At 43.0% G+C, this 72,089-nt stretch overlaps 1 protein-coding gene and 1 pseudogene across 4 annotated transcripts; one reads left to right on the forward strand and one right to left on the reverse strand.

The window, feature by feature from the left end:
• The first annotated feature begins 2,152 nt into the window (after positions 1-2,152).
• LOC108175588 (putative G antigen family E member 3) lies at positions 2,153-12,189 on the forward strand. 4 transcript variants are annotated; one of them, XM_070067284.1, is made up of 5 exons: positions 2,153-2,448; positions 3,332-3,419; positions 3,877-3,985; positions 8,270-8,392; positions 10,837-12,189. In XM_070067284.1, the coding sequence occupies exons 2-4, from the start codon at positions 3,336-3,338 to the stop codon at positions 8,368-8,370; spliced, it is 294 nt and encodes a 97-aa protein (XP_069923385.1). In that variant the 5' UTR covers positions 2,153-2,448; positions 3,332-3,335; the 3' UTR covers positions 8,371-8,392; positions 10,837-12,189. The 4 variants fall into 4 exon arrangements, with proteins under 4 accessions (XP_069923385.1, XP_069923384.1, XP_069923383.1 ...); XM_070067283.1 differs by having other exon boundaries at positions 2,162-2,444; positions 10,837-12,186; XM_070067282.1 differs by lacking the exon at positions 2,153-2,448 and having other exon boundaries at positions 2,462-3,419.
• A 26,175-nt stretch (positions 12,190-38,364) lies between these two features.
• Positions 38,365-47,541, reverse strand: LOC127487851 (E3 ubiquitin-protein ligase TRIM41 pseudogene; annotated as a pseudogene).
• Positions 47,542-72,089: the final 24,548 nt, after the last annotated feature.

Raw genomic sequence — 72,089 nt, forward strand, 5'->3', positions numbered from 1 at the left:
GTGCTGTGCAACACTAGGAACTTATTCTGTTTTTCTGATTCTAATTTGGAACCCATTGATCCAAATTCCTTCCAGTCCTGTCTGTCACTCACACCCTATAGTAATCACTATTCAAAGTCCGGTTGACTTTTCACAATCCAGGTATAAACTTTAAAAAGCTGGGCCGGCGCCGCGGCTCACTAGGCTAATCCTCCGCATTGCGGTGCCGGCACACCGGGTTCTAGTACCGGTCGGGGCGCCGGATTCTGTCCCGGTTGCCCATCTTCCAGGCCAGCTCTCTGCTGTAGCCAGGGAGTGCAGTGGAGGATGGCCCAAGTGCTTGGGCCCTGCACCCCATGGGAGACCAGGAGAAGCACCTGGCTCCTGCCTTTGGATCAGCGCGGTGTGCCGGCCGCAGTGCGCCGGCCGCGGCGGCCATTGGAGGGTGAACCAACGGCAAAGGAAGACCTTTCTCTCTGTCTCTCTCTCTCACTGTCCACTCTGCCTGTCAAAAAAAAAAAGAAAAAAGAAAAAAAAACGTTAAAAAGCCGGACTTGACAGAATCTACTGGAGTCGCACAAAAAATGTAGCTTAATTTATTTGTAAAAACCTATTTGATCACGGAGGCACCAAGCCTGATTTTCCATATCACATACTGTTTCCCACACTAAAGTGCTAAGATGTATCAGGGTGTTCATTAATGCTTGTGGAAACTCTCCATCATATATTATTTTCACTTTTCCACACTTTTAGAAATGAACTTGAACAGAAGTCACGGATCCATCCTAATGGCTGCATAAAAAATAGCTTATAGCTCCTTGCTTCATCAAATAACTACAAATACAGGAAACTCTTGTTTCTGAAAGTAAAGTTTGCAAAAAAGGAAAACCACCTTGTTTATTCCAGCACCTCCTTGAAATATATATATGCACTGCTGAATAAAAAGTCAAATGAGGTTTTTCAACCTGCAAAGTATTTGATTAGCTTTTCTTAAAATGCTTACCTTGCTCACAAATAGCCAAACAGCGTATATTCTCACTCCCATTGGAAGCTACACAAGTGGATCTCACAGAAACAGAAGGTAGAGCGCAGGTCACCAGAGGGTGGAGATGGTAGGAGAAAGGGCATAGAGGATGGACAATGAATGCCACAACACAGTTAGAAAGGAAGACTAAGTTCTACTCTTCTGTAGTACTCTACATAGCTCTATAGTTAGCAGTCCTGGAATGGAAAATGTACAGTGCTAAAGGAAAAGGTGCAGAACGTGCACAACCCAAAGTAATAATAAATTCCTGAGGTGATGCTAATGCTAATTACCTGAATGGGATTATTACACATTGTGGACATTTCTAGAAAAAGGAAAAGCACAGCGTATCCATTGGCTATGGACAATCACTACTACACGTCAATTAAAATTTCTAAAACTTACAGTCTTTGTGTATGTCCATGAATCCTAAAATATCACACCACCAATTGTGTCCAATTCTAAGTGAATTGTGCCCCACCTTGATAAAAATGCTTTACACAAGACCTCAGAATAAGTACCAACATTCGGAAGGCCTTTCCGCTTCTGAGATGCTAGTGACCCTGTGGAGGGAGAGCGTTGGGTAATACTGCCAGCTTTGCCCTGCGGACAGGACAGGTGACTGATGCTCAGGAAGCACTGCGTATGATGAGCATAACCACTGCTGCTATCCATCTTGTGACAATAGGCTGTGCCTACATCCTAGGACCTCTATCGGATAGTTCTGAACCTTGCGTGGACCAGACCAGTCGTATTCAGGCAGGTGAGCTACCGGCCTACAGATGTTAATGGAAAAAACGTAACTCAGAAGCCAGAGAAACCCAAGTGTTTGCAAGCATGATGAAAGCAACAAAAGCAAAACGGCCACAGGTGGGGCAGAAAATTACTGGAGAAAGCCGACATAAAAATAGACTAACATTTTATATTTACTTATTAATTTGAAAACCCGAGTTGGAGAGCGAGAGAGCGAGAGAGGGAGAGAGGGAGAGAGGGGGAGAGGGGGACAAAGCGATCGTCCATCCTCTGGGTCGCTCCCCAAGCGGCGGCAGGAGCCAGAAGCCATGCGCGTCATCCGGGTCTCCCACAAACTGGCATCCTGTCACCAGCGGCAGCTGCACTAGCCCCAGCGCTGACATATTTAAAAGCTACTTCTGTCACAGCAGGTCTATTTGAGATGTTTTTTCCCAAAGGAGAACCCAGGGCTCTCCTGGAAGAATCAGACTGTTGGAGGAAACAGTGGGGAGCAATTCCTTGGTAGCTGAGGACTGCTGAGGCTTCCGAGTGTAAGTCCCGCCCACGAGCGTCCTGACTGGCGCAGGGTCACACTGCTGCACACGTCCCCTGCTGCGCACGAGCCTTCGCGTTGGCGTGCTCTGTGCACATCCGCGCCGCGGGCGCCATTTTCCCGCTGTGTTCTGTCTTGCTGCCTGCCTGAGACACAGTGAGTAGGTAGCCGCTGTCTGATCAGTTCACGTGTGAGTGAGTATGAGAAGACGCCAAGCGTCTTCGCGGGATTGGGCGATGAGGTGCGGGGACTGAGAACAAGAAGGACTTCAAGGACGTCGGCCTGCGCACAGATGGCGCTGCCACCATGTTTGTTACATTCCGGCTGGGGCCAGGACAAGGGCGGAAGGTTTGCCTGGAGGGCAGTGGGGCAGGTGAAGACAGGGCAAGGGTTGAGGCTGCTGTTGGAGAGATCTGTGTCCCAGAGGATCCCGGTATGGCTCACAGGGGGCAGATCACAAGTCCTCAGAGGAAACCAGACGTAAGGCTGGGCAGATGTTAAGGGAAGGACATAGAGAGTGGGGACACCGAGGTGGTGACAGCATCTCCAAAATCCGTAAAGCGCAGGCCCAGATGCCCAGGGAGAGGCGTCCCTATCGCCCTCTATCCCAGCTTCTCACTTTGGCCTGGTCGGTGCAGAAACACCACGAGAAGGAGGGATGGAGCTGTGCATCTCAACGAAAACTATTTGGGATCACAAATTGGCCTCGTTAGTGCGGTTGTGACAAATAGGATAGTCACTCGAGTTTTCATGGTGTAGCAGATTTCCCAAGAATGTCTCCATACGGGACATCCAGTGATGCGACAGATAGCATCAGCTAGGACCTCTGTCTTGTCCTTACGCCTTTCTGTGTCAGACTTGTCCGAGGAAGTGCTGTTACCAAGGATCAGAAAGGGTGGATATGCATGCATATCCAGGGACATTTTTGAAAGTTATCTCAACATATTTAAAAGTTACAAATTGACGTTTGGCCATGCAAATGTTCAAATACTGCAGTTCTCTTAAATGCATTCTCCAAATCACAATATTCTGCTTTCGTTGAGAAACATGAGTGGCACAAGAGCAACATCTAGAGCTATGGGAGGAGGAAATGCAGAAGAAAGTTTCCAAGAGCAAATTGAACCTGTGGAGGTGAGTGCTTCAATGTGTAATGTTTTCTGTTAGCAAGTTTATCTTTGGGAAAGTCTTACTGAGTAGCAAAATACACTGATAAAGGTCTTCTGCGTTGATGACGGCTGTCACTTGGTGTCGCAAAGGAAACATTCACCCAGGACAATTACATCTGCTGTATTCCTCATGGATGCTCTTTATGTTCCCATGGGATGTAGTCAGTGATTTCACTCTCACGCTTACTCACAGTAGAGAGCACACGTGCATCCCAGCACAGAAAAAAATAACTCCCACGCGCATTGGAGGTAACTCTTCTGGGAGACACCTCTCAGGGGGAGGACTAATTTTATTCAGAATAAGGATGTAGGATCATGTTGAAGAAATTTCTCAAATGATTATTATGCATACATATGTGTTATAGATGGTTATCACATGTGTTTCCACAAGACTGTTTATTTCTATAATTTCAACCTAATAGCCCCAGCAATCTGGTGCTGAAGTACTTCAACTGGAGGAGCCAGCAGTTGAAAATCAGGAGATTCCAGTTGATCAAGATATAGAAGAGGAGGGAGAACCTGAGGCTGAAGGTAAAGGGAAGGAGAACGAAAAGGCCTTTTGAGGGTGAGGGATATGCATGTCTCATTTATTATGGCACAGGAGGAAATAACACTAACATTACAAAGGTATCTCAAACAGTTCCTGCATATTAGGTGGAAAGTTGAAGAATATACATTACAGCTTTGTGCTTTCCTCATTATAAGACTTCTTTTTAAAATTTTTAGATATTTGGGATTGAGTCAGGCTGGGAGCCAGGAACCCCATCCAGATCTCCCACATTGCTGGCAGGAATCCAAGCATTTGGGTCATCATCAGCTGCTTTCTTGGCACAATAGCAGGAACCTAGATCTGAAACTAAGCAGCCAGGACTTGAATCAACACTCTAACGTGAAGTGCCATTGTTGCAAGTGGTGGTTTATCCCACAGTGTCACGCCAGTCCCTTTTCCTGAACGGCTTTGAAGTTATTTCAAGTTACTATGATTTTTAAAGGCGTTTTAAAGCCACACAAATTCTTGTGGGATTGGATCAATGCAACTTTCATCACATTGCTATGTGCCGAATTATTTCTTTGCGAGTAGTAGTCTCAACCTAAGCATTTGCATATTTCATGGTATACTTTTTTGTTTTGTTTTTTTAGCAATTCGCTGTCTTTCCAAATGTGACTGCCAACAATGCCCATTCATTTCTTTACACCCCACTTTCTATTCTCGCTGTAAGATAGTAGTTTTTCCATGAGTCACAAATAATTTTGCTCTTATATTTGGTACTTTCTTCCACATGGGTTTCGTTCATGAAATGTGAAATAAGTACCTAATATGCCTTTCTTTTCACAAAATAAGTGTTGCTTACCCTGGGAAGGGGTGAGTGTCATGATTATATTTAGCATAGACCTACAAATCCACTCATCAAATCTTACAGCAAAAAAGTGTATGTCATTTATAATTCAGATTCCATGCATGGTGTAGATTTCAGATGTCTGAGAAAGTTAACGTTGACTCCTCTTAGTACACTATGGCCTTGGAGGAGTAGATGCAGTGTGTTTTGTTCTGCCTTTCTTTGTTTAAAATATGGCTTTATAATACAGGAAAGCAAGGAAGGCAAAGTCCAATCCTAGTTGCTGCCCATATTGCAAAAATAAGTGCTGTCTCTCTGAATTATAATCTAGCTCTTGCATATTCGTTCATTTGTATTTCAGGTTTTGGAAATCTACATTTATACAAAAGTTGACAATTGTCATAAAATCTCCCAGAGTTTTCATCTAGAGTCACAAAGTGTCATGCTCCAGGCCCTGTGGGTTTCCTGCTTCCATTCTCTCCACACCTACAATTTGTCTCCCTTCTGCCCTGATTAGAAGCATATATTAACATGACTATATACTTATTAATATTATTTTTGTTCTGATGCAAACCCACTTATATTAATTTTCAGGTAGTATGAAACATCATTACCCTGTGTGTGTGCAAATCCAAGGGATAAAGTCATTCTTTTTGAAAATCAGTGTATAATTCTATAATTCAGGAAATTTAATTGTTCAATAATGCAATTGTTTAAGATGCAGTCTACATTCAAATTTCCCTATCTGTCCCAGTAATTTCCTTTGTACATATTTTTGTCATCCAGAGTCTAATCCATTGCATTTGATTCTAGTGTAAAGTTTGTCCCATTTAATCTGCGTGAACTTCTCTATCCCTATCATTCATGACAGTGGCATCTTAATTACTTTATTAATTGTTTATTTTCAATTATTCTTGATTGTGCATATTTATGGGGTACCCTCTGATACATGGATACAAGTATTCAATGGATGTTGATAAAGTAAGGTTATGTAACATTTCCCTCTCTTTAAATAGTGTTCTATTTTTCTGATTTGCACCTGATGGCTCCACATATCTACGGGTTACAATGTGACATTTCAAATGTACACCATGTGTACCAGTCAGACAAAGCAATGGATTTTAGTCTGTCCCTGTCATCATTCTATGCTTGGAGCCATGGAGGGCCTCTTCTCTATCTATTCACAGGCTGTAGGACAGGCTATTCTTAGTTACAGTCATCCCACTGTGCAGTAAAACACTAGAGTGCATTCCTTCTCTGTCTCTTGGTACGAGTTATCAGATGCCCCGGCATTCACAATCTCCTATAAATCAGTATTTTACAACATTCAGGTCGAAATTATTTGTGGCTTCCACATGTGAGCTAATACATGGGATGATTGCTTTTTGTGTCTGGCTTTTCTTGAATTGGCAATCTCACTCTTCCATATTTTCTTATGCATATATTAGGATAACATTGTTTTATCGCTGAATAAAATTCCATTGTGTATACAGACCACATTTCCTGTATCCGTTCATCTGTTGATGGGCATCTATGTTGCTTCCATTCCTTAGTTCTTGCAGATAGCATGGTAGAAAAACCGGTGAATGCAGGTATCTTCTTTGCTACACTGATTTCATTCCCAGCCCCTCTGATATACAGTGTCTGCATTCTAACTTGTGGCTGAACAGCTACACCAAGCACCTGTGCCAATGGAGGCATCCTTAAAGAGATTAATCTTTTATTAACATATGTTCTCATGCCATACTTACTGGTTTCTACTCATGCCATATTACATGTCAGGTACTTGGAATCTAAATACTCTCCAGAAATTTAATTTTAGTCTTGGTCTCACATTCTTATTGGATCGGACAGACCCAAAATAATAATGATTTGGTACTTCGAGTATAACATCAAGTCGGAGTAATGGAAAGTAGTTTGAGGGAAATCGTGACTGGAGAAAAAGCATAACAATGGGGACATATGACTTCCCCTTGCGTTTTGGCAACAGAATCTTGAAATAAGGATTCTGGGATCTTACGCATCCCATTTACCTGCAGGTTTGATTTCACAACACTGGCAGAATGTATTTTACCATTTTATTTTTCACATTTCATGTCTTACTGCTTAACTATATTTTCATTCTATTTCTTTATTTCAAAGTCAGAGTTACACAAGAGAAAGAAGGAGAGGCAGAGAGAGAGAGAGAGAGAGAGAGACAGAGAGAGTCTTCCATCCACTGGTTCACTCCCCAGTTGGGCGCAACGGCCTGAGCTGTGCTGATCCTAAGCCAGGAGCCAGGAGTTTCCTCCAGGTCTCCCATGCAGGTGCAGGGGCCCAAGGACTTGGGTCATCTTCTACAGCTTTCCTAGGCCATAGCAGAGAGCTGGATCGGAAGTGGAGCAGCCGGGACTCGAACCAGCACCAATATGGGATGCCAGCACTGCACACAGCGGCTTTACCTGCTATACCACAGCACGGGCCCTAATCTTTCATCCTTTATTTTTTGTATTTTAGGTATACAACATTATTTGTTGATAAATATATGTAAGTGATCCCAAAGAACTACTATCAATCTCTTCATATGCTCTCTCCTAAAATGTTTCTATCAGTAAACTTAAAGTTGTAGTAATTTATTGTTAATTAGTACACACGTTGGATTTGTATCTCTAGTATTATTTAACCTGCAACTTTTTACCTTGCATGTACATTTCCCAATTCACTATCCAACACTCCTGGTAGCCAACATTCTACTCTGTTTCCATGTATTCATTTTCAGAGTCCCCACCTCAGTGAGATTCTGCAGTATTTTTCTTTCTGCCTATGGCTTATTTCAGTTAGCATCATGTCTTCCAGGATCTTCCATGTTGACACAAATGATAAGATCTTCTTCATAAAGTATCAGTAATATTAGATTTTGCGCCCCCAAACACACACAGAGAGACACAGAGAGAGGGACAGAGATAAAGCACAATTAGATTTTTCCGCTCATTTGTTTAAACACGTTTCATTCTCCGTGGTCCTGTGTTCACAGGAAAGCACAACCTTGTCCATAGCTAGAGCGAGGTGATTCTGGATCCATTCCATTGGCTTCAAGCAGTGAAAGTTTGGGGTGCTGTGTATGCAGACAGACTAGTTAAATTAAGAATTTGAACATTTGAATTAGTTGACTTGGGTGAGTGGGGAAGGAAAGGAAGTACACACGTTCCCATTCAGATTCACACAGGTCTCTTGTTTGTGCACCCCATTGGCTTCAGATGCACTCTATCTAGAAGGCCAGTCTCTACTTCATCTGGGAAATGCTGTGGTTAAATACTTTCCAGTGAGAAACATTAACTAGAGTGTTCATGCCTGCGTGCAGTACATTGGGTAATGGGGTATGTGCTCCTGATCTGGGTATGGATTTTTTTGTTGTTGCTGAAATCCTGGACATAAGGAAAGAAAAGTCGTCGATTCTGCCATCTTGTTATTGTCTCTCGGTAACCTTTTTATCTCTAAGGGCCCCACGTGGAACCAGATGTCCAGGAAAATCTTCAGCTTGACCCTGGAGATGTATATGAAAATGGTCCTGAATTCAATGAGACAGCACCTCACAACTAGAGCACTACAGTGCCAGAGGCAGGTATGTAATTCATTAAGGTGCAACATTATATGTCTTTGTTTTTCATGATATTAAACCATTTATAATACCTTAGAGATAACATTAATTCTACTTTAATAACAGTGTTCACATAAAAAGACCCTTGGATGACTAGTCAGCCTTTAGAAGACTGTCACCCTGACATGTTTTCAGATAACTGAAACAAACTGGGTCCAAGCCATATTGAAGTGAAATGTATGAAAATATTTTCTTACTTAGCAGTATAAGCCTTCTAACCAACAGCTAATGCTTTTCACACCCTGTTATAATTTATGTTTCTATGAAAAACATAATGCATTTTTTGTTATTTGAAGCTCCTGGCTCCTGGGATTGGATCCACCCAGCTCCAGCTGTTGCTGCCATTTGGGGAGTGAACCAGGGATGAAAGACCTTTCTCTGTCTCTCACTCTCTCCCTGTAACACTACCTTTCAAATAAAAAAAAAATCTTAAAAAACAAAAGGATATGCGTGTATGTGTGTGTGTGTATGTATATATACATATATATAGAGAGAGAGAGAGATAGAGAGAGAGGAGAGAGAGAGGTCATCCATCATCTGCTCACTCACTCCCCTAATGCCCACAACAGATATGTCTAGGACTGGCACTCATTTGGGATTTTCCATGGGGGTGTCGAGGACCCAGGCACTTTAGCTGTATCATCTGTTGTATCCAGGGTTCACAATATCAGGAAGTTTGTTCAGAAGTGCAATCAGAACCCAAACCCAGGAACTCTAGTGCAGTGTGTCAATGTCCCAAATAGCGTCCTAGCCACTGTGCCAAATGTCCATCCACTTTATAAAAACTTATTTTTTATGTATGAAGCAGAGATACACAGGAAGAGAGAGTCAGGGAGAGGGAGAGGAGAGGGAGATGGGGGAGGGGGAGAGAAACCGGGAGGGGAAGAGTTAAAGGGCAGTTTTAACACTACTTCCAGGAGCCTACTGAAATTGACAGAAAGGAAGTCTTGCAAAGTTCATATACATGAAATATGTATGATAAAAAGACAAATGTTAAATAAAGAGGTATTAAAACATGACCACACAATATGGATATTAGTAATAAGAGCCACAGAGTTAATAAATCAAAGGGAAACGGAAGGGAAAACTTAATAAAGACAAGTGCTACATTAGTAAATGGAGATGTAATCCAATGAATAAACTAAAGGTACTTGTCTTTCTATAGTAATATAATATAACAGTAGTTTCTATATTCCTGAAGAAAATGGAAAAAGCCAGCAATGAGTGTGGAAAAGAGATTAATAGATATTGAATATGTTATATAATTAAGAGTAAATATGTTCTTGAAATGTGACTTTTCTAGAATGGGTATAAAATGTGACTGATTTTTGTGTATTGCTTTTGCATCTTGCATCTTTATTGGATTTGTTTATCAGTTGTAATAGTTCCTTGGTACAGTCTTTGGGTGCCTCTGTATATAGAATCATGTCATCTGCTAACAGGAATAACTTGGTTTGTTCCTTTCCTGTTTGTATATCTTTTATTTGCTCATGTTGCCTAATGGCTCTGGGTAAAACTTCCAGTATTTATGTTATAACAGCAGTGAGAGTGAATCCTTGCTTGGTTTCAGATCTTACATGAAAAGCTTTCAGGTTTTCCCCATTCAGTATTATATTTGGTGTGGTTTTGTCATGTACAGCCTTTATTATCTTGAAGAGTTTTCTTTCTATGGTATTTTGCCCAAGGTTTTTGTTTTTATTATCATGAATGGATGTTGAATTTTACTGAATGCTTTTTCTGTGTCTATAGTGATGACCATATGATGTTTATCTTCCTTCTGTTTTTTTTTTTTTTTGTATTTTGTTTTTCTGTTTTTGTTTGTTTGTTTGTTTGTTTTGGACAGGCAGAGTGGACAGTGAGCGAGAGAGACAGAGAGAAAGGTCTCCCTTCTGCCGTTGGTTCACCCTCCAATGGCCGCTGCGGCCAGCGCCCTGCGGCCGGCGCATCGCGCTGATCCGAGGGCAGGAGCCAGGTACTTCTCCTGGTCTCCCATGGGGTGCAGGGCCCAAGCACTTGAGCCATCCTCCACTGCACTCCCTGGCCACGGCAGAGAGCTGGCCTGGAAGATGGGCAACCGGGACAGAATCTGGCACCCCAACCGGGACTAGAACCCGGTGTGCCGGCACCGCAAGGTGGAGGATTAGCCTAGTGAGCCGCGGCGCCAGCCTCTTCCTCCTGTTGATGTGCTATAGTATGCCTATAGATTTACAAATGCTGAACCATGCTGCAATCCCTGAGAAAAATCTCAATTGTCCATTATGAATGAGTTTTTCTGTGTGTTGTTGGATTCAGTTTGCTAGTGTTTTCTTTACAATTTACACATTTATGTTCATTGGGGATATTTATCTATAGTGTTCTTTATTTGTTTCTTTTTTTTTTTTTTATCCATGTCTGACTCTGGATTCAAGATACTTCTGGTGTTGGAGAATGAGTTTGGATGGATTTGCTCCCTTCTGATATTTGAGAACAGGTTGAGAAGGATTGGTGTTCTTCCTTAAAAGTTCGATGGACTTCAGCATTGGTCCGTAGATTTTCTTTGCTGGCGACTTTTCATTACTGAGCTACTGGTGTTTTCATGTTTTCTGTGTCTTCATGGTTCAGTTTTGGTAAGTTATGGATATCCAGAAATTAATTCATCTCTATTTTAGGTTTTCCAATTTGTAGGTGTATGGTTGTTTATAGTAGTCCCAAATAGCCGTTTGTATTTCTGTGATATCATTTGCAACATATCCTATTCTGTGATTTTACGGAGAAAGTATTTAATATGCTAGAAATCATACATTATTTATCAAATCCCAGTAGTACCAGAATCTAAACATCACAGGCACCATGGATTTTTCCATGTGGACAAGTTGTCGATCAAACACAGTTCCATTTATTAACAAATGCTTGGCTTTTCCAGGTGTCTCACTCTGCTTCTCATTTCTGTCTCCATTCCATTCTCTGTTCGTTTCATCATTTCCTTTCTTGTCTCAAACGGTGAGACTTGGCATATGTATCATCACAGTTTGATGGCAAAAATGATGGTGATAGCAGAAAATTTGTGTGACAGTGTAATTCACTATACAAACATGAATGCTTTCAAATTTAAAAGGAAGTGTTATTCATATGTACAGGTGGAATAAATGTGAAAACTGGAAACAAATGATTACACTTGCTTCTAAAAGAAACATTAAATGTAAAGAAATATTTTTGCACATCTGCCCAATCAAGGAGAAAACAAATGCAATACTGACTTTTCGTTGCATTTCACTTAGGCAGTTCCAATGTGACGACATTAACAGTTGTATCAGTGTTGTGTTCAGAATATGATTTCAAACCAAAACATCAATCTTCAAAAAAGTATACATTTGCTGTTGGTAGGGAGAGATGGCACCACACACACAGGCAGAGAGAGAGGCAGGCAGCTAGAGCCAGACCGAGCCAGTGAACTTGCTTCCATTGGTTCACTTCCCAGATGTCTGCAACAGCGGGGCTGTCTCAGGCTGAAACAAGGAGCCAGGAAATCCATCCGAGTTTCCTGCGTGGATGTCAGGAACCCAATTACCATTCCGATGACACGGGGGGTGTCAGGGCAGTCCAGGCTGTGCCGGTGACATGGGCGGTGTCAGGGCATCCTAGGCTGTGCCAGTGACACAGGTGGTGGCCGGGCACTCTAGGCTGTGCAGTCTGCAGAGTGGAGCTTCAGGGCAGGCCTGTGGCTGGTTCCCTTGGGGCCCTGCATTTCCTAAGATGGTTCCCCTGCACAGCCCGGCCCGTCTTATAAAGAACTCAGGGGGATCCCGAGAGGAAACAGCGAAACCTGGAAGCTGGAGGCAGCCTCTCTGCCCACCTTTGTCCAGGTCGGTGCAGTGATTCTACTGTCCTAAGGGCAGCGGACATACTCCCCACGCAGTTTGGAAAAGCCGCTGCAGCGCAGCTCAGACGCCCCCGTCCATCCCATGTGCCCACTCCCTCTCGGCACCAGGCCCACGGGCCACCTGCTCAGTGACACCAGGCCCATTGGTTCCCCTGAAGATTGAGGCTGCAGTCGCTCCCCAGCCCCGTCCAGGAGGACGTGTGCACAGGTGCGCAGGAGCACCAGTCACCTGCTCTCGGGTCTCCACTTTACCAGGGCCCGATCAGATGAGGGTGACCGGTCCTGGAGCCACCATGGTGCCAACGCTTGGGTGGCCACTCACATCTGGTGAGGTGGTGCAGTGTCCCTGGAGGAGAGCGGCGGAAGCCCCATTCTGTTCCCAGTTTGCTGAGAATATTTATCTTGAGTACTGCTAACTTTCATCAGTCACTTGTAGTGTGACTGCTAGGATGATCTTAGACCTTCTTCCACCGTGAATCCATAAAGTTGGTGTATTACACTGGTACGATTCTATGTTTATTCACTTATTTCTAATTATGTGAGGGGAGGGAGGGAGAGGAGAGGAGAGAGGAGGAGCCATCGCATCTTCCACCACTGGTTCATACTCTAAATGCCTACAGCAGCCAAGTTTGGATGAGACAAAGCCAGGAACCAGGAATTCAATTTATGTCCCCCATGTGGGTGGCAGTGACCCAAGCACTTCAGGCATCATCCCATCCCTTTCTAACAGTACTGCAAACACTGCCCACTTTAGGCCGAGACATCCTTTCCCAGACTCCTGTTAGCATCAGGAGTCACAGGCTGTGATACCCTCATCCAGGAAAAGGAGACCCTCAGATATGGTCAGATGAAGAAACTATGGAACAGGCAAAGACAGCAATTCCCATGAAAGTCAGACTTAAAGATCCACAGGTTTTCCACATGAGAAACAATATCCTGTCTGTCCGGAGGTACAAGAGGCTCAGAACCCAGCATTCAGGGCCTCCTCGATCACGGAGTACTGAAGGAATGTGTTAGCCCCTACAATTCACCCATTAGGGTATCAAAAAGGGTCCAGGACAAAGGAGGATTGTTGAAGACCTTGGGCTCAGAGTGTGGTGCTCCTCTGTGAGCACTCACTCAGGCCAAACAGAACTAACCACCAACTCCATTGTGTGTGGTGACCCTCAGTCACCAGGGCATGTGGAAAGGGCTAATGGACTCTTTAAACAACACCTACTTAAGCTAACTCAGGAAACCAAGCTACAGTGGACTCGACTACTTTTCATAGCTTGGATTCGAGTCAAAAATACTCCCAGATTTTAGGGTCTGACTCCGTTTGATGTCATGTGTGGATGGCCCTTTCTGAACCATGATACTCTCCTAGGTGAGGAAGCCAGGGAGGTGCAAGCCAGACCCAAAAGTGGGCAGAGTTCCAGTGGCTCCTTTTGGCATTCCGCTCAATTGAGCCAGGGCCACATCACAAAAGTGAGCCCCCTTTTTGTTCAGGGACCTGCATTTTGATTGAGTCCTTAGACTCTCGGGATTTTAACCAACCCAATTGGGAGGGGCCTTTCCCAGTAATTCTCTCCAGTGCAACCAGTTAAGGTTGCAGGCTTTGATGCAGGGATCCAACAGTCAAGAATAAAGTCCTGGACTGCGAACGCAGACCCTGGGGGTATCCTCGTGTCTTCAGAGTCAACCGTGGAGCCTCACTACTCATGTGAACCAGTGGACGGTGTCAAACACCCCTTCAGGCAGACCTCAACTCCGATAAGTAAGCCTGTTCTCACAAAACCTAATGGCCCTATTCCGGTACATATAGCTGAGGTATTCGGACTCTGTTTTCTTCTGGGGTTCCCAATCCTGATTGTCTTGGTCCTCACCTGAGGAGCACGCGACCTACTCTCCCCTGAGGTGGGTAGAACCTGTGCAATGCTTCATGAAGCATGTTGTTTCTGGATAACCAACTCCCACAGCTGGACAGTGACCTACCTGAGCTCAAAGAATTATTCAAGGTCGCAATCAAAATCTAAACCAAGAAACATGGTTGGGCTCCTTAATCAATAAAGATTTGTCTGGAGTATTTTTGACCCCTTCATACCTGTGATACTTTCCCTTCTCCTCCTTTGTGCTTTTGGTCCCTGCTTCTTTAATCAAGTGGTACAACTTATCTCCGGCATGACAGGTGCTCTTTAGATGCAGACGGTCCTTCTGATGGAACCTCAGATGTCCGTTCCTGATGACTTCTACCAAGGCCCACTTGATTGACTTTCCCTCAGGGATCAGATGACTTCTCCACTTCGCCCCTGTATAGCACGAAACAGCTAGAGTTTTCTTCAACTGTATGTCCGACAGCAGCTCTGTCAGAAGGGGGAGACTTAGGGAAAGAGGGCCTCTGCCAGTGCGAGTCCTAGCTGCTCTACTTCCCATCCAGCTCTCTGCTGTGGCCTGGGAAAGCAGTAGAAGATGGTCCAAGTGCTTGTGCCACTGCACCTGCGTGGGAGGCTAAGAGGAATCTCCTGGCTCCTGGCTTCTGATCCAGTCGGCACAGCTCCAGCCATTGTGGACCAAGCAGAGTGAACCAGCAGATGAAAGACCTTCTCTCACTCTGCCTCTCTTTCTGTCTCTGTGTAATTCTGATTTTCAAATAATTAAATAAATCTTTTTTTAAAAAAGGGCAGAATGGACCTTGGGCAAATTCTATGAAATCCCACCCCTCCTCAATTACAGACCCCTTCCACTCTCAGGAACAGAAGCAGGGGTGCCAATTCAAATGCAACCCCTACCGCATGCTCCAGGTGAAGGGCCAGTATCTCCCAGATAAGGGGGGAGGGAGAAAATTAACACCAAAGAGACGAGCCCCCAGGGGCAATGGATCCCAGCTCTGGGGCCCCTTCTCAGATCTCTTCTGGGAGATTTTGTCACTTCTCGCAAATAAACTTGCTTTTACTTTTGTGCTCTTTTGGACTTTTCTATTTATTTCTGTACTGAGCAGCAAGTCTGCAGACCAGAGGAAGCTCCACTCCCCACCCCCTACCACCCAGGAGGCGGCGCAAGGAAGCTGGCATCAAAGGTGCAGCTGTAACCACAGCACTCTGGAACAGGATGGGGGTGACCCAAGAGGTTTTCTAACTTCCGTGTTGTTATATTTTGCTTTGCATTCCTAGGGGGAATAATTCACTTAGGATGCTTTGCCCCTCTGGAATAAGCTATGTCTTGGCAATTTGTTTCGTATTTTTATGTGGAGGCCCTTGAATGGCATTAGCATTTACATTTATTTCCTATATGCTTCTTGATGAGGATTGCTATTAAGGTTGTACTAACTGCATAACATGCATTGGGATACCTACCACGTTCCTTTTCTGCTCTTGAGAACTGATGTCTGTGAAGACTGTTCATCAACGCAGAGCTAGCTGTCCCATGTTCAACCCATGTACCCTATTTAGTTTTGGATCCTGCTTAAAAGACATTAGGGACAGCTCATTATTCCATCACTTTCAACTTTGTGGAGCCCACATTATCTATAAGATACCTGAAGTGATTTGGTAACTTGTTTATTTGCAAATATTTATTTATCTGAAAGAGTGAAAGAGGGAGGGAGAGGGAAAGGAAGAGGGACATAGGGAGAGGGGGGAAGGAAGACATACACACAGAGACACAGAACACAAACAGAGATTCCTAATCTAGTCACTACCCAAATATCTTCAACAGACAGGGCTGGGCAGAACCAAGGCCAGCAGCCAGAAACTTTACCTGTGTCTCCCACATGGGTGGCAGGAACCATCATCCACTGCCCCCCAGGGGCATGAGCAGGAATCTGGATCTTCCCTGTGGGGTGACTTAAATGGTAATGTTACTCATAAAGCTATAGCTCGTCTTTGTATGCTGCCATTAATCTTCTGAATACATAATTTTTTATTTGACAAGTAGGGTTGTAGACAGTGAGAGAGAGAGACAGAAAGAAAGGTCTTCCTTCTGTTGGTTCACCCCCCAAATGGCCGCTATGGCTGGCACTGCACTGACCCAAAGCCAGGAGCCAGGTGCTTCCTCCTGGTCTCCCATGTGGGTGCAGGGCCCAAGCACTTGGGCCATCCTCCACTGCCCTCCGGGGGCACAGCAGAGAGCTGGACTGGAAGAGGAGCAACCAGGACTAGAACCAGGCACCCAAATGGGATGCCGGCGCCGCAGGTGGAGGATTAACCAAGTGAGCCACGCCGCCAGCCCCTGAATACATAAATTTTAAAACTGTCACTCGGGGGCTTGCGTTGTGGTTTAGTGGCTAAAGCCGTTGCCTGTGATGCCAGAATCGCATATGGACGCTTGTCCATGTCCTGGCTGCTCCACTTCTTTTTTTTTTTTTTTTTTTTTTTTTTTTTTGAGAGTGCCCTGCACTGATTTTTTTTTTAACTTTTATTTAATGAATATGAATTTCCAAAGTACGACTTATGGATTACAATGGCTTCCCCCCCATACCGTCCCTCCCACCCACAACCCTCCCCCCTCCCACTCCCTCTCCCCTTCCATTCACATCAAGATCCATTTTCAATTATCTTAACATACAGAAGATCAGCCTAGCACACATTAAGTAAGGATTTCAACAGTTTGCTCCCACACAGAAACATAAAGTGAAAAATAATAGATGATTTTTAAAATGATGATGAAATCAGATCAGACCTATTGTCATGTTTAATCCCAGTGAGAGTCAAGTTGGGAATTGATAATTTTTTTTTACAGAAGATCAGTTTAGTATGCATTAAGTAAAGATTTCAACAGTCTGCACCCCCATAGAAACACAAAGTGAAATATATTGTTTGAGTACTCGTTATAGCATTAAATCCCAATGTACAGCACATTAAGGACAGAGATCCTACATGAGGAGTAAGTGCACAGTGACTCCTGTTGTTGACTTTACCAATTGACACTCCTGTCTATGGCATCAGTAATCTCCCTATGCTCCAGTCATGAGTTTCCAAGGCTATGGAAGCCCTCTGCTGCTCCACTTCTAATCCAGTTCCCTGGTAATACCTGGGAAAAGCAGTGGAAGATGGTCCAACTACTTGGGCCCCTGCTACACATATGAAAGATGTGGATGAAACTCCTGGCTCCTAGCTTCAACCTGGCACAGCCCTGGCCATTGCAGATGGAAGCTCTCTCTGTCTGTCTCTCCCTCTCTCTGTAACTCTGCATTTCAAATAAATAAATAAATCTCTAAAAAAATAACAGAAAAAATAAGCTTACAGCAACCATATCGATAACTTAAAAATGTCTGGTTTTCCAAATTAAACAAACAAAATAATAATTTAGGCACACTTCAATGATGCTGTTAAAACCAGTTGACATTAAAAGGTCTATTTTTCACTTTAAGGAGTTATTTCCTAAAATTCAGCACACAGATCTCCCAGACTAAATCATTGTGCAAAAGCAATCACTTAAAATCATTTTATAACATATTTATGCTACTGTGCTATTGAAAAATATAATACCAAAGCCCATTGGAACAGACTGTTAGAACACAGAAAAGAATTAATGTCACAGTCTCCATGGGTAAACACCACATCTCCCGCAAAATTTCTCAGCTGTATTGGAAGTTATTAAGAAACAAGAAAGGAGAAGCAACAAATCTCTTGGTTCCCCTCCATGAGATACCTTCAGTCTGACAGTCACCACAACTTGTTCAGAAGCTCGCTTGCCCTAGCTACCTGGTTCCAGCATTATACTGCTGTTGTTAAAAACACAGTACAATATGGTCATCATGTTTGATGTTAAAGTGAGAACATAGCTTTCCTCACGGACATTGTTTACCTTACAGAGAAACCACTGTCAGAACATGCCTGTGACTACAGATTTCTACTTTAGGCCATGAAATATTAGGACTTATATTCCCTTAAATGTTTCCTCTGATCTGTTTTAACAAATAAATGGAAGGAAGAGGAAGCCAGGTGGCAGAAGCAATGAAAAGATAGATGGCAGACCAATTAATGGCTGCTCTACACAGTGATCTTCCATTAAGGAGACCCAACAGGCCAGTCCACTGCTTCAGTTTTTGATTGGGAAAGCCAGGGCTTCAGCAGAAGTCAGCTTATAAAGCGTCCTGGCAGCTCTGGCAGCCAAGAGTTGGGTCACTGGAAACAGAACTGCCCTGGAGTCAAATGACTTCTGGGTCAGAGCCGAAGACCTTGCTGGCTCTAAGCTGAAAAGCCTTTCACGTGGCCCAGCTGCCACAGTAACCAGCGCTGTTGAGGAGATGGCCAAGTAGGGTTTGTAACATTGCAGGCAGAATTGCAAACTAACTAAAAATGTTTTTCTTTTAGAGATGTCACTTTCCTTCTCTTCAAGCACTCCTATCAGGCCAGCTAGGTACTGGAAATCAACACGGTGCCTTCCCTAAGAAGGTTCTCATCTCCCTTATGATGTACCCCATGTGAAGAAATAGACAAGTCTGGGCCTCATAACTGGCAAGGCTTTAAGGCCCACCTGATTATTATCAGGCCCCTTCCATCAGGTTCTATTTGCCTCTCAATGGGAAAACTTGGCTTATGGCTTAGATAGCACCTTTATGATGTCCTCTAATAATGACTCTGAACATTATTTTAGACCCAGTGAGTTTAAACTACTTGTTAGATTCATTTTCTCCAGACTTGAAACAGGGAAATTCTAGATGGCCATGCACATGAAACCATGGATGGAAACGGTTTCTGCAAGCTGGCACTGCTGTCCCCCTCAAGGAGCCACTTCTGACTGAGAAGTCTCATCCTGCTGGAAACCTGTCTTGACTGCCATTCCCAGCAAAGCTCCTTTTCAGCATGAAGCAGCCATAGCGATCATCATCGCCCAGCCCCCCTAATAGAAGACAGGATCCATTCCTTTGTGGGGAGGCAATGTGAGGAGTCAGATGGTTTAATATGCAGTCTGGAAAATGAGGGTGGAAAATGTCCCCACCCCCAAAAAATTATCCTTATCAAGGTCAGAAGTGCCTGCCTGCACACTCCTTGGGAGCTTCCAATCATCATGAGAGTAGCAAGGGAGTGGTGATTCTACCCTTCTGAGCTCGCAGTTTGCTGTAAAACTAAATTAGGTATGCTACCCTTCTGTTGGCTCTTTTGTTTTATCATGAGCAAGCCAGATAGGAAAAAAGATTGCAAATTAGGATTTTTGATGGGTTTTGTCCCCGCCTTGTACTGAATGTCAAGCTGAAGGTTTTTTTTCCTAAAAATTGTACTTGAAAACCCCACTGCCTCTAGCCCCTTTTGGGTTTTTTCCTCTTTTGGAGACGCCCTCCATGTGCTATGGCTGGAGGTCTTCGAATTTAATAAATGTTGCTTTTAAATCTCAAAAAAAAAAAAAAAACCAGATGGTTCAATAATTACAATTCTGAGCCTCATTTGTATTCTCAAACTCACAAAAATAATTGCAACAAAGCCTATCTGAGAATCTGTACCACTCTGAGAATGGAGAAGGCTTGTAGACACCCATTGTTTCCCCCTCTTCTATGTGTTTATAAAGATTCCCCCTTCCAAAAGAAGTGAAAGTCTAGGGTTGAAATAAAAAGGCTAAGTGTAGGGTATCCCATTAGCCACAGATTAAGTGAGAAGTTCCTAGGCTGTGGAGCTGCTGAAAGATTAGGGGCTACTTAGGGAAAGGGGAGAGGAACCAGGAGAACTTGCTGAGGCTTATACTACCTACACTGTCTTCTTAAAGCCTATGGCGTATAAGCCATGGATTTCCATCTTGGCTCTTATATACACTGAACTTAACATTGGTGGGAATGATACATAATTTGGATCTCTTTCCCCAATTCACAGTAGAAATTAATACCACATATGAATACTGGAGTCTATAGAGGAAAAATGAGATTATATATGCAATGGGCATTGCATTTAGTCATGTCTATTTGGGGCATTTGGAGAGTGAACCAGAGTGTGGATGATTCTCTCTCTTTCTCTCTCTCTCTCCCCCCCCCTTACATGCACACACAAAAACACACAAACACACCCCCTGTACACACACACTCTTACACACAAATACAATAATTCAATAGCAATATAACTGGTATCACATACAACATAAATTATAAAATTACTTTGTAAAAAGCTGAGGTCTGAAGAGACCAATCCTAAGTCATAGGAATTACTGAAAACTGGGCTGTATGTTGTGTATGTTGTCATGAAAAACACGTGTATATTCTGGTCATGTGTCACAGTCTTTTTTTTGGGGGGGGGACAGGCAGAGTTAGACAATGAGAGAGAGAGAGAGACAGAGAGAAAGGTCTTCCTTCCATTGGTTCATCCCCCAAATGGCCGCTACAGCCGGCGTGGTGTACTGATCCGAAGCCAGGAGCCGGGTGCTTCCTCCTGGTCTCCCATGCGGGTGCAGGGGCCCAAGCACTTGGGCCATCCTCCACTGCCCTCCCGGGCCACAGCAGAGAGCTGGACTGGAAGAGGAGCAACTGAGACAGAATCCGGCGCCCCAACTGGGACTAGAACCCGGGGTGCCGGTGCCACAAGCAGAGGATTAGCCAAGAGAGCCGCAGCGCCTGCCACATGTCACACTCTTTCTATGACATGGTCAGGAGGCTCCAGGCATTTCAGGGGCCAACAAAGCTGCAGTGACCACTAGTGTAGTTGACAGGTTGTCTTGTCAAATGTCAATAGGAAGACAGTGAACCAAAATGGATCCAGATTATTTAGTACTTGCAGATACCACAAAAGCTGACGCATTGTGTCAGCTGTGTCCCTGATCCCACAGTTTGACATTGAATCACAGGTGCTCAGTAACAGAAAGCAGGGAGTAAGACTCTATGCCAATAAGAAACTCACATCCAAACCGAAGGCAGTGATCAGCTTCATACCTCATAGCTATACCCTAAGGTGAGGTAGGGAAGAGCATTCCATGATCAACAGAAACTAGGGAGATGGATGAGTAACAGCCTTACATCAACCTCTAGCAGGATAGATAGCCAGTAAAAAAGCTTCTTGTGGCATCTTTCCACTATCCTTCCTATTACCTCACCCGACATTTTTTTAAAAAGAAGATTTATTTTATTTATTTGAAAGCAAGTGTTAGAGAAAAAAACAGATACACAGAGAGAAAGAGATCTTCCATCCACTTGTTCCCTTGCTAAATGGCTATAATGGCTGGGCCTGGTCCAGGCTGAAGCCAGGAGCCTTGAAGTCCATCTGGGTCTCTCACATGGGTAGCAGAGGTCCAAGCACTTAGGCCGTCTTCTGCTGCCTTTCCAGGCATGTTAGCAGGGAGCTGAATCAAAAGTAGAGCAGGGAGGAATCGAATGAGTCCTCTAATATGGTATGCCGGTGTATACGCAGGTGTTTAACCTGCAGAAACACTATGCCAGCCCTCAAGGATGTGGGGAAAGAGGGAGACTAATCCACTCTTGGTGGGAATGCAAACTGGTAAAGCAACTATGGAAGTCAGTTGGAGATTCCTCAGAAAATGGAATATAACCCTACCATACAACCCAGCCATCCCACTCTTTGTAATTTACCCAAAGGAAATTAAATTGGCAAACAAAAATCAGTCTGCACCTCAATGTTTATTTCAGCTCAATTCACAATGGCTAAGACCTAGAATCAACCTAAATGCCCATCAACAGTAGACTGGATAAAGAAATTATGGAATATGTACTCTATAGCATACTATACAGCAGTAAAAAAAAATGAAATCCGGTCATTTGCAACAAAATGGAGGAATCTGGAAAACATTATGCTGAGTGAAATAAGCCAGTCCCAAAGGGACAAATATCATATGTTCTCCATGATCAGTGACAACTAACCGAGCACCAAAAAGGAAACCTATTGAAGTGAAATGGACACTATGAGAAACGGTGACTTGATCAGCATAGCCCTGACTGTCAAAGAACAACTTAATAATAACTTAATACTTAATCCCTTTTAGCATTTTTTGTTCCACTTAATACCATAGGTTGAACTCTTTAAAACACAGTTATTCTCAGGTGTTTAAATTTAACTGAAAAGTGATCCCTATTAAATATAAGAGTGGGAATAAGAGAGGGAGGAGATGTACAATTTGGGACATGCTCAAGCTGACTTGCCCCAAATGGTAGAGTTAGAAACATACCAGGGGATTCCAATTCAATCCCATCTAGGTGGCATGTACCAATGCCTTCTCACTAGTCAACGTGATCAGTTTCAGTTCATTTCTGATCATTATGATAGGATTAAAAGTCAAAGGGATCACATAAACAAGACTAATGTCTGCTAATACTAACTGATAGAATTATAAAGGAGAGAATGATCCAACACAGGAAGCAGGATACACAACAGACTCATAGAATGGCAAATGTCCTAAACAGCCCTCTGGCCTCAGAATCAGCCCTTAAGGCATTCAGATCCTGCTAAAAAGCCCATGAGAGTATTTCAGGCATGGAAAGCCAAGACACTCTGGCAAAAAAAAAAAAAAAAAAAAAAAAAACAACAACACACAAAACCCTAAATGAAAGATCTCTGTGAGTGAGATCCCAGCAGAAAGAACGGGCCATCAAGGAAGGAGGTACCTTTCTCTGAAGAGAGGAGAGAACTTCCACTTTGACTATGACCTTGTCTAAATAAGATCAGAGTGGGCGAACTCAAGAGGCTTCCACAGCCTTGGCAACTCATTACAAGAGCCTAGGGTGATTGCTGACGTCATAAATAAGAGTGTCAATTGTTAAATCAACAACGGGAGTCACTGTGCACTTACTCCCCAAGTAGGATCTCTGTCCTTAATGTGTTGTACTATGTGAATTAACGGTATAAGTACTAAAACAGCACTTTATACTTTGTATTTCTGTGTGAGTGCAAACTGTTGAAATCTTTACTTAGTATATACTAAGTTGATCTTCTGTATATAAAGATAATTGAAAATGAATTTTGATGTGAATGGAATGGGAGATGGAGCGGAGATGGGATGGTTGCAGGTGGGAGGTAGGTTATAGGGGGAAGAAGCCACTATAATCCAAAAGTTGTACTTTGGAAATTTATATTTATTAAAGAAAAGTTAAAATATATAATTAATAAATAAAGAGTAAGTAGCTACTTGCATTAGCTATAGCCTTCAAGTGGATTCCTTGGATTCTGAACACTAAAATGCACAACATTTGATTTCATTTTCTGGTGATCATTTTCAAATACGCTTCGTATTCTCTGTCCAGAATGGAAATGGAGTCACGAGTCACAAGTAAGACATCAATCTGGCTGGAAATTTTTTGTTATATGTTAAGTCTTAAGTACAATCCGCTTTGGTGGGATGTAACGTCTATAGGCACACTGGAGTGGAAGCTCTGCCTTCAGGACCCTGAGTGGAGGCCTTTTGTCCACTTCTTTGTGCAGCAGTCTAGCTCTTTGGTATCAAGAAGGTGGCCCTTCCCTGTGGGACAGATTCCTGCGGCCCATCTCCCCTAGGTCTTGCTATTTGGGCCCATGCTGACAGTTAGAGTGTCACTATCTTCTGCTTTCATAGTCCAGCTCATCACTTAAAATCTGTACTCTTCATCTCGAAGAATAATTCAAATTCTCTGCCACTTTGTAACAAGCATTGCAGGCGCTCCAGATTCTGATCATTCATTCCCTGTTCCTGACTGAGAACTCATCAGAAGCACGTTTAAAATTCATGATTCATGTCTATGTCTCTCTGCCTCTCCAGTGAAAAATAAATTAAGATTTCATATTACTAGCAACATTGTTTTCCTCAGACGCCTAGGACCAGAGTGCTAGCCCACCAGAAGCCGGTGCACTACTCCTTACACTCATTCTCACTTAACATCTGAGGAGAATGGATCTCGGGGCCCACCAGCTGAACCTTGGGCAGTGCACAGGAGTACACTGCAGAAACACAGGCTACCCTGGCACAGGTCTCTGCCACCAAAACCAGAGCAGGTGCATACACAATAACCAGAGCAGATGCGTACGCAGTAATTGACACACTCGTGACAATGGTCATGCACAGCAGGGCCCGGCCGCGGACTAACGGATGGGCTTTTCCCCTGTCGACAGAGATCCCCCACGGCCCAAAACAGCTCCCACAGCAATTCTCTTTTTCCTGACCAATCACCTTTCTATTCCAGGATCTCGAGTCTGCAGATAGCTCTAGGCTACCGAAGGGAACAATATATCTCAGAGAGCCTTGTGGTGATAGAAACAAACTGCAGAGCATCTTAACACCTTTTTTCACCTATGTGTTTCTCTCTGTGCATTTCTCTTTGATTGTTTTGGGATTTTTTTTTCCATGCTCACAGTCACCCTGTAGAACAGATACCTTCAGGCTTATCTTCTTTACACTCTGAGGTTCACATTCCTGCACATTTGAAGCTCTGGAATAGGGTCTGATTCCATTGACTGTGGCTGTGAACATCCAGTTTTTGTATGGTTCAGACACATCCACAGTCGTGGACCGGGTTTCCATTTCCATTACTGCTGCCTCCAAGGGTGCACACGAGCAGCCAGGTGGAATAAGGAGCCAGAGCTGGGAATCAAACCCAGGCACAGATGTGGGATGTTGGCATCCTAGCTGGCAGAGGAAGTGATAGGCTGCTTACCAGCACTAAGAAGCTTGATTTTTTACCCATCAATCTGCATTTTTATTTGGACAACATAATCTATTTACATTTAAGGTAATTATTGGTAGAAAAGTTCCTACTGTTGTCATTTTGATACATGCTCTCTAGTTTTATGGTAGCTCCTTTCCTTCCTCCTCTCCCTTGCAATTTTGCTTGGTGCCTATGTGATCGCCTCTTGATCCTATGCTTTCCTTATGTGCTTCTTAATATGGTAAGTCCATTAAAGTTTTCCCCATTGTGGTTGTCACGACACTCACAAGACAGCAAGGGAGAGAGGAGATAGACAGCAAGGGAAAGAGAGAGAGACAGGAAGAGAGAGAGAGAGAGAGAGAGAGAGAAGGAGACAGGGAGAGAAGGAGATGGAGATGGAGAGGGAGGGAGGGAGAGCAGGGAGAGAGCGAGAAGAGGAAGAGACAGAGAGGGAGAGAGAGACAGGAGGAATAGAGGGACAGGAGGGACAGGAGGGAGAGATGGAGAAGAGGGAGAGAGGGAGGGGGGAGATGGACAGGAGAGAGAGAAGGAGAAGGAGAGAGAGAGAGAGAGACAGAAAGCCCATTTTCTGGTTCACTCTACAAATGACTGCAACAGCCATGGCTCAGCCAGGAGATTTCAAACTTCATTTGGGTCTCCCACACGGGTGGCAGGGACGCAAGTACTCAAAGTGCCTGTTCTTGCAAGCACATTAGCAGGGTGTTGGATCAGGAGTGGAGCAGCCGGGACAAGAACTGGTGCTAACCGACAGCTCCAACACCTAGTGTGATTTTCTTGATGTCCTATTTTACATTTTTCTATATTGGCTGCCTCATAAGGTATTATTGAAGTTATCATTTTAGTTGTGCCTTTTTTACCCTTCATACTAAAGCTACGCATGTTTAGTGCACCATGCTTATCATAGTGAGCGTTATGAACACGTCTGTACACATACTCTTACCAAAATGTCAGAAGCACAGGGCAAAGGGGCATAGGGCACAGTTTTCATGACAGCACGGGAGGTCTCTGTGAGGTGGCTTCAGTGACCTGTCATCAATGGAAGTTTCACCTGCTTCAAGAGACTGTTGTAGATAGTAGCAGGCATTCCAATAACTGGTATCAGCATCCCCAGGCTCTGGCCTCCCTTCCTTCTACTCCTTTGACCAAGACAGTTACTGAAGCTTGCTTCTTACTTGGACTTCTGCCTCATCGCTCTTCGTTTGAGCTTCAGCCTGGGCATTCGCTGCTTCCTCCACTTGATTCTCATGGCATGCAGGTCTCTAGGACTGCTCCTACACTCAGAAAAGCTGCTCAATGATAGCTGTGTCTCCATCAAGTTCTTCTATAAGAGCGTTTAGGCATTTCTCTGTGTGTTCTTGAAATTCGCTCAATTTCCTTAAAGGAACTATTTTGAAATCTTCAATCTGAATGCTTGAAAACATCATCACTCAGGTGACTGCTTTCTGGTAGGTCTGTGTGTTCATTAAGGGAAGCCATGGTTCTCTGAAAGTTCCTGATGCTTGGTGCCATAGGACACGACATGCACTTTGAAGGATCAGTTTTTATGTAACGTTTATTTATTTTATGTTTATTTTAAAGGGAGAGAGAGAGAGAGGCAGAGAGAGAGAGAATATCTTTCATTTGCTGTTTGACTTCCCAGATGGCCACAACAGCCAGGGCTGGGGCAGGCTGGGTCCAGGAGAATGAACTCAATCCAGGTATTTACCAATGGGCGGCAGGGACCCACATATGTGAACCTGCACCTGCTGCTTTCCCATGTGAACATTAGCAGGAAGCTGTCATTGGAAGCAGATCTAGCTCTTGAACCCCAACACTCCTATATTGGATGTGTGCTTCACTAACGGCATCTTACCTGCCCCACCAAATGCTAGCTTTCTGAAGGATTATTTTTTAATGACTTCAAAATCTGGCTTTGATTTTGACCGTCCTTCCAGAAATTCTAAGCAGCTGTTTACTTTTTTTAAGAACCTGGAGACTTCTGTTATTTCACACTAGATGGCTCCCTAAATCCACATTTGCTGCAGGCCCACTATTAGTGTGCTTTCACCGGTTCAGCCTCAAAATACTCCCCTATGTGTGAAATTGTGGAAATCTGCAATGTGCACGTTTTTCAAAATGAACTGGGAAAGTATCTAAAAAGAAGTAGTTCATCCCTGGAAGCCTCTTCCCAGATATAAGGTAGACCCAGAGGCTTAGTCCTTTGACCACCAATGCCCCAGTGCTAGATTACACCAGGAGCCAAGAGCTCATGGAAAGGAGCAGAGCATAAGGGCAGGACCAAAGCCCACAATACTGGGCTGTGTTGGCTGCTGAGCTGCCCTAAGAGCTCATGGGCAATTCAGGCAGCCACAGGTCATTCTGACTGGGATATGTGTCCAGTCACCTGATGGCTACAGGGACTGCTTTTAATTCTGATGCAAGTATAGAGACTCTATCTGCAGGCACTGGCCTGAGGATAGGGGTTGTTGGAATCTGCTCAGAGTTGGGTTGTATCATGCCAGCACTGAGTCCCACAACACAGTTCTATGGTTCTGTATGTATGCCCACAGATAGGGGAGTAGTGATGAAGCCAGCTCCTTGACCACTCTGGCTAACAGCATCTGGGTGTCACATGGTCCTCACAGTCACTTTGTCATATGCAATCTTTGGAGGTACATACCACATTCATGGTAGGCTTGCAATGAAACAAGCCAAAACAAGTCTGTGCACTGGTACAGATTCCTGCCTGATGTTAGGGCATCTCTAGGTGATTGATCTGCAAGTACTGGCCTGGTGGTAGAGGCCTTTATTATTTATCAGATGTTAGCTGTCTCAGCAGTATGCATGCCTGTCAGCTTCATGACAAGGCCTCAAGTCTCCTGTTCTACTATTCAGAAGCTACAGTCTTGCTCCACTCTCTCAGTAGCTGGGGAAGGGTTGATGGATACTGTTCCTTTGCTCCCTAGTTAAGCAGTGTCCAAAGACTCGATCTGCAGTTAGTCTGGATGTCACAGAGGGTGGGTCTGTGTCCTACACTAGTTGTTATTGTCTGGTCCTAATAGTGGACTTCTTTTTTTTCCTTATATTTTAATTTATTTGTTTACCTCTAAGGCAGAGTTACACAGAGAGAGAGAAAGACAGAGAGAAATCTTCTACCCGCTAATTGACTCCCCAAACTGCTGCAATGGTCAGGGATGAGCCAGGCCAAAGCCAGGAGCCCAGAGTTTCTTCCAGGTCTCCCATATTGAGTGCATGGTTCCAAGGATTTAGGCCATCCTCGGCTGCCCTCCCAGGCATATTAACAGGGAGCTGGATCAGACATGCTGCAGCCGGGACACAATCCAGTGCACATATGAGATGCCACTATCATAGGTGGTGGCCTTAACTGCTTTGCCAGCACTCTGGCCCTCTGGTACTGGATTTCAAGTGTGAGGTATCTACCTCATTCTATCTTCCTGTGCCAAGTAGAAGATGAGTAGTCTGTCTGTATGGTGGGTGACTTAGGTCTTGCAGAGGGGTTACACAAACAACTGTGCTTTCCACTTTCTTCAATCTCTCTTTTCATATTATTATATTAAAGTAGGCACTGTGATCTCTCACTTGGATTCTGTGGCTCTTAGAGAGAATGGCAGGTGAATATCTGTTCAAATTGGCGCTCTGTGGGGAAGAAAATCATTGGAGGCTCTTAGTTACCATCTTTCTCTGACTCTGCTCAGAGTAACAATTTATTCTGACAGCCAGCATTTTCTCATGGTGGGTTGGACTGCAGCAAGTGGCACTGGTATGCAATGGGGGTGCCGAGTGGTTTCCTGCTACTTCACTTCAGATCCAACTCCCTACTAATGTGCCTGGGAACGCACCACAGGATGCTCCAAATACTTAGATCGCTGAACCCAAGTGGGAGACCTGGATGAAGTTCCTCACTCCTGGCTTTGGCCTGCCCCAGCGTTGGCCTTTGTAGTAACTTAGAGTGTGAACTACTAGATGTAAGATTTCTCTCTGTCTCTTGTTCTCTATCTCTGTAACTCTACCTTTATAATAAAGAAATAAATGTTTGCCTGGCACCGCAGCTCAGTAGGCTAATCCTCCGCCTAAGGCGCTGGCAACCCAGGTTCTAGTCCCGGTTGGGGCGCTGGTTCTGTCCCGGTTGCTCCTCTTCCAGGCCAGCTCTCTGCTGTGGCCCAGGAAGGCAGTGGAGGATGGCCCAAGTCCTTGGGCCCTGCACCCGCATGGGAGACCAGGAGGAAGCATCTGGCTCCTGGCTTCAGAATCGGTGCAGAGCACCGGCCGCAACGCACCAGCCATAGTGGCCACTTCGGGGGTGAACCAATGGAAAAAGGAAGGCCATTCTCTCTGTCTCTCTCTCTCACTGTCTAACTCTGCCTGTCAAAAATAAATTAATTAATTAATTAAAGAAAGAAAGAAAGAAATGTTTAAAACACCCAATTTATTCTCATTGCCTATAGGACTAGGAGAAAGAAAATCATATGTGGATAAAAACACATTACCTGATAATGTGCTCAATTACATAATATGTAAAGAACCTTAAGATCTCAATAATAGAGAAGAAGGAAAGTAAATTAATAATCAGGATATGTCAGTGGGTCTTTGGCTTAGTGCTTAGATCACCATTTTTGACACCTGCACCTCAAATCAAAGTGGAGATAGATACTTGCCTTGGATTCATGACTCCAGCTTCCTGTTAATGAGGAACCAGGGAGGTTGTGGTGAGGGCTCAAGTAGTTGGGTTCCTGCAGCCCACATAGGAGATGTGGGTTGAGTTCCAGCTCCCAGCTTCTGCCTTGGTTTAGCCCTCGTCATTCTGGGCATTTAAGAAGTGAACCAGTGATGGGATCTCACCTGCCTGCTCTCTCCCTCTCAAAAAAAAAAAAAAAATTGGCAAAAGATTCAGATAACCCACCAAAATGTATGCATAATAAACTTATGGAGAAGAGACAGCTACAGTGCTGTTTTCCTCCTGGAGAGGATACAATGTTTCCAGTAATCTGAAGAAACATTACATTATATTGGAATCAGACCTCTACAAGGAAACCTTCTTTGATAACATTGTATATTTATATTTTGTATAGCCAGAAACAAAATGCACTGAAGCTTACCTGAATCTCCTAGGAATCAGAAGCAAAAGAGGAACATTCAATAGAAGGAACATTCAATATTAGAGATGGATGACCGAAACCCTAATAGTATTGAAAAAATGAAAAAAAATGCCAAATATGGCCGTTGTGGCACAGTTGGTGAAACCATCGCCTGTGATGTTCTTACCACCTATGAGCACAGGTTTGAGTGTGGGCTGCTCCTCCTCCAATTCAGCTACTTGACACTGTGCCTGGCAAAGGAGCTTCGGCTCATGCCACCCATCTGGGACACCCAGATGAAATTACAGGATTCTGGATTTGGCCTGTCCTAGTATGGGCTTTTGAGGGCATATGGCGGATGAATTAGCAGATGTATATCACATTCTCTCTCTCTCCCTGCCCCTGCAACTCTACCTTTCATATAAATAGATATTGTTTAAAAAAAAAGTCTCTGTGACTGAAGACAGAGAAGTTAAAAAACATACCAAATAAATCATGCAACAATGCTGATAGAAAATAGAGGTTGGGCTCACACTGGGGTAAGTGAGGTAAGCTGCTATCTACAATGCTGACTTCCTAAAACAGAGCAGCAGTTTGAGTCCTGGCTGCTCTGCTTCCCATCCAGCTCCCTGCTAATCTGCAAGGGAAAGCAGCAGAATATGACTCACGTACCTGATCCCCCATACCCACATGACAGACCTAGATGAATTTACAGGATCCTGGAACCAGACAGAAGTACTCCTGAACATCGTGGCCATTTGCAGAATTAACCAGTATGTAGTGGAACTTCTCACTCTCTCATTTCCCCCACCTCTGTCTCTCATTTTTTCAAATATTTAAAGGATTTCTAAAACTGAAAATCTAAGTCGTATAACATAGCACAAGTGCATAAAACTTACCTAAAGGGACATTATGATAATCTCTGGGAATATCAAGAATGAATAAAATAAGTAGTAAAATCCTCAGACCAGAAGATAAGTCTGCAAAATACAAGCAAGCTATCTGAATGTCAAAGAATGTATGTGATGCAAAATCAGATTTCAAGATATACTACAAGGCTGTTATAACCAAAACAGCCTAGTACTGGCACAAAAATAGACATAAGGACTAATATATTGGAATAGAAACCCAGAAATTAACCATGCATCCATATCCAACTAATCTTTGAAAAATTATCTAAAGCTGCTCACTGGGAAAAGGTCCTTGTCTTTATCCTGTTCTATGTCCACTCCATTCACTCTTCTTTCTCTAGGTTGTTGTCTGAATTTTCCTTGTCACTACAACTGCTCTTTTTTTTTTTTTTTTTTGACAGGCAGGGTGGACAGTGAGAGAGAGAGACAGAGAGAAAGTGCGGGGCCGGCGCCGTGGCTCACTAGGCTAATCCTCCACCTAGCGGCGCCGGCACACCGGGTTCTAGTCCCGGTCGGGGTGCCGGATTCTGTCCCGGTTGCCCCTCTTCCAGGCCAGCCCTCTGCTGTGGCCAGGGAGTGCAGTGGAGGATGGCCCATGTGCTTGGGCCCTGCACCCCATGGGAGACCAGGAAAAGCACCTGACTCCTGGCTCCTGCCTTTGGATCAGCGCGGTGCGCCCGACCGCAGCGCGCCGGCCGCGGCAGCCATTGGAGGGTGAACCAACGGCAAAGGAAGACCTGGCCGGCGCCGCGGCTCAACAGGCTAATCCTCCGCCTAGCGGCGCCGGCACACCGGGTTCTAGTCCCGGTTGGGGCGCCGGATTCTGTCCCGGTTGCCCCTCTTCCAGGCCAGCCCTCTGCTGTGGCCAGGGAGTGCAGTGGAGGATGGCCCAGGTGCTTGGGCCCTGCACCCCATGGGAGACCAGGAAAAGCACCTGGCTCCTGGCTCCTGCCATCGGATCAGCGCGGTGCGCCGGCCGCAGCGCGCCGGCCGCGGCGGCCATTGGAGGGTGAACCAACGGCAAAAGGAAGACCTTCCTCTCTGTCTCTCTCTCTCACTGTCCACTCTGCCTGTCAAAAAAAAAAAAAGAAAGTGCGGTCGGCGCACTGTGGCCAGTGCATCGAGCTGATCCAAAGCCAGGAGCCAGGTGCTTCTCCTGGTCTCCCATGCAGGTGCAGGGCCCAAGGACTTGGGCCATCCTCCACTGCCCTCCCGGGCCACAGCAGAGAGCTGGCCTGGAAGAGGTGCAACCAGGACAGAATCCGGCGCCCCGACCGGGACTAGAACCCAGGTGCCTGCACGGCAGGCGGAGGATTAGCCTATTGAGCCGTGGCGCCAGCCTACAACTGCTCTTCTGTCTACTCCAGCAGAGTGAGAGAGCCCCCTTTGCAATCATCACACATCATTAGTCTTCTCGTTTGCAGCGTCCCAGATATTTCTAGTGAATGTGTATTGAGCTAATCAATCTTATGATGATTGTAGTTGAAAAGCATTCCTTTCGTTTGTGAGACATTACTGTAGATGCCATGTTTATACGTGCATTGCATATGGACTTTTTTTTTTTTTTGACAGGCAGATGTCGCTCCCCCTCTTCGTGGAGGAACGACACAGGACCCTGCGCTGTTCTTTTGTCTGCTCGGCCCTCCCCGGGTTTGCTGCTGGTTCTTCCCGGGTTGGCTACCGTCCCTCCCACCTCCGTGGAAGGGCGGTTCCCCCTAGCCACTTTCCCCACTTCCGCGGGGGAGCGGCACACCGCCGGCCGGCTCTCTTGGGGGATGCACAGGTGTTCCTTCAGATAGATGTTCCCCTTAGATGTTCCTGGTGCATGTTATCTCTCTCTCCTCCTTTATAGTCCTCTTCCACCAATCCCAACTCTGCTACCCACACGCCGAGTACGCTGCTCTCCTCCAATCAGGAGCAGGTCCTGCTGTTTATTGGTTGAACTGGAGGCAGCTGTGTAGAAGCTGTTTCCTCCCTTCTCAGCGCCATATTGTGGGAGAGCAGATGCATAGAATAAGTCTTAATTCCAGTAACTTAGTCTAGTCCGAGTTGCTCCCAGTTGCTCCCCACAGGCAGAGTGTACAGTGAGAGAGAGACAGAGAGAAAGGTCTTCCTTTTTGCCATTGGTTCACCCTCCAACGGCCACTGCGGCCGGCGCACTGCGGCCGGCACACTGTGCTGATCCGAAGGCAGGAGCCAGGTGCTTCTCCTGGTCTCCCATGCAGGTGCAGGGCCCAAGGACTTGGGCCATCCTCCACTGCACTCCCTGGCCACAGCAGAGAGCTGGCCTGGAAGAGGGGCAACCGTGACAGAATCCGGCACCCCGACCGGGACTAGAACCCGGTTTGCCGGCGCCACAAGGCGGAGGATTAGCCTAGTGAGCCACGGCACCGGCCAGCATATGGACTTTTACTTTGTCCAGTCTCAATAGGAGCATAGCTCTTCCACAGTTTCTTTATTTTTTTTAAAGCTTTATTTTATTTATTTGAAAGACAGAGTTACAGAGAGAGGTAGAGGTCTTCCATCCGCTGGTTCACTCCCCAGATGGCCGCAACGGCAGAAGCTGAGCTGATCCGAAGCCAGGAGCCAGGAACTTCTTCTGGGTCTCCATGGTTTCCATTGCTTTCCATGGCCATACCAGAGAGCTGGATCGGAAGAGGAGCTGTTGGGACTCAAACTGCTGCCCATATGGGATGCCAGCACTGTGAGCCAGGGCTTTAACACTCTGTGCCACAGCACCATGCCATTCCATGATTTCTTGGAGACCTTGTATATCCCCAAATTAGTCAGGTAGGCCAAGCGAGACTGCAGTCTGTCCTGAGTCATGGCTGAACACCTTGTGATCTCTCGGGAACCAAGAAAGATAAGCAGGAGATTTCAAAAGACATTTTCAAACCTGTCTCTCTGACTTTCTGGAGACTGACACAAAGCCTTCACTTAGGCTTCTTCCTAGTCTCAGTTGTGCTCAGGATTTTACTTGTTGCCTCCCCTTAGGGTACAGCTGTGGGGCTAAGACCACTCGATGCCTTAGGGTACAGCCAAGGGTTCTCACTGGTAGAAACCCACTCACTGTGCTGTTTGTCATTGAGTACCTCTGATTCAGTGTCAAACTTTGGGATTAGGACACAGAACTGACAGAATTGCTTTTGTTCTGTGCAATTAAACTATTTTAATACACATTGGCTCATTGCTTTCCTACTCGTTGAATCGACTGAATTGTGACAACATAAACTAACAACCTCACAGGTAATCTCCATGTCTCTGATGACCACTGCAGTGCTACTTAGGGATGGCTTGTACAGTCAACAGACTGTGGTGTTGTATGACCTGACTATTGATGGATTTTCCCTGGCATGATAAAGTACATCATGTAACACAATTTTTACCACACTATATAATGTACAGTTAACCTAATATCCCTATTAAAGATTCAAAAGTAGTATCACTGGTAGAGAAGTAATTTAAAAGGCAAATGAATATATGACCAAATAAAACATTTGACAATTTGCTAAAAATTAAATATAATAAACCAAATTTATCTAAATTATAACATCTTTCATATATGTCACCCTGTTTTTTCCTCCTAACAATCATTTAGTGTATACACTTAAATGTCTGTACCATAATTTGGGAAACAAATTGAACAGATGTAAATAACTTCCCCACCATTACAAACCAGTGTGTTTGGTCAAAGCCAGGATGGAAACTCTTGACTATTTCATTCCACAGCTTATAAAGAGATGGGATAAGTAGGACCCAATATGTTTTGCCTCAGCAAGGTATCCTAATTCCTTTCCTTAGCTCAGCCCTCATTCTTCCATCAGATCTGTGATTTAGGGATGCCTCACATATTTCATGGGAAAATGGGATACACTACATTCAATCTCACTTTATCTTTACTCCCTAGATTTTCAGTCCCTTTTCACCAGGAAATAAATTTAAGCTTCTGTGAGAGGGGAAAACACATGCTGTTTGTAACCTCCTGCCATTTGGTAAGCAGGGTGGATTCTGAGCAAGATCCTTTGTTGCAAAACTGTCATATCAGATGTGAAGAAGAACTGGGGCTCAGAGTTGTAGTTCTTCTGGGTTATATAGTAACGGGGCTATACAGTGAAAAGCAAGCATCTGGACGGCCTTCTGAATGACATTTGATGATAGGGTGATGATCTATGTAGAGAAGAAGGTATTGGTTGTTTCTCCCTCCCTGCCTCTAACTAACTTTACTTTTGAAGACTTATTTATTTATTTGAGGGGCAGAATTACACAGAAATAGAGATGGAGAGAGAAATACAGAGAGAATATTCCATCTGCTGGTTCACTCCCCAAATGGCCATAATGGCCAGAGTTAGGCCAATCGGAAGACAGGAGCCAGGAGCTTCTTCAGGCTCTCCCACGCGTATCAAGGACCCAAGCATTTGGGCTATCTCTTACTGCCTTCCCAGGTCATTAGCATAGAGCTGCATTAGAAGAGCACTCAGGACAATAAACGGTGCCCATAAAGTATACCGGCACAACAGGCGGAGGCTTGAACTACTAAGCTACAGCACCGGCACCTCTAACTATCTTTTCAATAAAGAGCAGAACTTTTACAGATGTTGAGGAATTTATCTATGGAGCTTGTGACATCAGTCATTTTCTCTGGGTCCTCATCAACCGTCTGAAATGGCTTTAGCATTATAGTTAATAATTTTCTGTGGCACGGTAAGATAAGTATAAAAGAGGTATGTTAATGCTTATTTTGTATCAATTATTTAACTTGAGAGATCTGTGTGTCTCATTTTGGTAAACTCATCCTTCAAGAGAGGAACAAAGGCTTTTCTGTTAAATAATGAATATAGGGGCCAGCGCTGTGGCGCAGTAGGTTAATCCTCCACCTGCAGCGCTCGCATCCCATATGTGCGCCAATTCTAGTCCCGGCTGCTCTTCTTCCGATCCAGCTCTCTGCTGTAGCCTTGGAAAGCAGTAGAAGATGGCCCAAGTACTTGGGCCCCTGCATACATGTGGGAGACCCAGAAGAAGCTCCTAGCTTCTGGCTTCATACCGGCGCAGCTCCGGCCATTGCGCTCATTTGGGACTCAACCAGCAGACAGAAGACCTTTCTCTCTGGCTCTCCCTCTCACTGTCTGTAACTCTACCTCTCAAATAAATAAAATCTTTAAAAAACAATGAATATAACAATATCCATAATTTTCTGAATATAGCAGATTGTTAGTAAAGTCAATACACACATCATCAGTTTTGTATTCTAAACTTTCAGAAGTATTTGCTCTGAAAAAGTACCAAAGGCTTCAACAACAAAGCCTGAATCCTAGTCCCAACCAGGACTAGAACCCGGTATGCCGGCGCCACAAGGCGGAGGATTAGCCTAGTGAGCCGTGGCACCAGCCAACCACAGACACCTTTAAAGGGCAGGAAGAAGGGCCTAACTAATTCAGGGCAACACCCATAGGACAGAACCGACACTGGCGCCAATATGCCCCTCCAATCAGCTTAAAGGTTATGTAGCTAGAGTAGCTTTCCAGGTGGGCCTGGGCCACACCAGGGAGCAATTTACCTGATCCACACAAGGCAGGGGGGAGCGAAATGTATCACCTGCCAGCAGTCAGGCTAACTGCATGGGCTAGGCAGGCAGTCTCACAGGATCACCCACAGCACAGATCAACATTACCAAGGCAAATGAACAGTGTGGTGACTTTTAAACTTCTGTGTACATAAGGATAGTATCAGCATAGAAATAGAAATGCATAGTTTTCAGGATGACAGGATCATTAGAGTCATCTAGTAGCAAAGATGGGACTCGCAACTTTTTGAAGGCACATGAACCCAGACTTGCTCCTTCTGTGTTTATCTTTTAGCTAAGGCCTGATAGTGAAATAGAGATGTGATCCAGAAGCAGCTGAATGTGGAAAAGCCAGGTCCCACATTACTCACACCTTTCAAAGATTTCAGGCCCAAGGAACAGTTTTTATATTCCAATTCATTTTATTTACCTAGTGTGACCTTGATCCCAAGTCCATCAAAGATAATTTATGAACTAAGTGTTGAAGCTAATGTCACTCGTGAGGGTATTTATTAAAATCCTAAACAAATTGTTAAGAAAGTTTATTCAGAAGTGATCAGACTGTCATGACCAAAACCAGTACCCTCCAGTGCCAGGATTACAAAGTCGTTTTAAACATAGAAGTTTACCACTGCAATTCAACAGATTACTAGATTAACGAAGGAAATTTGGATCCATGAATATAATTGAATTGTCCTGCAAATGCTAAAATTGTGGATAAATAAAAATCCTTTCCTTATATGCAATTTTTAAAAATGCAAGGAAGGAAAGGAAACAAAGTTGTTACTCAGAACATGTGGTGTAGTGTTATTTGTGTCTATGTGTGAGTTAATTATATTCTCATTCTTATAGCAACTGCTAAAAACAAAGATATGAAAATAAGCCATGCAGATTAAAATAGTGTAAGAGGAAATAGGAAAAATGAATAAAACTGGATGTGATAAGAAACAAAATAAAACAAGATAGTAGCTGTAAATGTAAACTATTTTGACACCAAATCTGTAGTGAAATAGCACTTCGACAATAAGTATACACAAAAAATTTAAAGCATTGTAGCCAAATGAGATATACCTAATTCCATTAACATAAATGGAAGTATAGCAAAGTACAATACAAGATGTCTATGCTGTTTTTATATACCAGCAACAATCAACTGAAAATTGAAGGTGAAAAGAGTATCCCTTACTATAGCACCAAAAAGCCATGTCACATTAGTGATAAATAATTAACAAAGTTCCTGCAAACCTGTACAAAAAAAGCCAAAAACCATTACAGAAAAAAATTAGAACAGGCAATAACAGATGAGTGATATACCACATTAGTGGATTTTAAGATTCAAAATTGTGAACATGGGGGGTGACTTTGTAGTGTGGTGGATAAACCCACCACCTGCCATACTGGCATCCTGTATGTACACCATCTCATGCCCCAGCTGCTCCACTTCCAATACTGCTCCCTGCTAATCAAATGGGAAATGCACCAGAGTATGTCCCAAGTGCTTAGGCCCCTATCATCCATGTGGAAGACATAGATGAAGCTTCAGGCTTCGGCCTGGCCCAGCACTGGCACTTGTGCCAACCAGGGAGAGAACTAGCAGATGGAACATCTCTGTTTCTCTCTGTTTCTCCCTCTCTCTTGTAACTCCTTCAATGTAAATAAATAATTATTTAAAAATACATTGTGAATATGTCCCAGTTTCAACCAAAGTGTCTACAGATTCAGTGTAATCCCAATGAAAATCCTTGCATCTTTCTGTTTAAAAAAAATTGATGTTTCTGTTAAAATTTCTTATATAAAAACAGAGAGAGTATAATATCCAAAAATGCATAAAATATAAAAAGCACATAAGATTTTTCAAGGTTGTTTAAAGCTATGGTAGTCAAGTCATTGCGTTATGAGCACAGGTAAAGAAATCAGAGTTCAAATTGAGACGAACATATTTATGTTGATTTTTATAGTAAGAAATCAAGATAATTCAGTAGGAAAAGGTATTTTATTGAAGGATGAGTGTTTAAATTGTAAGACGTCAGCATGCAAACAAATGAACCTCCGATATTGTATTTCACACCCTATAGAAATGAAAACCGAATGCATCATACACATAAATGTAAGATTCCCATGTAGTAAAACTTCTGTAAAGAAATGTCAGAGAATCTACTGCACTGGTTTACATAAACATTTCTTAGGATTCAAAAATCAGAAACTATGAATTGGAAAATTCACAAATTAAGTTTACTAAATCAAAAAGCGTTCCTCTTTAAAAGATAGTAGGCAGATGAAAAGAAAGTACATTTACTGGAACAAAATATTTGCAGATTGGGTCTGGAACCTTCACATCTTGGTTCTGAGATTGCAACATTGTATACTGACTTTTCATTAAAAGTTACACACCTTTTCCAAGAAAGAAACATTTACAATATGACTCAGTAGTCTTACTCCTATAGAATTCTAGAGACTTTCAAGAGAAATAAGAACTTATGCATCAATGAAAGCTTCTACTGAAATGTTCACAGGCACTTCCTTTGTAACAGACAAAGTTGAACATAACCAAATCGTTTAACAGCTGCTAAAGGATAAACAAACTAAAGTATATTCATGTAAAGCAACACAACTCAATAATGAAAAGCAACAAATTACCAATGCTTGTACAGCTCACAAAACTGATATGCTAAGTGAAAGAAACCAAACATAAAGAACCAAACACTTTACTGTCTAATGTAAGTTATTTGGGGAATACAAATTTATAAACAGAAAGTGTATTAGTGATTCCTAGGGATTTGGAATGAGGAAAGGGGATGAACTGTACAAGTGCCAAGAAAAGTATTTCGAAAGAGAGAAATTTTCCATATTTGGATCTGATTAGTGTTTACATGTCTCCAGAATCAACAGTGTACATTTAACATTTACAAGGTCAGGAAGTAGAGTGAATAGTTCAAAATCAAATGGTCATATTTAAAAGATACTTCAGGATATAACCATTGTTACATGGGCAAATTTTATTACACAATATTGTGTACTCAGAGGACAACTTCTTATATGAGGTACTTCAAAAAGTTCGTGGAAAGTGGAACTAAAAGGTAAGTCTGCTTTGATAGAAAAAGTTTGAAACCCATATAATTTTTATGCAATATGTATGCTAAGGAAAACTACATGGGTTTCAGGCTTTTTGCACCAAAATAACTTATCTTTCAAATCCAGTTTCCATGACCTTTTTAAAGACCAACTGTATATGTCTAGTCTTCCTAGATATATACAAGTGTCTGGTGTATTTTAAGATTTATTCATTTATTTATAAGACAGAGGTACAAAGACAAAAGGAGAGACACAGAGAGATCTTCTATCTGTTCTTTCACTCCTCAGATGGTCACAACAGCCACGGCTGGGCCAGGACAAAGCCAGGAGCCTGGTACTCATCTCGATCTCCTACATGAGTGCAGAGGCCCAAAGACTTGGGACAGTTTCTGTGCTTTCCCAGGAGCACAGGTAAAAATGGTTATAGCCTAAGATATCTTCTAAATATGTCCATTTGATCTTAAACCATTTTATTAGGAAGCTGGTTCAGAAGGAGAGCATCCAATACTCGAACTTGTGTTCATATGGGATGCTGGCCCTGTAAAAGGCAGCTAAACTCAATGCACAACAATGAAGGCACCCAACGCTTAGTGTGTATTAAAGAAGATTAGGATAGTTCAATATTTTGTGAATAATGTACACAAAGTGATAGGAAACATTGTGTGAAAATTTTAAGCAACTTTGGCAAGCAGTAGTTGTTCACTGGATTAAAAGAGGTGGGACAGATGTAACTGCAAAAGGTGTATTGCCAGTGTGGTGTTACAAAATTTCAGCCAACTCAATACCTACATGTTACATGCATTTCTAAGGGGCAGGGCTGAACAAATGGAAGGAACTAAAAGGCAGAGAGAGGCTGGAAAGTAACAAAAGCAATTACGATGAACAGAAGAGAAGAGTCTGATGAACAGAAGAGAAGAGTCTCGTAGTGAGACCTGGAGGGGTAGGATGGGATGACCTTTCTTCCCAAATTACAGTGCTGGGCAAAGGAAGGGGGAGAAGATAAATTGCTGGGTTATGCCAGATGTGCTACTGAAGCTAAGCTCTGTTTGGTCTATGCAGGAAGAAATTGGGGATTTAAGGAAAGTATAGAATCAGTAAAGTTTCCAGAGGAAAGCATGAATGATTTTTACCCAGCTCTATCCTTTCACCCAGCTTGCTCCCTCAAAACAGATTCCAAATCATTTAGTAAAGTTTTGCACCAAAAACTGGAGTTGGAATCGTGATGCTGCAATGGTAGCGGAAACCCGGGAGCCTCAGGATTGACATGAAGTTGAACAGGGGTTGGGGAAAAATGATGTTAAGGTAAGAAATTACAGTCTGCTCTCATCTCCTACTCAAACTCAGACCCCAGGCCTGGACTGGGCTAGAAAGACTGGGAAAAACAGACAGCTGATGTCATTATCAGGGATCCCATGGTGGACAGACACAGTAGGTGAGAAGGCTGAAATGGAGGCCAGAATTCTACTTGCAGCTCCTAAGACTGAAGCAGGGGCCTGGGTTCAAGAAGGAGTCAGAAGGAAGACAGTAACATGGTGGGAGGAGCCTTGATAATATAAAGTTATGAAACATCCTCCATCACGACCATGCAGAGGACATCAGCGGCACCGGCAGATGAGTGACTGATCAGGGGCAGAGCTTGGAGCAGGTGACTTTGCAAAGCATGTGGAAGAATGGAAGACACCCTTGCTAGGAGGTCAGATGAGGAGTGCGGATGAGCTAGAGTCTCCATGTCGTAGAAGCCCACACACTCAGGCTCTCAGTTCAGATACACTCCAACGTGCTGTGGTTTCTCACCTGGTCTCAGCAGTGTCTGCTCTCTTGAACTCTGTGCTCCATAATGGTTCTCAGCGGTATCCTCACACACCACTAGCTGCTGTAGCATGTGCTGCTTGGGCAACTGAAGCCGTTAGCTTGGATGATGACATGAGAAGTACGCATCCACAGTGTCCACAAAGTTCCTCTCCAAGTCCATCTTTTCCTTAGGATGTGTCTATTCATAAGCAGTGCCGACCATATAAACACTCCACTACCCACATTTACCTACCAATACTGCCATTCAGAGCATATGTTCTGGCCCCCTGGCCTCAACAGTCAGCTGAGGGCTGAGAACGTGTAGGGATGGTCAAAAACCTCCTGCCGCCTCTCCACCAGGTGGATCACAGGAATCGGTGGACAGATTCGGAGCCAGAGGAGCTGCATCAGGATCTGGCTTCAGGTTCACTCTTGTATCCTTACAGAACACTCGGCTCATTTTCCTCACGATGGCGTCTGTCCTGAAGTCATCACCAAGGGGTTGGGATATTTCAGGGGGAAAGATCTTTGGGGGCTGCTGCAATACCTCTTGACACTTTTTGAGAGTCTCCTGGAGAAGCAGTAGGCCTCCCTGCTGGCTCCGCTCCTGGACCTCAGCCAGCAGGCCACTCAGTTTGGTAAACTGCTCTGAGAAGTGGTTGACATTGGCTCTAGCTCTTCCCATCTTTGCTTTGTACATCTCTTGGATGAGCCACTGCAGATGTGCCTGCTCTTCCTCCAAAAACTCGGTCAGCTGCCCAAACTCGGAGGCTGCACCTGCCAGCTCTAAATCCATCTGGCTGTTTAGCTCTGCCAACCGCCTCTCCTCCTCGGCTTTCATGTCCTGTAGCTCCCCCAGGTGCTTCCTTAGGGGTTCCAGATGCCCCTGCAACTTGGCCTTGTACCCCTGCACCACCTCCTCCACCGGCACCACACTGTGCTGTTTGTGCCTCCGAGATTCACGGCAAACCACACAGATGGCCTCTTCGTCTACCTTGCAGAAGAGCGTCAGGGCTTCTTGGTGTTTGGGACACATGGCCTGCTCATTTACATGGCTCCCTTGGGCAGGGTTTGGGTGCATCTGCCGAATCACCTGCACCATGTTGGCCAGCTGCAGGTTGGGGCGGAAGCTCCACCGATGGAAACTCTTTCGGCACTGGGGGCAAGTGAAGCACCTCCGAAGCTCTGGAGGAGGAGACAGTGGGGCGGCGGGGTCCAGCTCCTCTTCCTCACCCTCTGCCAGAACTTCCTCCTCATCCTCCCAACTGAGGTGCTCCTCCTGCATGTCCACTACGTCCTGATCTTCCTCTTCCTCCTCCTCCTCCCCCCACACGGAATCCCAGTTGGACTCCCTGTTTCCAATGGGCCCCTCAAACTCCTCCTCCATGGCACGCTGCAAGTCATCATCCACAATGGGCGTTTCCAATCCAACACTGGCCCCCACAGTCTCCTCAATGTCTTCCTCTTCCTCCTCCTCCCCCTCCTCCCCCTCCTCCCCCTCCTCCCCCTCCTCCTCTTCCCATTCTAACTCCTCTCCGTCCTCATCCTGCCTGAACCACAACTGAGTTATACACACTCGGCAGAAGTTGTGCCCACAGCGGATGGACACAGGGTCTGTGAAGTAATCGAGGCAGATGGCGCACACTGCCTCCTCCTGCAGGGTCTTCACAGGGTTAGGAATCTTCGCAGTGGTATCCATCTTCCCGCCCCGTCAGCCAGGTTAGTCCTGAGGTGGCAGAGGGCAGAGGGGCAGAAGCCCTGGCGGCCAGGCCCACCTCCAGCCCTGCCTCTCCACCCCTCGTCCCAAGCACAGCCCGCAAACTGTCCTCCTGAAAACTCACACCTTCATGCAGAGTTCTCAGCTCGCTGATGACGACCGAGTCTCAGCCAGATGAAACAGCCGAGTGCCTCCACCAAAGTCCCCCAGGTAGCCCTGAGTGAAAATCCGCCTTCACCATCTGTCTTCTGGACTCCTCACCAATCCCCAACACTTCGCTTCCGGCCTCCTCCCCCACACTTCCGGTGAGTGAGCCCTGCCTCCTCACCAATCCCCGCCCCTTCACTTCCGGCCTCCTCCCCCACACTTCAGGTGTGTGAGCCACCCCGGAGTTCCTTCTCTGGGTGGCTTTTCTTCCTCCCCACGGTCTCCCATGGAAACAGGAAACAGTGTGGAGACGCTCTACAGATGCTCGGGAACAGAGCGGGAAGGCTAGAACTGGAGGCCCAGGTCTCTGGGCTAAGGAAGGTCTGGGGCTGGGGAAGCTAATGGACTAGAACCATCTCCCCGTCCCCTGCCACTGAGGAGGAGCTATGGGGTATGGTGGGAGCTTTTTGTGTCCGTCTGCTCTCGGTGCTATGGCCTCAAGAGCTGCGCTGCATCTGCAAGCCTGGCACAAATTGCAAACACACGGACTACCCACAGGCGGAAGTGGCCAGCTTGAACCTGGAATTGTTAAGTCACCTCTGAGCAGTGTGTGTCAGAACCACTCAGCAGGTTGGCAGCACAGAGGCATAAAGAAGTGTATAACGAGAGGCATGCGAGTGTGTTCATATCTGTGCTTTGTAGACAGCTTCGATGTGTGTGCTTTTGACTGTGCTATAGGAGTACGTAAAGTGATGCAATGGAAATATCCCTTCTTGCTGATATCTCCATGTTATCAAACTGGTCATGAATTTTCCCAGAAACACAATAATTAGAATGCACCACTGCTGTGTGTGTCCCTTTAAACCTGGCACTAGGGGAAAGCAGTGTCTTAATTATAACTCAGCAGATGTTTGTTTAGAGACCTGCTGCCATTTTTGCCTTTTACAAAAATGTTGTCTTCCTGAAGGTCAGAGGTACCTTTTTTCCTAACAGATTGAGTCGATGTTGTGCATTCTTGGCTATCAAAATACTCATACAGCTTTGGGATTCTGAATCAAATTTTCATGAAGTGTGAAAACCACAATGCAAACATTGTGTATAATCTAAGTCACAATGAAGTAGATGTTGTGTGTGCACACACAAGACCTAGAAGGGAATGTTGAACTAAATTTCTTTTAAGTTTTTCCTAGCTTCTTGTGTTTTTTAGTTTCCTACAATTCCTTCACTAACATTTTTAAAATAAATGTTGTTTTAAAAACCTAAAAAAAAAAAAAAGAAAAAATTGTGAATGCTAGAAATTTCATGAAAAGTGCTCCATATCATTAGCCTTCATGGAAAAGCAAATCGAGGATACGTGTGCTCTCTGACTTCAGGTATATTTGCTATTATCAAAATCACAAAAATAAGGCTGGCGCCGCAGCTCACTAGGCTAATCCTCCGCCTAGCGGCGCCGGCACACCGGGTTCTAGTCCCAGTCGGGGCGCCGGATTCTGTCCCGGTTGCCCCTCTTCCAGGCCAGCCCTCTGCTGTGACCAGGGAGTGCAGTGGAGGATGGCCCAGGTGCTTGGGTCCTGCACCCCATGGGAGACCAGGAAAAGCACCTGGCTCCTGGCTCCTGCCATCGGATCAGCGCGGTGCGCCGGCCGCAGCGCGCGGGCCGCGGCGGCCATTGGAGGGTGAACCAACGGCAAAGGAAGACCTTTCTCTCTGTCTCTCTCTCACTGTCCACTCTGCCTGTCAAAAAAAAAAAAATCACAAAAATAACCCATGATGGTGAGGACGTGATAACAAGGGAATCTTACACAGTACTGACGGGAATGCAAATTACCCACTCTGGAGCACAATATGGGTGTTACTCAACAATCTAAAATAAATCTATCATGTGGCCTAGCTATCTCATTCCTGGGTATACATCTGAAGGAAATGAATCAGCATGTCAGAGTAATACCTACACCCCTGTGTTCATTGTGGCACTGTTCACAATAGCTAAGATATGGAGTCACCTTAACTCCCAATTAATGGATGAATGGATAAAGAAAATTTTATTCAAACACACACAGACACACACACAAAATGGATATTATTAGGCTAAACAATAAAATGCCACTATTCACAGCAAAATGAATGGAACTGGAGATCACTAGGTTCAGTGAAATAAGCCAAATCAGTTAAGGGAAACACTGCCTGTATTCTCTCATTTGTGGAAGCTACAAAATTTTTGATATGAACCTAGAATAGTTATTACTAGGGACCTGGAAGCATCAGGGTATATGTGGGGAAATTAGTTACACGAAGCAATTCAAAGATGGTGCCCAGAGGAAGTAAGGTGGGTGAAATCCAAAGTTGTTTACCACTAAAGCTAATTGGCCATGCAACATCAGGGGAGGTAACAAAACTAGTAACAAGTGTATAGACATGTGGCTAGTCCTGTAAAAATCGCCCCGTAAAATGACCGTTTAAGTGATTGGTTGGTCCTTAGCCCTGCCCCAATGACTCTGCAGTTTTGTGCTATAAAAGGCTCTGTTACGTGTGAAATAAACAAGTTCTTGCTAGACTTGACTCCCCCCTGCGTCTGATTGCCTCCGGATCGGAAGGCTGGGGAATGGGCGAGTGGTGCACTTACCTTTCCTCGGACCCAGTCCATCCTTGTACAGGTGGACTAAGACCCTGCAGTGTAGAGGTAGTGTCAAAAATGGGTACCAATTACACTCAGATAGAAGAAACAAATTCTGTTCCACAGTACTATGGGGAATCTATAGTTCCCAATATTGTACTAAATTCCATGTAATTCCTGCAAGTGAGAAGACAGTCAACTCTGAATACAACAAAAAGATAAAACATAGCTCATTGCCTGGTTTGATTAGTATATACTGTGGCATGTGTTGAAATATTTCTCTGTACCCCATAAAAAGTTTAGCTTGTTGATCAAAAATTTAAAAAGTCAAATAGTTTGTAAAAATTAATAGAAATATTTGAATTGAAATCCATTGAAAAAAGTCAACACTGGCAATTACACATATTGTCTCCTGTGAGACATGAAATTCTAAAAGTAAATTAAGAATTTAAGCAAAAAATACAATAATTGTAAAGCATAATATAATTTTTATATATATGCTAAATATATGTAATTAAATTACAATGAATTGTAAAAAGAAATGAACAAAAATACCAATGGCCCTCACATTGCCTAATCCTAGGATCGCACTTAGTTTCTTCATACTGCATCTCTAGATGCTTTCATTCAGCTATTCACTGCTTTGCAAAACCTACACTCCTCCCTCTGGCTTCCTCCCAATTTCCTTTATGCTGTCTCCGTTCTCTCCTTTCATGTTAATTTTTGACTTTTATATTTGTGAAAACAACGCTTAGAATATACATCTCATTATATGCTTTGCTAAATCCTCTCTTTCTTTAAGTAGTTTAATCAGTATTCCTACTCATGCTACCCTCTCTTTTTGATTGCTTTCTTCCATTTTGCCATGATATAGCAATCTCCTTCTCAATTTTAGGGGTTCTGCTCCATTCTTAATTTCTAAAAGAAGCATGACCTGATTATTTGTTTCAAGTAGGTACTTTATGGGCTGACTTCTGTCCTGGTTACTACTCTTCCAATTCAGCTCTCTGCTTATGGCATGAGAAATCAGTGGAAGATGTCCCACGTGCTTGGACTCCTACACCCCCAAATGAGTCCTGGAAAAATCTTGGATCTCCTTGCTTTGCATCTGCCCAGCTCTGGCCATTGTGGCCATTTGCGGAGTGAAACAGCAGATGGAAGATTTTCTCTCTGTCTCTCCCTCTCTCTGTAATTTTCCTTCTCAAATAAATAAATGATAAAATCTTTTAAATACTGAAGTGGCTACTTTATAGTTTAGAATCTAGATTATTTTGTTATCACATATAATATGGATTTATTTGTTCATTAACTGACATTCCATTGCTCCCCAGTTCATTGTCATACTGCCAGCTAATCTGAGAATAACTGATACTCCTTAAGAGAGTTTCCATAGGCCGGCGCCGTGGCTCACTAGGCTAATCTTCCACCTGCGGCACCAGCACCCCGAGTTCTAGTCCCAGTTGGGGCGCCGGTTCTGTCCCGGTTGCTCCTCTTCCAGTCCAGCTCTCTGCTGTGGCCCGGGAAACAGTGGAGGATGGCCCAAGTGCTTGGGCCCTGCACCCCATGGGAGACCAGGAGAAGCACCTGGCTCCTGGCTTCGGATTGGGGCGGCACGGCACACCAGCCGCAGCGTGCCGACAGTAGCAGCCATTTGGGGGGTGAACCAATGGAAGGAAGCGCTTTCTGTCTCTCTCTCTCTCTCTTGATAGGCAGAGTTAGACAGTGAGAGAGAGAGAGAGAGTCCAGAAATATTTGATTAATGCTGAATAAATGCTCCTCTGAGATCTATTGCTTCCTTGCCAGGGTGACTACCTTGCTGAAGAATATCTCTCTCTCTCTCTTCCTCCCTCCCCCTCTCCCTCTCCCTCTCCCTCTCCCTCTCCCTCTCCCTCTCCCTCTCCCTCTCTCCCTCTATTTATTTGAATCATATTCCTTTTTGGTTGTAGTGTTAGGAGATGTCCTTTGGCCACCATTGATCAAACTATATGCCAGTTATTATCACCTAAGGCTACTGGGTAGCACCTCAGTCTGTGTGTCTCCTTTGTCACCAGACAGACCACAGCAGGGTAGGTTGTATTCCTAGCCACGTGCTGCACTAGTCTCAGGGGTCTGTGGGCTCTGGATATAAACTAGCATTTATATTATGGAATGGGTGACTAAAGGACCATGCATCTGGGTCAATCCAGTTCCAGGAAGGGATGTGGAGGGACAGACTACCCCTTCTCAGACATTTCCCTAGTTCATTATGAACAATGCACCAACCAGGATTTAGTACATTTGAGCTTGGGGAATCATCTTAAGTCTGTAAAAGTGGCAGAAAACTCACATGAAACATGTGGCAAATATTGACATAGGAGCCAACTCAGCTGAAATAGCAGGAGAGTGCACAGGATCAGAGAAAATAAGAACAACACATAGAATTTCTGGAAGATCAGACAGAAATAATGGCAGAATATCAAGAGTGGGAAAAACACCTAATCCTGCCATGTGCAAATGATGTCATGTGCCAACCAGTATCCAGAACTCTTAGGAATGATGACCTTACCTAAAGAACAAAATGAGGGGCTGGCATTGTGGCATAGTGGGAAAAGCCACCATCTACAGTGCCAGGGTCCCATATGGGCACCAGTTCAACTCAGTTCAATGCCTGGCTACTCCACTTTCGATCCAGATCTCGGCTATGGCCTGAGAAAACAGTAGAGAATGGCCCAATTGCTTGGACCCCTGCACACATGTGGGAGACCCAGAAGAAGCTCCTGGCTCCTGGCTTGGGATCGGGCCAGTGCCACCAAGTCGGCCATTTGGGGTTGAACCAGCTGATGGAATACCTCTCTCTCTGCCTTTGCCTCTTTGTAGTTCTATCTTTCAAATAAATAAATAAATCTTTTTTAAAAAAGAACAAAATGAGTACCAGAATCAAGGGAGGTAGCAATTGAGATCTGCAAATTTTTGAATTCAGGATTTGGAATAGCTATTTTATTGAAACTCAATGAACTTTAAAACACCACAGAAAAAATATTTACTACATCAACATAGATGGAAATAACTTGAAAAATGAAATAAATTCATGTGCTGAAAAATGTACTAGGTGGGGCCAGCATTGCGGCACATCAAGTTAAGCCACCGCCTGTGACAGTGGGATTCCATAACAGACCCTGGTTTGAGTCTTGGCTGCCCTGCTGTGAATGATTGTACAAGCACTTGTGTCCCTGCCACTCACGTGGGAGCCTTACATGGTGTAATAGGCTCCAAGCTTCAGCCTGGGCCAGTTCTTGCTGTTGTGATATATGTGGACTGAAACAGCAGATGGGTCTCTCTACCTGGACCTGGACCTGGACCTGGACCTGGACCTGGACCTCTGCCTCTGCCCCTGCCTCTGCCTCTACCTCTACCTCTACCTCTAACTCTAACGTCTTTCTACCTCTACCTCATCTCTCCCTGTCTTCCTACCCCGGTCACTCTGCCTTTCAAATAAATATAAATGAATCCTTAGAAATAGAATAATAAATGAAACAAAGAAACCAATTTGCTTCAAGACAAGTTTTTTGAAAATACATAGTTGGAGGAGAAAAAAGAATATACCCAGGAGTAACAAAGAGAGCTTACAGGCAGTTTGGGACAGCATTAAAAGATAAAACATATGAAGTATTGAAGTTCATGAAAGACCAGAATGCCAAAGAGTAGAAATAACAGGCAAAGAGATAATCATAGAAAACTTTAAATAAAGTGAGACATAAAACCCTCCAGTACAGAGTGGTCAAACATCACCAGTTTCAACTCAACTGAACGTACTGCAATACATATTATAATCAAGGTCTCCAAGGTTAATGATGGAGAAATTTTATTTGAAAGTCTCAGGTACAGAGAGAGAGGGAGAGACAGAGAGACAGATTACCCATTTGCTGGTTCACTCTCAAAATGGACAAAATGGCAGGGGATGGGCTAGGCTGAAGCTAGGAGCCTGCAAATCCATCCAGATCTCCCACATGGGTTCATAGCCCCAATTACTTGAACCATATTCTGATGCTTTCCCAGGTGCATATTCTGATGCTTTCCCAGGTGCATAAGCAGGCACCTGGATGGAAAATGGAGCTGCCAGTACTTGGACCAGCACTCTAATAGAGGACACCAATGCTGCAGGCTGTGGCTTAACCACTGTACCACACCAGCAGCAAGAGAATGCTTATGGATACAAGGGAAAAAGAAGCAAATAACAAATAAAGATGTCCCAGTGCAACTGACAGCACACTTCTTGGCAAAAAGCCTGAATGCCATGAGAAATTGGGATGAGATTTTTTTTATTTCTTATGGAGAAAATTGCTAACTAAAAACATTGTACATAACAAAGCCATCATTTAGATATGAAAGAAAGATAAACACATTGCAGAAAAATAAAAGCTAAGAGAATTTATCACCAACAGACCTGCCTTACAAGTACTGCTAAAGGTACAGAGTTCTTCAAATTGAAGGAAAAAAGACAAATGATGAAGAAAAAAATAATAGAATCTAGAAAACTCATTGGTAAGTGTAGCTTTAAATTCAAAATTCTCTAATACAGCAAATATTGTGCATAAACATTAATATGAAGATTTGAAATCAAAGAATAAAAATAAATATTTAATACATTAATAGGTATGGAATGAAGAAATAGAATGGGTAATAAAATTAAAATTGAAGTGAATAATGCAGAGCAAGTGTTCAGTTCCTTAATAGCATTATTTAGTTAGTTAGTTTATGTTTTGTTTCCTATCTTTGTTATCCATGTAGTGTTTATATCATTTGAAAATAGCTTTTGATGATGAAAAAATAACTTGCAAGTCTTGTGGTAACTACAAAGAAAAATAAAACAGACTTACCAAAAAAATAAACAAGCCGTCAACACACTACTAGAGAAAAATACTCATCCACAAAAAACACCAGCATTGTAGAAAGGCAATATATTAAGCTTAAAAATGAGTGTCAAAAAGGTAGCCCTAAGAGTTTTCCTATCAGTATTTATCTTAAAATTAAATGTACAGTATTCCCCAATTAAAAGGCATTGAATGAATGGGTTAAAACAAAAACCAAGATATCGCTATATGGTAATTACAACAAACTCACTGCATTTCCAAGGACACTCATATATTCAAAGAATGGAATAAGATATTCCGTGCAAATGGATTCTTAAAGGAAACAAGAGTAGCCATACTTATAACAGATAAAATAGATTTTAAGTCAAAAATAGAAAAATGAGAAGAAGAGGATCATTACAGGGTGATTAGTGGTAAAATTTAGCCAAGAGAAATAAAATCATAAATATAAATTTGCTCAGTATCAGAATAAACAACTATTTGAGACAAATATTAATATACCTCAAGGGAGAGACAGAGACTCAATTATACTATAGTAGGGAATTTAAAAACAAAGGACCAATCATCCAAAGAGAAAGCCAACACAGAAGCAAAATTAAACAGTAACCTTGAAAAATTGGTCATAATAAACAGTTAAAGAACATTCCTTCTGTCAGCTGAAGAATACACAGTCTTCCCAACAGCAGTGCAACATTTTCCAGGATACATCATATGGTAGGTCAGAAATCAAGTTCAAACTAATCCAAAAAATGAGAAATCATATTGATTACTTTTATGACCACAATGCAATAAAATTAGTGATCAATAAGCAACAAAACTTTGCAAATGCATACTTCTTTGAAAAGACACTAAGTTGATAAGCCCTTAGCTAGACAAAATAAGAAGAGGAAAAACTCAAATAAGTAAAAACAGAGATAAAACTGACACATTACAACTGATTCTTAGAGATTATTCTGAGCACTTATATGGCAAAAAATTGATAACTTATAAGACATGGAAAAATCCCTTGACATAGACATCTTAAATAGATTTAATAATTTAAAATGTATAATATAAAACAGACAAAATTGAATAGCAAGACTAACTCATTGATAAAATGTCTCTCACTTATACAAGACTAAAAAGAGATGACTTTGCTTCTGAAGGGTACCAAAAATTTAAAGGGAACTAACACCAATTCCTTTTAAATTGTTCCACTCATTGGGGGAAGGAATTCTTCCAATCTTATTCTATGAGACCAGCCTTACCCTGATACCAAACCAGACTTGGACGCAAAGTCAAAAAGAAAGCTACTGGCCAATATCTTTGGCGAATGTAGCTGTCAAAATCCTCTACAAAATACTAGAAAGTTGAATTCAACAGCCCATTAGAAAAATTATTCACTATGACCAAGTGGGATTCATCCAAGGGATGCGAAAATGTTTCCACCTACACAAGTCAGTAGGTGACATACACCACATCAACAAAATGAAGGACAAAAGTCATAGAATCATCTTAATAAATGCAGAAAAAAGCATTTGATACAATCATCTATTCATCATAAAAACTCTCAACAAATTCTGTGTAGAAGCAACATGCCTGAACATGATATAGGCCAAAGATAACAAGCCAATAACTAACAGCATACGGAATGGTGAAAGACTGAAGGATTTCTCTCTAAGGTCTGGATTAAGACAATGAGGCCCACTTTTACCGCGTGTAGCCAACAGAATACTTGAATGCAACGCCTGAGTAATTTTGCAAAGAAAAACAAGTAAAGAACATCCAACCGGGAAAGCAGAAAGCCAGCTGTTACAGTTTGCAGGTTCCATGATTTTATCTATAGAAAATCCCAAAGCCTCCACCAAAAACCTATTAGTGCTAATAATAACATTTCAGCAAAACAGTAGACAACAAAAGCAACATACAATAAACAATTACACTGTTATATACCAATAATCAACTACATGGAAAAGGAAGTCAAGAGAACAATCCCATCTGCAAAAGCTCAAAAAACATATCTAAGAAAAATATGAAAGATGAAAGACACCTACAATGAAAACCACAAATCATTCATTAAGGAAATTGAAGATACCACAAAAAATAGGAAAAAATTATAATGTGTACATATTGAAAGACTATCAATAAAACAGATTCAATGCAATTCATACAAAGATGCCAGGGATATTTTCCACAGAACTAGAAAAGAATCTATCAAAATTTGAATGGAGAAAAATAAAAGTCCCCAAAAGCCAAAGCAATTTGGAGCAAAAAAGAGCAAAGCACAGAACATTATGCTACCTGATAGGAAAATATACTACAAATCTATACTTGTAAAAAAAAAGGCATAGGATTGGCATAAGTACACACACATAGACCGGTGGAACAGAACTGAAAACCTAGAAGTATGCCCACACTTCTACAGTCATCTGATCTCTGACAGAGGTGCTGAGAACACGCACTGGAGAAGAGACAGTTTCAAGAAATGCTACTAAGAAAACTTGGTGTCAATATGCAGAAGAATATAAGAAGTGCACTATTTCTCAGCACATAAAAAAATCAACTCAGTATGTATTAAAGATCTGAATATAAGATATGAAACACTGAAACTGCTAGAGAAAATATAGAGCCTGTTCAGGACATTAGGATAGGTAATGGCTGTTTGGAACAGATTCCAAAGCAGAGGAGACAGAAGCACAAGAAGATAAACAGGATTTCATGAAAGAAAAATGCTTCTGTAAGCAAAGGAAACAACAGAAGAAAAAACAGCCTGCAGAACAGGAGAAAATATTTGCAAACTAAATATCTGGCAAGAGGTTAATATCTAGAATACGTTAGGACTCAGAAAACTCAATAGCAAAAAAAGGCAAATAATACAATTAAAAAACAGGCAGTACATCTGTATAGACATTTCTCTAAAGAAATAGAAATGGACAACAGGTTCTGGGAAAATGTTGACCATCACTAATCATCAGGGCAATGCATGACAAAACTGCAAAAAAGCTATCACTTCACTCCACTCAGACTGGCCATTGAGAAAAAGCCAAAAAGTACTGGTAAAGATGTGAAGAAAAGGCAACACTTGTAAACTTTGATGGGAAAGTAAATCAGTACAGCCACTGTGGAAAACAGTTTATGTAGTCTTCAAAAACCTCATAATAGAACAAAATATGATCCAGCAATCCTGCTCCTGGGTATATATCAAAGGGAAATGAAAACAATCAGTTTAAGAGACATCTGCACCTCCATTTTTGTTACAGCATTATTTATAATAGGCAAGAAATGGAAACAACCTAGGTGTCCATTCACCAATGAATAAAGAAAATGAGGTACATATACACAACAGAATATTACTCAACCATGAAAGGATAAAATTTTATTACTTGAAAAGCATGGACGGAACTAGAGGTCACTGTGTTAACTGAAATAAACCAAGCTCAGACAAACAAGTTTCACATCATCTCATTGCTACATGGAATCCAAAAAAAATGTTAATCTCACGGAAGCTGAGAGGATAGTGTAGATTATCAGAGGCTGGGGCTTTGCAGAGCTTCCAATACCCAGTTTTCCTGGTGCCTGCTTTGCCATTTTCTGCCATTCCTCCACTACCTAAGTTCCAAACTAGAAAGAGCACCCTTATCTCTGTTCCAGATGGCATGCCTGCCATCTTCTCAGGTACTGTGCTCATGGAACGATCAATTCTCTGTCCTGAACAATTACTCTCTCCTTTATATATTGGGTCATTCCCCCAGGCTGAGAGGAATGTATCCTTCTGCAGCTATAAACACATTTATCTTGTGGCTTTCAAAGCAAATTTATCTCAACTTATCAGGAGATCATTGACTCTTCAACCTACTTCAATATGGCTGATGCCCACAATTATATAGAAAGGAAAATGAAACAGAACTCACACTACATGATACCAAAACTAATCATATCGTACAGTAATTGGGACAGTGCGGTAATGGCAAAACATCACCAGACTGAAACAGAGTGCAGAATTGCTCACAGATGTGATAAATTGATATTATATCAAGAAGGAAAGATAATGGAGGAAGAATAACTTTTCAAAAAACTGTCCTACAATTGGCTTCATTTAAAAAAAATCTATTTGATGTATTCTGGAGGAGGCAAGATGGCAGAATAGGAAGGGAGCACACTGATAGTCCGGGGAGAGATAGTTTAATAAAAGTGGAGATACTGCAGGTTCAAGGAAGAGTAGGGGAGGAAACAGCAGAAGAAACTCTTTGGGAATGCGTGATTCACAGTGCACCTGCATGGAGAGCGTGGGAGCCCACAGTTCAGGACACCAGTGGCAGATTCAACACACCAACGCTGGAACGCGAGGTGAGCCGAACCTCAATAGCCCGAGACACCGGCAGGCAAACGGAGAGAGGAGACTAGAGGGAACGACCCCCGGGGGGAAAAAGTTCACCAGGCTAACTGGAAGAGAGAGAGAGAGAGAAAAAAAAAAAGGTGACTGGTACGGACACGGGTTTCTCTCTCTCCGCTCACCTCTCAAGGGCGAGCACGACAAAGAGCAGGCGCCATCTTGGACATACGTCATAAGCAGAGCGACCTCAGGTCTGCACCGGCCCTGAGCCTAGCAGAAAAACCTGACTCTGGGCGGGGCAAATTAACAGGAGATTAGGACCTAGTAAATTTGTGGTGCTACTGAACTGAGACTGTGAAAAAAGAGACGGTGGGGGAGAGAACTCATGGAATTCACGTCAGTACTCTCCAGAGACGCTACAATTCCGTAACTTTGGCAACCCAGTGGGAGACTGAAGGAGAATTTGAGCCCACTCTGAGGGCTGAACAGATTCCCTGTGTGGTCCTTGGGAAAGAGCTTCCAATCTCTAGCTCCTGTGGGTATATCATTTGCCTAATAACTACCTCCAACTTCGTTCAGCTGTACGGAATTACTTACCTTTTGAATCAAAAAAAGAAAGAGAGAGATCTACCACGCCTAACCTGGGAGTGTCACCTTTGGCACACCAAACAGAGCTCTCAGGCCACACCCATCTCAAGCCGCTAAGGCTCCATCAAAAACAGATAGTCCACTTAATCTAGAGTCATAGTATAACAAGAAAAAGCACCACAGTGAAGAAACCAAATATCTCCAATATGCCAAATAACAAACGCAAAAACCGAGGTAATAAAAACAAGGAAGTCACCATGACGCCCCCAAATGAAAAAGACACCCCAATTCAAGATTATGAAGATGTTGAGATAGAAGAAATGCAAGAAGCAGATCTCAAAAAATTGATAAGAACATTAAGAAGTTCTCAAAAACAAATTCTTGAACTACAGAAATCCTTAATGGACAAGATAGAAAACCTCTCTTGTGAAAATGAAATATTAAGGAGGAATCAAAATGAAACGAAACAACTAGTACAACAGGAAACTGTGATAGTGACGAGAAATCATAATGAAGTGAAGAATTCAATAGATCAAATGAAAAACACAATAGAGAGCCTTACAAACAGAATGGGTGAAGCAGAAGAGAGAATATCAGACTTAGAAGACAGAGAAAAGGAAAGGATACAGTCACACCAAAGAAAAGAAGAGGAAATTAGAAATCTAAAACATATTGTCAGGAATCTTCAGGATACTATTAAAAAACCCAACATTCAGGTTCTAGGAGTTCCTGAAGGCATGGAGAGGGAGAAAGGATTAGAAGGCCTTTTTAGTGAGATATTAGCAGAAAATTTCCCAGGTTTGGAGAAGGACAGAGAAATCCTAGTACAGGAAGCTCACAGAACCCCTAATAAACACGACCAAAAGAGATCCTCACCACGACACGTTGTAATTAAATTCACCACAGTGAAACGTAAAGAAAAGATCCGAAAATGTGCAAGAGAGAAACGTCAGATTACTCTCAGAGGATCTCCAATCAGACTCACAGCTGACTTCTCATCAGAAACCCTACAAGCTAGGAGGGAATGGCGAGATATAGCCCAGGTACTAAGAGAGAAAAACTGCCAGCCCAGAATATTATATCCTGCAAAGCTATCATTTGTGAATGAAGGTGAAATAAAGACTTTTCATAGCAAACAGAAATTGAAAGAATTTGTCGCCACTCGTCCAGCCCTGCTAAAGATGCTTAAAGATGTGTTACACACAGAAACACAGAAACACGGACATCAATATTAAAGAAGATAAAGGAAGGAAAGCTCACAGCAAAAGATCACAGGGAATTCAAAGCATATATTAGAACTTATCTTTGGCAAATGGCAGGGCAAAGTTACCACTTATCATTAGTCACATTGAACGTGAATGGCCTGAACTGTCCAGTTAAAAGACACCGTTTGGCTGATTGGGTTAAAAAACAAAACCCATCTATTTGCTGCTTACAAGAAACACATCTTTCCAACAAAGATCCATACAGACTGAAAGTGAAAGGCTGGAAAAAGATATACCATGCCAACAGAAATGATAAAAGAGCGGATGTAGCCATCTTAATATCGGACAACATAAACTTTACCACAAAAACTGTTAAGAGAGACAAAGAGGGACACTATATAATGATAAGGGATCAATTCAACAGGAAGATATAACAATTATCAATGTATATGCACCTAACTACAGGGCACCAGTTTATCTAAAAGATTTGTTAAGGGACTTAAAGGGAGACTTAGACCCCAATACAATAGTACTGGGGGACTTCAATACTCCACTCTCAGAAATAGACAGATCAACAGGACAGAAGCTCAACAAGGATACAGTAGATTTAAACGACACTATAGCCCAAATGGATCTAACAGATATATACAGAACTTTCAATCCTACAGCTAAAGATTTTACATTCTTCTCAGCAGTACATGGAACCTTCTCTAGGATTGACCACATACTAGGCCATAAAGCAAGTCTCAGCAAATTCAAAAGAATTAGAATCATACCATGCAGCTTCTCAGACCATAAAGGAATGAAGTTGGAAATTAGCAACTCAGGAATCCCTAGAGCATACAGAAACACATGGAGATTGAACAACATGCTCCTGAATGAACAATGGGTCATAGAAGAAATTAAAAGAGAAATCAAAACATTTCTGGAAGTAAATGAGGATAACAGCACAACATACCAAAACTTATGGGACACAGCAAAAGCAGTGTTAAGAGGAAAGTTTATATCAATAGGTGCCTACATCAAGAAATTGGAAAGGCACCAAATAGATGAGCTTTCTATTCACCTCAAGGATCTAGAAAACCTACAGCAAACCAGACCCAAATCTAGTAGGAGAAGAGAAATAATTAAAATCAGAGAAGAAATCAACAGGATTGAATAAAAAAAAATTCCAAAAAATCAGCCAAACGAGGAGCTGGTTTTTTGAAAAAATAAACAAAATTGACACCCCATTGGCCCAACTAACTAAAAAAAGAAAAGACCCAAATCAATAAAATCAGAGATGGAAAAGGAAATGTAACAACAGACACCACAGAAATAAAAAGAATCATCAGAAATTACTACCAGGACTTGTATGCCAGCAAACAGGGAAACCTATCAGAAATGGATAGATTCCTAGACACATGCAACCTACCTAAATTGAACCAGGAAGACATCGAAAACCTAAACAGACCCATAACTGAGACAGAAATTGAAACAGTAATAAAGGCCCTCCCAACAAAGAAAAGCCCAGGACCAGATGGATTCACTGCTGAATTCTACCAGACATTTAAAGAAGAACTGACTCCAATTCTTCCCAAACTATTCAGAACAATCGAAAAAGAGGGAATCCTCCCAAATTCTTTCTATGAAGCCAGCATCACCTTAATTCCTAAGCCAGAGAAAGATGCAGCATTGAAAGAGAATTACAGACCAATATCCCTGATGAACATAGATGCAAAAATCCTCAATAAAATGCTCGCCAATAGAATGCAACAACACATCAGAAAGATCATCCACCCAGACCAAGTGGGATTTATCCCTGGTATGCAGGGATGGTTTAATGTGCGCAAGACAATCAATGTGATACACCACATTAACAGACTGCAGAAGAAAAACCATATGATTCTCTCAATAGATGCCGAGAAAGCATTTGATAAAATACAACACCCGTTCATGATGAAAACTCTAAGCAAACTGGGTTTGGAAGGAACATTCCTCAATACAATCAAAGCAATCTATGAAAAACCCACAGCCAACATCCTATTGAATGGGGAAAAGTTGGAAGCATTTCCACTGAGATCTGGTACCAGACAGGGATGTCCACTCTCACCACTGCTATTCAATATAGTTCTGGAGGATCTAGCCAGAGCTATTAGGCAAGAAAAAGAAATTAAAGGGATACAAATTGGGAAGGAAGAACTCAAACTATCCCTCTTTGCAGATGACATGATTCTTTATTTAGGGGACCCAAAGAACTCTACTAAGAGACTATTAGAACTCATAGAAGATTTTGGCAAAGGAGCAGGGTATAAAATCAATGCACAAAAATCAACAGCCTTTGTATACACAAGCAATGCCATGGCTGACAAAGAACTTCTAAGATCAATCCCATTCACAATAGCTACAAAAACAATCAAATACCTTGGAATAACCTTAACCAAGGATGTTCAAGATCTCTACGATGAAAATTACAAAACCTTAAAGAAAGAAATAGAAGAGGATACCAAGAAATGGAAAAATCTTCCATGCTCATGGACTGGAAGAATCAACATCATCAAAATGTCCATTCTCCCATTAGCAATTTATAGATTCAATGCAATACCAATCAAGATACCGAAGACCTTCTTCTCAGATCTGGAAAAAAATGGTTCTGAAATTCATATGGAGACACAAGAGACCTCGAATAGCTAAAGCAATCTTGTACAACAAAAACAAAGCCGGAGGCATCACAATACCAGATTTCAGGACATACTACAGGGCCGTTGTAATCAAAACAGCATGGTACTGGTACAGAAACAGATGGATAGACCAATGGAACAGAATTGAAACACCAGAAATCAACCCAAACATCTACAGCCAACTTATATTTGATCAAGGATCTAAAACTAATTCCTGGAGCAAGGACAGTCTATTCAATAAATGGTGCTGGGAAAACTGGATTTCCACGTGCAGAAGCATGAAGCAAGACCCCTACCTTACACCTTACACAAAAATCCACTCAACATGGATTAAAGACTTAAATCTAAGACCTGACACCATCAGGTTATTAGAGAACATTGGAGAAACCCTTCAAGATATTGGCACAGGCAAAGAATTTCTGGAGAAGACCCAGGAGGCACAGGCAGTCAAAGCCAAAATCAACTATTGGGATTGCATCAAATTGAGAAGTTTCTGTACTGCAAAAGAAACAGTCAGGAGAGTGAAGAGACAACCGACAGAATGGGAAAAAATATTTGCAAACTATGCAATAGATAAAGGGTTAATAACCAGAATCTACAAAGAGATCAAGAAACTCCACAAAAACAAAACCAACCACCCACTTAAGAGATGGGCCAAGGACCTCAATAGACATTTTTCAAAAGAGGAAATCCAAATGGCCAACAGACACATGAAAAAATGTTCAAGATCACTAGCAATCAGGGAAATGCAAATCAAAACCACAATGAGGTTTCACCTCACCCCGGTTAGAATGGCTCACATACAGAAATCTACCAACAACAGATGCTGGCGAGGATGTGGGGAAAAAGGGACACTAACCTACTGTTGGTGGGAATGCAAACTGGTCAAGCCACTATGGAAGTCAGTTTGGAGATTCCTCAGAAACCTGAAGATAACCCTACCGTTCGACCCAGCCATCCCACTCCTTAGAATTCACCCAAAGGAATTGAAATTGGCAAACAAAAAAGCGGTCTGCACCCTAATGTTTATTCCAGCTCAATTCACAATAGCCAAGACCTGGAACCAACCTAAATGCCCATCAACGGTAGACTGGATAAAGAAATTATGGGATATGTACTCTTTAGAATACTATACCGCAGTAAGAAACAACGAAATCCAGTCATTTGCAACAAAATGGAGGAATCTGGAACATATCATGCTGAGTGAAATAAGCCAGTCCCAAAGGGACAAATACCATATGTTCTCCTTGATCGGTGACAACTGACTGAACACCAAAAAGGAAATCTATTGAAGTGAAATGGACACTATGAGAAATGGTGACTTGATCAGCATAGCCCTGACTGTTAATGAACAACTTAATACATTATCCCTCTTAGTAGTTTTTTTTGTCTGTTCTACTTAATATGACTGGTTTAATTCTGTAATTAATACACAGTTATTCTTAAAAAAATAAAAATAAAAATAAATAAATAAAAAATCTATTTTATTTAGAGAAACGGACAGAAAGATATGGAGAGACAGAGACAGAAAAAGATCCTCCATCTGCTGGATTATTCTCCAAATGTGGTCAGGGCTGTACCAGCAAATAGCCAGGGACCCAGAACTTCAACTAGGTTTCTCACTTGGGTTTCAGGGGTCTACAAGCTTGGGCTATCTTCCACTGTTTTCCTAGGTGTATTAGAAAAGAGCACATGGGGAAAGAACAGGTCTTCAAAGAGGGAGGTGCCTTTCTCTGAAGGGAGGAGAGAACCTCCACTTTGACTATGACCTTGTCTAAACAAGATAAGAGTCGGAGAACTCAAGGGGCTTCCATAGCCTTGGAAACTCATGACTGGTGCATAGGGAGATTACTGATGCCATAAACAGGAGTGTCAATTTGTAAAGTCAACAACAGGAGTCACTGTGCACTTACTCCTCATGTAGGATCTCTGTCCTTAATGTGCTGTACACTGAGGCTTAATGCTATAACGAGTACTCAAACAGTATATTTCACTTTGTGTTTCTATGGGGGTGCAAACGATTGAAATCTTTACTTAATGTACACTAAACTGATCTTCTGTAAAAAAAAAAAAAAGAAAGAAAAGAAATTATCAATTCCCAACTTGACTCTCACTGGGATTAAACATGACAATAGGTCTGATCTGATTTCATCATCATTTAAAAAAAATCATCTATTATTTTTCACTTTATGTTTCTGTGTGGGAGCAAACTGTTGAAATCCTTACTTAAGGTATACTAAGCTGATCTTCTGTATATTAAGATAATCGAAAATGAATCTTGATGTGAATGGAAGGGGAGAGGGAGTGGGAAAGGGGAGGGTTGTGGGTGGGAGGGACGGTATGGGGGGGGAAGCCATTGTAACCCATGAGTCGTACTTTGGAAATTTATATTCATTAAATAAAAGAAAGAAAAAAAAGAAAAGAGCACATGGGGCAGGCGCTGTGGTGTAGCAGGTGAAGCCACCGCCTGCAGTGCTGGCATCCCATATGGGCACAAGTTTGATTACCAGTTGCTCCACTTCTGATCCAGCTCTCTGAAACAGCCTGGAAAAGCAGTGGAGGATGGCCCAAGTCCTTGGGCCCCTGCAACCTTGTGGGAAGCACCTGGATCCTAGCTTCAGAACAGTTCAGTTCTGGCCATTGCAGCCATTTGGCGAGTGAACCAGCTGATAGAAGATCCCCACCCCACCTCCTCCTTCCCTCTGTGTGTAACTCTGACTTTCAAATAAATAAAATAAACAAAATTTTTTTGGAAATTATAAAAAAAAAAAAAGAAGAGAGCATGTGGCCAGTGCTGCGGCTCAGCAGGTTAATCCTCCACCTGCAGCGATGGCATCCATATGGACGCCAGCTCGAGTCCTGGCTGCTCCACTTCTGATCAAGCTCTCTGTTGTCGCCTAGGAAAGCAGTGCAAGATGGCCCAAGTGCTTGGAACCCTGTACCCATGTAAGAGACTCGGAAGAAGCTCCTGGCTCTTGGCTTCAGATCAGCCCAGTTCTGGCCATTGCGACCATTTGGGTGTGAACCAGAGGATGGAAGAACTTTCTCTCTATTTCTCCCTCTCACTATCTGTAACTCTGTCAAATAAATAAATAAAATATTTAAAAGAGAAAGAGAGAGAGAGTGCGCACAACTGGAACCAGGACAGCTGGGATGGGAACGGGCACTCCACTACGGGATGTTGCCATCACAGATGGCAGCTTACACTACTGCACCACAACACCAGCCCAAATAACTGGTTTCTATACACAGAAAAATTAACTTTTCACCCATTTCTTTCTACACATAAAAAATTGGCCCTACATAGATCATAGAGTTAAATATAACACATTAAACAACAGACCTTTCAGAAAACATAGGAAAAGATATTTATGACCTTCAGCTAGGCAAGTATCTCATACATGAAACATCAAAATATAATTTATTAAAATTGATGGATAACACATTTATCTTTATGCTCTGAAAGGCATTATAAAAGTCACATGTGAGGAACAAAACACATATATGATAATAAAGCACTGTTGTTTAGCATATATAATGAACAACAAAGTCCCCATACAAAAATAAAGTGAGTGAAAAATAGTCACAACATTTGAACAGGCATTTCACTAATGGAGATGTATGGATGGACAATAATCACTTGAATAAAACTCAACATCATAAAATATTAGAGAAACACAAAGCAAATGCATAATATAGTACCATTACATACTGGCTCCAATAACTAAACTGACAAAACAATAATACAAACAAATGAAACCCATAAGTACCGATAACATTAAAAGATCTTTAGAATGCAGTACAACAGGAACTCATGGATTGCTGGGGCAGGGGATACAAATGTTAAAGCCACTCTGGAAAACAATTTGGCAGATTCTTCTAAAGAGAAATATATGCTTTGTGTATGACCCAGCAGTCCCCCTCTAATATAATTAGCTAAGTTAATAAAAAGTTATGTGCACTCAAAATCTGAACATGAATGTTTATTGTGGCCATATTCTTAATTACCAAGATCTGAAAGCAACTGGAATGTTATTAGTTGTTGAATGGAGGAAGGAATTTTTTCCATACACTTAAATACTGCTCAGCATTAAAAAGAAAGGAACTCCTGGGGCCAGCGCCTTGGTTCACTCGGTTAATCCTTCGTCGTGCAGTGCCAGCATCCCATATGGGCGCTGGGTTCTAGTCCCGGTTGCTCCTCTTCCAGTCCAGCTCTCTACTGTGGCCCGAGAGGGCAGTGGAGGATGGCCCAAGTGCTTCGGCCCTGCACCCCATGGGAGACCAGGAAGAAAGCACCTGGCTCCTGGCTTCGGATCGGCGCAGCGCCGGCCATAGCAGCCATTTGGGGAGTGAACCAACAGAAGGAAGACTTTTCTCTCTGTCTCTCTCTCTCTCTCTCTCTCACTGTCTATAACCCTGTCAAATTTTAAAAAAAGAAAAGAAAGAAAGGAACTCCTGATAGAAATAACTGGGGATAGGTTGGCACTGTGGTGCAGTGGTTTAAAGCCCCGGTCTGCACCGCCAGCATCCCATATGGGTGCGGGTTCGAGTCCCAGCTACTCCACTCCCAATTCAGCTCCCCACTAGTGCACAAGGAAAAGCAGCTAAGGATGGCCCAAGTCCTGGGACACCTGCACCCATGTGGGAGACCCAGAAGAAGCTCCTGGCATCTGGCTTCAGATCAGCCCAGCTCTGGCCACTGCAGCCATTTAGGGAGTGAACCAACAGATGGAAGATCGATCTCCCCCGGCCCCCCGCTCTCTCTAACTCTGTATTTCAAATAAAGTTTCAAAAACACAAGCATTCTATTTAAATTAAAATAACTTATTAAAAAGAAATAAATAAAAAGGCTGAATCTCAAAAGCATTAGGAAAAGTATCCTGTAGCTATAGATACATTTGACTTTCTTCTTTCAAACAAAATTGCCTCAGTGTATCAAGAGATAATTTTCTCTTCAACTTTTTTCAATATGGCTGATGTCCACAATTATATAGAAAGGAAAGTTAAACAGAACTCACAATTCATAATATCAAGACTAACTATATCCTACAGTAAGTGGGACTGCATGGTAATGGCAAAAAAAAATCAGCAGACTGAGACTGTTCCGAATTGACTCACAGATATGATAAACTGATTTTAAACCAAGGAGGAAAAGCAATGGCAATGGAGTACGTGTCTTCAAGAAACCGTGCTACACATTCTGACCTCAAAATCAGCCCTTAAAGCATCCTGAACTAGCTTTTTGAAAAGCCCATGAGAGCATTTCAGGCATGGAAAACCAAGACACTGTGGCAAAAAAAATGATCCACATGGTGGCTGGCGCCATGGTGCAGTAGATTAATCCTCCAGCTGCAGTGCCAGTATCTCATATGGGTGCTGGTTCTAGTCCCGGCTGCTCCTTTTCCAATCCAGCTCTCTGCTATGGCCTGGTAAAGCAGAAGGTGGCCCAAATCCTTGGGCCCCTGCAACTGCATGGGAGACCAGGAGGAAGCTCCTGGCTCCTGGCTTCTGACTGGCGCAGCTCTGGCTGTTATGGTCATTTGGGGAGTGAACCAACGGAAGGAAGATGTTCCTCTCTGTCTCTCACTCTCACTGTCTGTAACTCTACCTCTCAAATAAATAAATAAATCTTTTTTTTTTAAATGATCTACATGAAGGATCTCTGTGAGTGAGACCTCAGTGGAAAGAAGTGGCCATCAAAGAAGGATGTACTTTTCTCTAAGTTAGGAGAGAACTTAAAATTTGTTTATGGCCTTGTCTAAATACTGAAGGAGTTTGTGGATTCAAAAGGCTTCCATAGTCTAGGCAACTCATGTCCAGAGCCTTGCATGATCACTGACATCATATATAAGAGAGTTAATTGTTAAATTAACAACAAGTCATTGTGTACTAACTTCCCTTGCAGGACCTCTGTCCTTAATGAGTTGTATTTTGAGAGTTAACTGTAAAATTGTTCTCAGTTTTGTGTTTGCATATGTGTGAAAACTGTTCAAATCTTTACTTTTATAGAGTTGGTCTTCTGTGTACAAAGTTAATTGAAAATGAATCTTAATGGAGAATAGGACTGGGAAGGGGAGAGGGAGGAGGAGAAGAGGTGGGAGTGTGGGTGGGAGGGCAGGTATGGTGGAAAGACTATATTCCTAAAGTTGTACTTATGAAATTTGTATTCATTAAATAAAATGTTTCTTTGGGGGAAAAAAGAAACTTTGCTACAATAATTGGCTTCTCTTTTGAAAAAGATTACTTTAAAGGCAGAGGAACAGAGAGACAAGGAGTGACAGAATCAAAAAGAACTCCATCTGCTGGTTCACTCCCAAATGGCTGCAATGGCCAGGGACAAGACCTCAGAACTCCATCTGGGTCTCTCACGTGGATGATAGGATCTAAGTATCTTGGTTATCTTTAGCATCTGTCCTAAGCACATTCGCAGGGAGCAGACATGGAAGCAGAACAGATGGGATTGGAATTGGCACTCCAATATTGCATGCCGATGTCACCAGTGACATCTTTTTTTTAAGATTTATTTATTTATTTAAAAGGCAGAATTACAGAGAGGCAGAGAGAGAGAGAGAGAGAGAGAGAGAGTCTTCCATCTGCTTATTCACACCCCCAATTGGCCGCAACACCCGGAGATGTGTCAACCAGAAGACAGGAGCCAAATCCAGGTCTCCCATGCAGGTGCAGGGTCCAAGGACTTGGGCCATCCTCCACTACTTTCCCAGGCCATAGCAGAGAGCTGGATCAAAAGTGGAGCAGCTGGGACTAGAACCAGCACCATTTTGGGATGCCAGCACTGCAGGCAGTGACTTTACCCACTATGCCACAACCCCAGTGGCATCTTAACCTGCTATACTGCAATGAGAGTCTTAAGAATTGGTTTCTGTACAAGAATAAATTAACTTCTTACCCATATTTCAGTACACATTAAAAATTAACAGTTAAACATAACATATTAAACAGCATTTCAGCAGAAAACAGAGATGATATTTATTGCCTTCAGCTAAGCAAGTGTTTCATAAATAAAACATATCCTAAATTTCCTATATTATGCAGGATTTTCCAATAATATTGGAACAAAGCTGAATGAGGAGATATTATACAGTTAACACATTTATTTATGTTTTATGTAGCTAATAAGAAAATTCAGCTATACTGAGCTAAATTTCCTGGGAACCAAGAATGAGAGAGAAGCATTCAGTAGACCTAAAGGGTCGGTGCTGTGGTGTAGTAGGCTAAGCCTCTGCTTGTGGTAGCAGCACCCTATATGGGCATCAGTTCATGTCCTAGCTGCTCCACTTACAATCCAGCTCCCTACTAATGGCCTGGAAAAGCAGTGAAAGATGGCCCAGATGCTTGGGTCCCTACATCTGCAAGGGAGACCCGGAAGAAGCTCCTAGCTCCTGGCTTCAGATCAGCCCAGCTCCAGTGGTTGTAGCCACTTGGGGAGTGAACCAGGAGATGGAAGATCTCTCTATATATTTGTAACTGCCTCTCAATAAACAAATAAATTTTTTTAAAAAGTAGCTTTTCACTAGCCATCAGGGAAATGCAAATCAAAACCAAAATGAGGTTCCACCTCACCCCAGTTAGAAGTGTGGGGAGCAACTGGGAGCAACTCGGACTAGACTAAGTTACTGGAATTAAGACTTATTCTATGCATCTGCTCTCCCACAATATGGCGCTGGGAGAGGAGGAAACAGCTTCTACACAGCTGCCTCCAGTTCAACCAATAAACAGCAGGACCTGCTCCTGATTGGAGGAGAGCAGCATACTCGGCGTGTGGGTAGCAGAGTTGGGATTGGTGGAAGAGGACTATAAAGGAGGAGAGAGACAACATGCACCAGGAACATCTATCTGAAGGAACACCTGTGCAGCCCCCGAGAGAGCCGGCCGGCGGTGTGCCGCTCCCCCGCGGAAGTGGGGAAAGTGGCAGGGGGAAACCGCCCTTCCACGGAGGTGGGAGGGACGGTAGCCAACCCGGGAAGAACCAGCAGCAAACCCAGGGAGGGCCGAGCAGACAAAAGAACAGCGCAGGGTCCTGTGTCGTTCCTCCACGAAGACGGGGAGCGACAAGAAGGACTTTCATACAGAAATCAACAAACAACAAATGCTGGAGAGGATGTGGGGAAGAAGGTACCAAATCTACTGTTGGTGGGAATGTAAACTGGTAAAACCACAAAGGAAGTAAGTTTGGAGATACCTCAGAAATCTGAATGTAGACCTACGATATGATCCAGCCATTCTACTCCTGGGAATTTATCCAAGGGAAATGAAATTGGCAAATAAAAGAGTTATCTGCACCCCCATGTTTATTGCAGCTCAATTCACAATAGCTAAGACATGGAATCAACCTAACTGCCCATCAACCAAAGAATGGATAAAGTAATTATGGTATATGTACCCTATGGAATACTACACAGCAGTGAAAAAGGAAATCCAGTCATTTGCAATAAAATGTATGAACCTGGAAAACATTATACTTAGTGAAATTAAGCCAGTACCAAAGGGACAAATACCCTATGTTCTCCCTGATCTGTGATAACTAATAGAACACCTAAAATGAAATCTGTAGAAGTGAAATTGACACTTTGAGAAGAAATGCCTTGAACAGAGCTTGTCTTGACTGTCGAGGAACAGTTTTTTTTTTCTCTTATTCATATTCCTTGTAGATTTCTTTACTTAACATAGAGTTAATCATATGTATATAAAGTCAATTGAAAATAGACCTCAATATAAAATAAGAAGGGGAGTAAGAGAGGAGGAGGAAGTTTGTAACTATAAAGCTGTATAGTTCTGCATACATTCCTATGGACTGACTCCTAAAGATACAGTTTAAAAACTTGTCATGGGACTCCAAATCCCATTAAAATTGGTGGTAAAAATGCCATCTTAATTGTTAAAGCGATCATATTAAGTATTAAGGTGAACATATAGATAGGATTAAGTGTTAAAGAGATCATATAAATAGGATCAAGTGCCTGGTAATAATAATAGACTGAATTAAAAAGGAGGGAATGTTCAATATGTGAAGCAGTCCACACAGCAGACTCATAGAATTACAATCACTTTAAGTAATGTTCTGACCTCAGAATCAGACCTTACGGCATTCAGATGTGGCTGAAAAGCCCATGAGAGCATTTCAGGCATAGAAAGCCAAGACACTATGGCAAAAAGTATCCTACATGAAGAATCTCTGTAAGACTCCAGTGAAAAGAAGGAGCCATCAAAGGAGGTACTTTTCTCTGAAGGGAGGAGAGAACTTCCACTTTGCTTATGGCCTTGTCTAAATACTGAAGGAATCTGTGGATTCAAAAGGCTTCCATAGCCTTGGAAGTTCAGGGTAATAGCCTCAGGTGTTCATTGAAGTCATAAATAAGAGTGTTAATTGTTAAATTAACAACAGAAGTCACTGTGCACTTCTTATGGAGGACCTCTGTCCTTAATCAGTTGTACTATGAGAATTACTACAAAACTTGTTATCAAACAGTACTTTATGCATAGCACGTGTGTGTGTGTGAGTGCAAACTGTTGAATCTTTACTTAGTATAGAGTTGGTCTTATGTATATAAAATTAATTAAAAATGAATCTTAATGAAGAATGGGATGGGAGAGGGAATAGAAGGTGGGAAGGGAGTGGGGGTGGGAGGGTGGGTATGGGGGGAAGAACCACTATATTCCTAAAGTTGTACCTATGAAATTTGCATTCATTAAATAAAAGCTTTTCAAAATAAAATGTTAAAATATTAAATTAATTCATATAAATCTTAAAGTTAAGCTTTAAGATGATAGAAATGGCAATGGATTTTGTGAGCATTTGGGATCCTAACATCCTCATGGACTCTCTTGCTCACCGTGTGTGTGTGTGAGTGTGTGTGTTTCTCACTCCCTCTATAGCAGTCCAAGTCTTACTTTAAAATAAATGAATTGTGGATTTTAAAAGTAAAGCTTTGGAATGTGCATTTATTGTGGTAGGTATGGTATTTCTTACGATGCCCATATCAACATGGAGTTCCTGGGTTCAAGTCCCAGTTCCTTTCCAAACTCCGTCTTCCTGTCAATATACACTGAAGGAGACAGCAGTTGGTGGTTCAAATAGGTGGGACACTGCCCAAACCTCGGTTACCTTGTTTAGTTTCCTGGCACCTGGCTTCACTCTGGTGTGACCCTACCCATTTCAGAAATTTTGAGAGGAAAATAGCCGATGGCATATTTCTGTCTTTTTATCTGACTTCTTATTTCTCTGTGCTTTTATTTTTTTAATGTGTATATGAATTAGCTGAAAGACAGCATGACAGAGGGGAAGAGAGCAGAAGGAAATCAACCATGTCCTGTAAATCTTACCAGATGGCTTCAAAGAAGGATAATAGGCCAGACCATAGCCCAGAACCTATAACTCCATTCTAGTCTCACCTGTGACCTTCTGCTGCTGCTGTCCCAGGCACATTTTTAGCAGTGAGCTGCACTAGAAGTGGAATAGCCTAGAATGGAACACTTGCTCCCATATGGGATACAGGATTTGTAAGCCTGGGCTTACCACTCTGTGCCACAATGCTAGATCCTTCTCAGGCTTCTACATCATGTAATTCATTCATTAATTAATTTTACTTAACATGTGTTTTATAGTTAAGATTAAACATGATGGGGAAATCAGTGGATATTGCTAGCATTTCAGGACTGAACTACTAGCTAGGAGAATTCCTGAATCGCTATTGCTATCTCTCTCTCTCTCTCTCTCTCTCTCTCTCTCTCTCTCTCTCTCTGCCATTCTAATAAACACAATTATGGTTTCTTTTAAAAATTATCATACTTGGGCCGGCGCTGTGGCATAGTGGGTTAAGCATCTGCCTGTGGTACCAGTGTCCCATATGGGTGCTGGTTCCAGTCCAGGCTGCTCCACTTCTGATACAGCTCCCAGTTCATGGCTTGGGAGGGCAGTGGAGGATGGCCCAAGTGCTTGGGCCCCTGCACCTGTGTGAGAGACCTGGAGGAAGTTCCTGGCTCCTGGCTTTGGATCCATTCAGCTCTGGCTGTTGTGGCCATTTGGGGAGTGAACCAGTGATGGATTCTCTCTCTCTCTCTCTCTCTCTCAACTCTGCTTCTCAGGTAAACAAATAAATCTCTCAAAAAATTTCATTCTATTATATTTGTTTCTTTTATTTGCTTTTAAGATTATTTATCTGAAAAGAAGAGCTATACAAATGAGAGACAGAGAAAAAGAGAGAGGGATCGATCTTGCATGGCCAGTGTGGTCAAAGCTCTGCCAGGCTGAAACCAAGAAGATGGAACTCAATCCTGATCTCCCAGGTGGGTGACAGGGGCCATGCACTCCACATCTTCCTCTGCTTTCACAGCCACATTAACCTGGAGCTGGATGGGAAGAGGAACAGCCTGTATGGATCCCATCATCATCCTTGAAGAAGCCAGCAGTGCAGCCAGGTGACTTAAACCGTTGTGCAACCACGCTGCCCCCAAAATGTTTTGAAGAGATAAATGTATGGGGTGTGTATTTTGGTACAACAGGTCGGATATTACAGAGATGTCTACATCCCACATTGGAGGGTCTGGGTTAGAGTCCAGGCTCTGTTCCAATACCAATTTCCTGGCCACACTGAGAGTGGCAGCAAATGATTTGAAGAGCAACTGGGTCCAGACACTCACAGAGACCTGAACTAAAATCCTGGCATCTGGCTGTTCTCTTGTGTTTGGCAAGGCAGCCTGTCAGGTTTACCCCACCCAACAATAAACTTTCTCCTTTAATCTGGTGTTTGATGTATTTTGTGGTGATCTTTCATTGGTGCCAAAACCTGGGACCAGGCTCTCTTGTCGACCTTGTTCTCCTCTCCAGGATATGAGCTGCTTCAGAATCCTGGACTTCTGCCCACCACAAAACTCACCCCTGGACTACCTCCTTTACCACCAAACATTCTGTGATCTCCATTAACACACTGGCCCTCAAAAATTTCTGAGGTAAGACAGGGCAGGTGAAGGATCCTCTCATCACAACTCTCTACAGGTTGTGGTTCTACACAACTTTGCCCCAAAGTCCTATTACCAGGCACCACAACTCTCATGGCCTCATGCCTCTATGGAACTCTGTGACTGGGCAACAGTGGGTGTGGATGTTGACTCAACCCCTGTTTTCCTTCTACAGGCTATGCCCTGGGCTCCAGTGGATACATGGGTGATGACTCCACCCTCTGTTCCCATATCCTCCCGTTGGATGGCCATGATCTCAGGGACACCCAATATCCACCAGTCTGACTCTATGGGTCGCCATGGGAGCTTCGTCCCACGTTCTGTCTGATCCTCTTCTCGGTTGTCTCCTACCTCGACAACCTGTCCAAATGGCTGCTTAACAGCACATTTAACCCAAACATTATTTGGATCTCTACTACCTCTGTGAGCGTTCGAAAAAGTGGAAGGAGATTTCCTATGTCTAAGCCTTCTATCGCCACTCGTGTTCTCTAGCTCAAACTCTTAAGTTCCAAAGCATTTGCTTAAAAGCCAAAACTCCGGCTCTCACTGTCTCACTCACTGTACCTCCCATTCCTGCCTGGGAACTCTAAGCTCCTGCTCTCCGTTATCTCAGAACCAGGCCTTGTCCATGTCTACTCCTCCTGCCTTATCTATGATCCTCTCTAACACCTTCCTTGAGGAGAAGCAAAGGCAAGTTTGGGAGCAGGCCATCTCATGTCCTGGTCCTCCAACTGGTCTTTGCCCTTCCCCCTCCAGATCCAATTTTACCATAAGAACAGC

Source organism: Oryctolagus cuniculus, chromosome X (assembly GCF_964237555.1).
Source record: "Oryctolagus cuniculus chromosome X, mOryCun1.1, whole genome shotgun sequence".
Lineage (NCBI taxonomy): Eukaryota > Metazoa > Chordata > Mammalia > Lagomorpha > Leporidae > Oryctolagus > Oryctolagus cuniculus.

Excerpts from the sequence above, each read along its gene's own strand:
- LOC108175588 (XM_070067282.1), top strand. The coding sequence starts at position 3,294 with ATGCATTCTCCAAATCACAATATTCTGCTTTCGTTGAGAAACATGAGT. Across the intron at positions 3,420-3,876 it reads AGCAAATTGAACCTGTGGAG|CCCCAGCAATCTGGTGCTGA; the intron begins GTGAGTGCTTCA and ends TCAACCTAATAG. Across the intron at positions 3,986-8,269 it reads GGGAGAACCTGAGGCTGAAG|GGCCCCACGTGGAACCAGAT; the intron begins GTAAAGGGAAGG and ends TTTATCTCTAAG.